Here is a 72,089-nt window from a genome sequence, read left to right on the forward strand (position 1 = left end):
ACCTTAGAGACTAACCAATTTATTGGAGCACAAGCTTTCGTGAGCTACAGCTCACTTCATCGGATCCGATGAAGTGAGCTGTAGCTCACGAAAGCTTATGATCCAATAAATTGGTTAGTCTCTAAGGTGCCACAAGTCCTCCTTATCTTTTTTACAGGTGAGATGGGTAGTTCAATCTCCGTGCTGATTTGGTCCTTGGCCTATCGGCTGGGTCTGCCAGTTACAGTGCTAGTTTCTGTGATGTGGACTCATGTCCACTAGGAAGTGTATCACAACTAGCTACTCATTTCAGACGAGATATCAAAGAGTTGACTTTTTCACTTCCAACCTGGGCCAGATTTAAACCAAACGGTAAAGGCCTCCGTGTTGCAACACCAATCTCCTGAGCCAATCAGTGCCCACTAGATGAGAGGTTGGGTTGATAAGTTAGAAGGAGCAATGACGTTCTTCTGGACTATAATGACATGATTATTAGCATGTCCACTTCAACAGCTGCTCTGAACACCATGCCTGGTAACTATTTTTAAGGAGCTATTGTTCTGCTTTGCCTTAGATGGAATTCTCAGATGCTAGGCAGTAAATCTGGAGCAGCAGCTGCTGCCAAATCCCTGAAAGATTTTTCCAAAAGTTTTGATTTTGAATCAGTCCTTAGAGTTGAGCTGGTTGAGGAGGAAGGTTGAGCTGGTTGAGGAGAAAAGTTGAGCTGGTTGAAGAGGATGGCCAGCTGTAATAAGCCATAGTCAGAGAATGTTTTCTGACAGGCTCTATCCCCTCTATTACTCTTCTTGTCAAGAACAAAGGGAAAGCATCCTCATGCAGTAAAGCGTAATCTGTGCAGCATAATTCTGCTGGCAGAAGCAGTATGGCCAGTTTTATAGATTGCAGTTTCATCAGAGCTTTTTTTTGGCTGTGGTGCTCTTTGTGTCTTTAGAGAAACATTTGACTGAAGAATCAAAGGCAGCAACCCTAAGAGAGACGCTGGAAACTGTATTTCAAAGCAGCCTTCAGTGGGAAGCAGAGGACCATTTGTGGAGGAACATTGTGGTTTGATTTTTGTTTTATTTAGCGACTTAGGGCAAAAATTAATCTTTTCATTCACTATGTTAGTTTCAGTGGTCTTGCACCAGGGATAAATTCCTTCCCCACTCTATAGTCTGCTCTTTTAGCTGCTGCTGGAGCTCAGAACAAGTTCAGAACTATTCTGATCTAGTTACACTGATGTAAATTCAAAAATGGAGTTAAATAGGTGGAAAACTGGTGTGAACAAGAGGAGAATCAAGCCCTTTTATTGTTAAAGGTACAGCATTCCTAGCTAGTGGCATCTTGTATGACCTCTGCAGAACAGCAAATATCTAATGAAGACAGTTAGTACTAATTATGATACAAATTTAGTTAACACGTTAATCCTTCTGAAGCTATTAACCCTATAACAGGAATTAAAATGGCTCCTGGTAAATCCCCAGGAGTGATTCACTGGGTGTGCATCCATGACTATCTGTGTTTAATCTTAATAAAGGAGCAAAACCGGAACAAGAGGACAAACTTGAGCTAGGGTGTTTTACACATAGACCCTTCTGGAGAAAGGGATAATGTTAGTGAGGGGAATGATGACAGCTCTGTTCCCAGTTTAATCTCAAGATGCTCAGATACACAGTAAGGAGTGCAGTATAGATATCTAGTTAGACAGAGGCACTCTACATGGGCCTTGGAATTAGGTCTCACCTTCCCATGGTAAAGTGAAACTAGCCAGCCTTCCTCATGCAGGTTAGTCCTGTTGACATGGGTAAGGCTAACAAGGATTTGGCTGCGTGCTGGAGCTTTAAACATGCTAGTGGTGAAAGAAGCACTAAGGATGCAGAGGTTTGGTTTGTTTCAGTTCAGCAGCTAGCAATCTGGATGTTTCTCTGAAATTGTCTGATATTACTGAGTAGAATAATTGGGTAAGAAATCTCATGGCTTTCCAATGATATTTCCAGTATTTCCTGCTTTCAGTGTGGCTGGACATGTCCTATGAATTTCTCGCAGTATTCATCCCTTCTAGTCTTGGCCACAGCCAGGAAATACAGAGTTGGTTGACAATGAAGAACAATTTTTATTGAAGTCCAGGCAGGTTCAAAATTTGGGCTTATGGTTATTTAGTTGGGGATTGGTCCTGCTTTGAGCAGAGGGTTAGACTAGATGACCTCCTGAGGTCCCTTCCAACCCTGATATTCTATGATTCTATGATATTCTATGATTTGATCCCAATTAATGTGCCTATGCTTTGTGTATGCAACCCCCCTCCACCCCCCCCCCACACACAAACACTTCCCAGGTTCATCGGTTTAAATGGAGATGATCTCCATATTTTCGACAAAATAATTTTGACGGAACTTGAAGTCTGAAAGTTTTGCATTTTGTTTTGATCTGAAAATTTCATTGGAAATGTGGCCACATTTCTTTACTTGAAAATGTTGATGCCTTTGCCAGCGGAAAAATAGTTTATTTCCCAGGGCAAGATTGGCTGCTTCTGAGCAAAAGGTCATTTTGCATTTTTAAATATTTCTAGCGTGCAAATAATGTTGGTACTGTATCATTTTGTGGTAGGACAGAATTCACTGGGTGTGAAATGGCAAAAAGCAAAATAGAAAAAACGTAGGTGTGAAATTTTGCTGGAATGCTTTATCTGGCTCCTCAGTGAGCAATGTCCACACAGTGGGAAATAAGAGTTCACAACTCCTTAATTCCAAAATCAGGGCTTTCTATGAGCTCCACAGGCTCAATTAGAAGAGGTAGTTGAGAGAAGCAGAGATTCAGATGTCCAGAAACATCTACATTACAGTATCCTCATTATAAATACACGCATGTACTGTCTAGGAGGCCAAGAAAAGTCCTGGTGTATAAATAGGAGAAATATTGATGTCACCGCTGATGTATGGAGGAATTTGAATGTTGTCCAGACTTCAAAAACTGCCTTCCATTTCTGTTCTGCTCATCTCCACTATTGCCTGATCCCGCAATATGGAATGTTTTTCTTATGCCCCAGCTCCTCGACTCATGATATTACCAGAGAATCTCACCTTTCATTCTTAAAAAAGTAAGTTTCTAGCCCCCTGGCTACAGATAAAAGTTTGAGAATGTGAACCCTGAAAGGTCCAACAACAGAAGGTAACTGAAAAAGAACCTGAGGGGGTTTTTTAATTTAAATTTAAATTTAAATTTATATTAAAATTTTAAATTGGCTTTTAAGTCAATTGCATGATTTTTGGGGGGGAGCTGACCCAAGATTTTGCAATACTGCAACTCCAGATTAGGTTTGGGAAGGAAAAGATGGGCAAAAGGCACAAACTACAGAAACTGATAAGGAATGGAGTCTTTATAGTGCCATCCCTGTTCCATGTATTGCACTACTGGCAGAAGTTTCGGTGTGTGGGGGGGAGGCAGGGGTGTGTGTAGTGTTATCTATTTTATAATTGTCTTTATTGAGTGAAATTGAAGATTGAGTTTACCAGTTGGCTGACTGCCATCTGGTGGCTAGCATGTGATAGGTGTTTCTTTCAGTCATGCTCTGAATATACATATAATATAAGCTGGACTGGAAAGATGCCAGGGCCTACCAAGGCTTAGCTCAGTGGTGGTGCAGTGCCTTGGTAAGAAGTTGGACAATGTGAGAATGAGGGGCCTGTATATTTGCCAGATGAATTCCAACACTGGGTAAAAGAGGGAAAACTTAGCTGATTTACCTCCCATTTGATTGGGGAAAAGGCATAGTTTGCAGCCTTAAAAAGATTCCTACACAGTGATACCTGTTATATGGCAGTAGTAATGCAGAGCGCTCTGAGGCAGCAGTGCTGTGGTGAGCCCTTGATGTGCTTCAGTGAGGAGATACTGCTTTCCTGGGGTTCTCTTGGCACACTGGGGAGCTGAGGCAGCAAGGGGCCTTTCAAATGCTGCTGCCACCTCAGTGCAGACGCTAAACTGTGAGACCTTGGGCTGAACACACAGCCTTGGTTTCCCCATCTTGCCCCTTTCGGGCCTCTTCCTCACATGCTCGCACACATCCATGCTAAGTTCTCTCTGTAGCAACCTGTATGTAATTTGTAGAGAGGACCATAGGTTATAGGTGGGAAGCTTTTGGAGGAGGCACCAGGAAGTCAGTCTGTGTGCACATGGCTAGAATGCTAGCTGCAGCATCTCAGTCAATAGTTTTTTTTAATAAAAAGCCAGTTTAGTTTTGCAGTCATGGAGTTCTTTCATGCTGTTACCCAGCATGCAGTACATGAAACACCAAAGCTGCTGAAAGATCTGAGCTACCTGATGTAGCTCAAAACAGCCATTCTGCATAAAGGGAACAGCTCTTTGTGTGGTCTCTCTACAAGATTATGCACATCTGGGTGTGCACATCTGTGCTTGAAATCTGGGACAAGTGCAGAATGTGCTTGTTGAGTTAGAGGAGTCCAAAGAAATGCAAGGAATACAGGGCAAGATTTTCAAAAAGGGAGCATAAGTAGCTAATAGTTCATTAAAAAATACACAGAAAATGCCATTAAGGGGCATTGGGACAAACCTGGAGGCTAAATTCCGTCATTAAGTTTAAAACAGTGATGCTTTCAGTGCAATTCTCATCACAAACGTAACCACGGAGTTGCTGTTCAGGCCTCCATTGTACTATTGGTCTATAGATGGATACTACAGAATTTTACAGTAACATTCTGAAACACTGCAGCTTACTCGAATCTTACTGCTGTTTTTGTAGGCTTTACCCTAGACTACTATAACTTTATTTTTAAATAAGGTTTGGCAAGATACCTGGCACCATGCCAGCAGTCTGGTGCGACTTCTATTTGTTGTTAGCTCTCTAGCACATTTGATACTTTGATGAACACACATTGATACCTCTTGTTTCTTCTGGGAGGGAAGATTTCTCAGAACAGAAATGCTGGAACTGACTTCTCTGGGAAGGGTTTTTAAAGTCCAACTGCATTTCTGGTCATGGACTAGGTCTAAATATGACCTCTATTTTTCGAACCTGCTTTGCCTGCCATTCAGTGGCTTCAGATGACAACGTATTTTTTCAAGACCAATTGCCATTTCTTTTGCAGTCAGTGCCCTGAGTTTTTGGAAAGGCTCCGAACACGACCAGTTTTTCAGACTGACTCTAAACTCTCTGGATCCATAGGCGAGAAGACCCTGCCCATTTATTTTCAGCCTATTAAAATTAAGAGGCATGTGAAATATTGGCAAAAAGGGGCAAAACTACTTGAAACTGAAGGAAGTCACATTTCCTTACAGACTAGCGTGAGAGCTTTAGATGCGTCTCAGTGCTCAGGGTCTGGCCCTAAACAGTCATTTATTTATTTAAATGGAGCAAAATTGAGGCAATTTTTCCAGGTGGGATGGGCCCCATTTCTGAGAGGGGAAATGGCTAAAAATAAGGCTATTCTCAAGCAAAAAAAAAAATGGCTTTTGTGTCAAAAATATGAGCTTTGGAATGTATTTATGATGCCAGATGAAGGCAAGCCATACGGGTTTTAAAACAAGGGGTGAACATCTTTGCAAGGAAGATGTTTTCGGGGGGGGGCTGGATTTTACCACTCTTACTCATACTTTCATACCTTACTCCAGAAGAAAATACCAGAGAGCCTTACCTGTGCTTAGTAGTATGTTCCTCTGCAACAAGTCAAATGGTTTCAGTGGGGCTTGTCACAGATAGTTGGATGGCTCTGCCTTTACTCAGCTACGCAGTGGAATGAAGCAGAGTTCCTCCTTACCCTTTTGTTCCGTTTGTGACTGATTGCTGTGAGGAGAGCAGGGATGACTCTCCCTCTGCTGATGGGAAGGATTAGTGCAGTGGTGCTCAACCTATTTACCATTGTGGGCTGCACGTGGAGCTCTCTATGTGTTATGTGGGCCTCATCCACACAATATAGATATCTGAATGGCCCTGAGGATGTCACGTGGGCTGCAGCTGTGTGTTGATTGGGCTGCAAGAGGCCTGCGGGTGCGGGTTGAGAACCACTGGATTAGGGAGTAGGAGGACCCCTCGCTTTGTCCCCTAAGAGGGGCTTAACTCTTTCACTCATCAGCTAGAGCAGGAATTGACAACCTTTGGCACATGGCCAGGCAGGGTAAGCCCCCTAGTGGGCCGGCCGGTTTGTTTACCTGCCGCAGCCATAGGTTCGGCCAATCGTGGCTCCCACTGGCCGCGGTTCGCCGCTCCAGGCCAATGCTGCGGGAAGCGGCGCGGTCCGAGGGATTTGCTTTGCGCGGTCCGAGGGATTTGCTTTGCACGGTCCGAGGGATTTGCTGGCCGCCCTTCCCGCAGGCCTCAGTGGCCTGGAATGGTGAATCACGGCCAGTGGGAGCTGTGATTGGCCGAACCTGCGGTTGCGGCAGGTAAACAAACCGGCCCTGCCTGCTAGGGGGCTTACCATAGTGGGCCGCATACCAAAGGTTGCTGATCCCTGAGCTAGAGTAACAGCTGGGTGCAGAGGGAGGAATATACTGTTCCACAAAAAGAGGTGAAATAACGTCCTTCTTTTCTGGAGCAAGAAGGGAGAAAGGAAGAATTGTATCTCGATGAGTCACAGTTCAGCTCCTGTGGCAGTCCAGCTATGCACTGCCCATCACTGAGAGCAGACTGTAAAGTTACAATCTAGTCCAGAGTATGGTAGCACTCAGCATGAGTATGAGTGGCACAATCTGGCCAACAGGAGTGTAAGTTAGCAGAATCTGTTTCCAGAACAATGTAGTCCATTAGGATAACATAAGAATTGCCCTATTTCTTTCCCCCAAAACTCAAACCTAACTTCAGTGGAAACTTTCCTGATGCTTGAAAATGTCTGAGTTATTTTCTCCCTTCTGCATACTCAAATGCTTGAAACTTTGGAGGTGCTTGACAAAGTCTGATTGATTTGCTTTTCCCCGGGTGCTTGATTTTCACTTGCTTCTGTTTACAGCTTCCAATTAGGGCTGTAGGAAGAAGCACCAAAATAGAAAGAAAGTGGCTGTTCTGATCTGACAGTATTCCCAGGCTGGCCCGAAGAAGGAAGCACCCTGAATCATAAGAGAGATCCTGTCCTGTAAGGTTGGCTGCAGACTCAAGAGGTTTGGACAGGTCAGATAAACTAATGAATAAACTTATGAACACTGATCTGAATTGAACTCAGTGGAGATTTCTCCCATTGCTGTTTCCCAGCACTGCCTGGAGGCTCAGTCTGGATGTTATTTATTGGAATCCTGCAGCTGTCCTGTAGCAGATTAGGCAAGACGTTGCTTTTCAAGACACTGGGTGGCTCTAAACATTATTAAACATGATTGTTGGAACATGCTTTTCCAGCCATTCAATGGCTGTGAACATTAAACATTTTGTTGTTATAAGTGCTTGCTTTTCCAGCTGCCGAGAGGCCGTAATCTTTTTTTCTCATTAAAAATGTTGATTTTCCAGCTCACGAGCCACTGAAAATACTGCTTCCCTCCCCCTGCCCCCCATCCACCCGCACTGAACATTGTTTTTAAGCTCACTGACCTATTTATTTTCATTTTCCATAGAAGGTGGAGGACATTGTTGGCCCAACCTAAAATACCTTTTTTTAGCTACTAGAACAAGTACAGGAGGGTAACACTTAGGATAACACTGAATCAAATCAAGCGTTGCCTTGTGGGCATATTACATTTAGATAAAGACATGCAAACTAATGCCAAACATCAGCATGTTCCTCTGTGTGTTCTCCAAAGAGATTGATAAACCACAGTGCTGGGTGCCGCTTTCGCATATCCTTTTGTGTCAGCTGTATGAAAGCTATATGGCAAAATATGAAGCAGTCCTGGGGGCAGAAATGAAGCATGTGTTCTGGATTCAGGATGATGAGGAAAAGGTTTGACTTAATTCACTTAATTTAATACATATATCCTGTAAAGAAGACGGGATTGTTTAGGGAGGTAAGCAATTTGGGACATAGGAAGGGTGGGAGGGTATTTAAGGCACTGGATTGGGACTCGGAAGAACTTGATTTCACTTCTTGTTCTGCCATACACTTAACGTGTCACCTTAGGCACATCACTTAATCTTTCTGCCCATCTGTAAAATAAGGATAATAATATTCATTCCTGTTTAATAATATTCCTTCCTGTCTTTAGATCAGGGACTTACTATGTGTCTGTAGGTTTCAGAGTAACAGCCGTGTTAGTCTGTATTCGCAAAAAGAAAAGGAGTACTTGTGGCACCTTAGAGACTAACCAATTTATTTGTACATTGCTTGGTGCAATGGGGACTTGATCTTGGTTGGGGTTACAATAGGTAGCTCCTGTTGACTGCAGTGGACACTGAGGGTGTCACAGTTTCAGGGTAACTGTACCTGTTTCCCTCTCTGTAATCTACCAAGGACACCCACTTTTAGGCTTATGGTTTCCAGCCATTACCTCTTTTGGGTGGTGACCTGCACCTCACTGATCTCCTGATGGGGAATCTTTAAGGCTTCCTGCTTCCCTGCCTATATTGTGATGTTCCCCAGCAAGCCAGTCTGCCTCAACAGGCCAGCACCTGTGCTTTGCTTTCTCTCTGAAAGCTAATAACAGCCTAATTGCCCGCAGTTACAAGTTACCACTCAGCTCTTTCTAAGCAAGCACCTTTATTCTTAAAGTGAAAGCATGACAGAGAAAATATATTAAAAACAACAAAAGAACCTACAGCCATGCTAAAAAAAACTTACCAGAGCTCACCCCAACTCCCACCTTGGACTCTGGTAGGTGTCAGGCCTTCATAACCCATAACTGGGTTTTCCGTGTGGTTCCAAGTTCATAACTATCTCAGATACAGAACCAGAACCCAGGCTGGGCAGATCATCTGTTTCTTTGATCTTCAGTCTCCGGATACAGGTAATCAGCAATGACACACTCTTTGGGGTGTAGCTTCAAAAGATTGTGTTTTTACCTAAGCAGAGATGGGGAATTTGCATTAATCTCTCCCCAGGTATTCTTCATGATATCCGCTTCATCCTCATTGTCCTAAAAGGCCATTCTTGCCTGGCATATTTTCAATATAGTACTTTGAACTCCCAGGCCTCACATCACATCCCCCCCCCCAAGCGAGGTTATAGGCATTCTGGTCCACAGTGATACATAAACTTTGCATTTAATACAACGGACCCCAAAGATACTTAAACCTAATTCAATAAGGGCTCCTGAGGATATGCAGGAAATTGTCATATCTATCACAGAAGCTGGTCAGCCATTTACAGAAGATGCTCAGCTTTTCAGTGGATCAGGCTACAATACTTAGGGCGAAGGAAAGTGGTAAGCTCTCCCCTTTGGTAGGGGCATCTGGCTTTGTGCAGCTTCCAAAACACACATTTGGCATGCACTATGCATCAGCTTGGAAAGGATTCAAGACATTTCATGGAAGCTACAATTAGTGGCTTCCCACAAATAGCACCGAGCACTGACAAGTGGCAGCTCTGTAATGCCATTTATGGGCAGGTAATGGCATTTCATTGCCTTTCAGGTGTTCTCACAGCAGGGAACACATATATTTTTTCAGCTCTGTGATTTTTCCCCCACACACTAACTGGCACAAATCATTATATTTGGCCTTGAGCATTGGGAGCATTTTACTTTGCATTAACTTTGCAGTCCAATTTCTTTATAAGATGAAAAAATATCTTCATTAATGTTAGAAACCCAGGTTAGAAACAAGAAACTGCATTGGGAATGAGCTAGAAAGATAGCCCAGATCCTCAACTGGTACAAATCAGCATATCTCAATTGACTGCAATGGATCTCTGCTGATTTACACCAGTGGAGGATCTGGCCCAACATTCCCCCCCTTTTCACCTCCATCCTCAGCAGCTTCTTACTGAAGCCACTACCCTGGAGGAACTGGTTGGGTCTCCATTCAGATACTTTTCTCTACTAGATTGAAGTGCCCATTATTAAATATTTGTTCCCCATGTAGACACTTATAGACTGTAATCAAGTCACCATTTCACTTTGTTAAGCTAAGTATATTGAGTTCCTTGAGTCTATCACTATACAGCATGTTTTCTAATCTTTTAATCATTCTCTGACCCCTCAACCATCGTGCAGAATTTTGGGCACCGGAACTGGATACAGTATTCCAGCAGTAGTCACACCAGTGTCAAATATAGACGTAAAATAACCTCTCTACTTATCCTTGAGATTCCCCTGTTTCTGCATCTCAGGGTTTCATCCATCCTGTGAGTAGGGGCTACATTCTTTGTTCCTGGATTGTTCATGTAGTCTGATCATTTACCCATGGTGATGAATAAAATCCAGCAATCCACTGAACCTTCGTGCATGTTCCATCCTCGTTAGACACCCTCTGTGTGGCCTACTGGAAATCTGTACTGAAAACCCTCTTACAGGAATAAGTAGTGAAGTGAAAGGCTGTGATAGATCACTTATACCAAGCTTGTTAATCAAAGTAATGCATAAAAGATACTTGCGAGGAATGCTGAACACAGCACTGGTTAGTGTCCTTTCAGCAAGCTACTGTTCCAAGTCCTGTAGAATGCAAAAGGGGAAAGAAGGCCACGACCCACATAAAATGGTGAATCAAAGAAAAGGCAGCACACTCCAAGGTGAGAACTTAGAATGAAGTTTCCAGCAATCAGGATTCCCGATAAAATAATCCAGGTAATAATATCACACAGCATTAAAACAATAGAGGGCTAACTATCTCTAATATTTGCTGACAATGTGGGTTTTGGGGAGAGAGGGCCATGACATTCATAAAAACTGTTAATTAACCCATACAGTAAATCTGTTTCATTCGTGCCACAACAGAACTAATCAAGGCAGGCTTACTGTTTGCTCATTTGGAAAATAATTAGGGTTCCCATTTAGACTTAATTACAGTGCAAAGGTTGACAATTATCGTCTCTGTGGAAGCACTGGATGCCTCAATATCTCGGCTGAACATGTGCCTATAATTATGTACATAATTTTCTTTGCAGAAAATGTAACCCACTTATTACCTGGATTTTATGCCTGTAATTAGAGATAATAGTAATAAAAAGAAAAGAAAAGAAAAAGTGGCAGGATGCTGCATTACTTAGGATCTTTTCCGTAGCAAATATATTCGCGTCACTGGGAAAGGAATCACAAAATAAAACAAGCTCCTGGTTTGCACCTGTTACCCTGAATAGAAGGAAGATGTAGAAGTGCAGAAGAACAGAGCTCTCCTTGTAGTATGGGGAGGAGAAATAGCCATCACATAAGATATTGCGGGAACAAGCTGTTCTCAAAGGTTTGTCTGTTCCACAAAGTCACATTGCACTCCCCACAAGAGCCTTATCCACAGAGAGATAGGTGTGGTGGGGACAGCGATGAGGACAAGCTGGAGGAAGAGAGAAGTGTCATTGTAAAATAAATGCAATTTCAAATGGCTGCCTAGCCTTTCCCAGGGACTGAATAAGCCCCCGCAGCGCCTCTGAGTAGGGTAGATGCAAGCCACTACTCCTATGCTGGGATAAACCTACCCCTTAGATTCTGATTTTTTCTGTTGGTTTCAACTGGAGTTGGATCAGGCCTTTAGTGAATGAGTGACAGAATCAGGAACAGAACGCAGGGCTTTTGATTCCCTGTCTCTTCTCTAGCTAAAAGACTATGCTCCCTCCTATTTCTTCTTTCAGCTATGTCTTGTGAAACCTAATTCTGAGCACTTCTGACTGCAAGAGATGCTAAGCCCTGCTAACCTGCCTCAAAAAAATGTAGGTTTGCTCTTTGCATATAGTGATTTGTATCCAAGCGAATGTGAAGTTGCTACAACTGCTTACTTGGCTACTCCAGTCTCTCATGGCGTAAGCATCCCTCAAAAGGAGATTACCATTTCATTCCAGTCAATAAATGCAGGCTGATTAATGCCTACTCAGCCTGTCCTTAAATGTTATTGTTCTATAACATCTTGGTGTCAGTCAGGACCAAGAGCACAGTGGATTTTCAAGGAAAGAGATCATGGTAAAATCAAAGCGTGTTATTCCACTTTGCTTTGATCTCTCACGGAAAAGGCCAAATTATGACCTCAGAGGCTCACATAAACTTTATGGAAATATCCAGTAGGGATGTTAGGTTCTATGCAAATCAGATGAGGTTCTGTAGAAATTGCCCTAAAAAACTAGATAGTTGAACAGAGAAAGAGATCCTTCCTATAGAATTTTTAAACCATCCTGGAGACTTATAACCCTGAAAAAGAATTATACAAGTTGGTTTATCATTCTTCTACAGAGAGATTATCATCCATTATATTCTACAGGACTTTTTCATAAGGGATGACTCTTTTTGACTTCAATAAGGATCACATATATGCTTCTGGGAACATCTTTTATGCTGCATATTTATGATGCACCTGATCTGTAGCACACCTGTGAATCAGAGGATATCATTTGTTCCTCAGCCTGTAACATGAGGGATTTCTGCAATTTAACAACTGAATTGCATAGTCAGTTTCAGACATGGGTGATTTGCTAGTTGAACAAGGATGTGTTTTTCACAGATTTTAATACATATTTTTAATTTATACTTTTTATTCCCTCTACCATCTGATGAGCTTAAAAATGCAGCGTTTTCCTTCCAGTTTTTCTCTTCTCCATTTAGCAAACAATGTTCTCCTGTGTTTGGAAGAGACCTGTAATGAACGTGGCTCTTTTACTTGAACAACAACCACAACTTGACTCAGCACTTAATTATCAGGCCAGTACATCTCCGTGTGCTGGCATCAGCAAATTATGCCAGCAGAACTTTAGGCAATATACTTTGTTAGCTGATTCCAGTTGCACACCCAACAGGGGGAGCAGAACAAAATATTTTTGTAGGTCCTTCCAAAATAGTGGCTATAGTTTTCATTTTTAATTTCTTGGTGATGAAGTCCCATTGTGGTGAAGGGGCTTAAAACTCAAGGTATTTAAAACACAGTTGACTCTATAATACTTTGAAAGTACATCTAACCTTGGACCTTAGACTCTTGACAGTGTTCCTTTAAAATCTATGTGCAGATTCAGATGCTCTCAAGATTACTAGACCCATAGACACTTCACAAGAGAAAAAGACCACTGGAAATAAAACAAATGCAAAACAAATCAGTACATGCTCAAGTTTGCTATAGTGATAAGGGCTTTTGCTTTTAGGTAGTTTCTTTGATCTTATTGATCAGGCACTTATCTGGTCCCTATCAATATAGCTCTTTGTTAAATTATACTATTGTGGAGATACTTGCTCTGGAAAAGCTGAGCAGATTTCTCACCTTCCATTTCTTTGCTCATAGCTGCTTGACAACAAAATCCTATCTCTGACATATTGGCAGAGGACTTTCTCTGACACTCAGAAGCTGGCACTTATGAAGCTTTAAAAGCAAGCTTGAGCGTCCCAGTGGCAGGAGTTCTTTAGAGTGACAGCGAGAGGACCTGTACCCTTTCTCCTGGTCTGGGACTTCTTAATTGTAGTTAACCAGTTGAAAGAGAGCTGCTGCGGCCCATCCACGGCATTCATTGTGTCATAACTGGGCTTTCTTTGGCACTGATGAACCTTTTATCCTCCCCCTAGCCAACCATCCATGGGGTGGTAACAGGGGAGAAGAAAGTTTGTTTGCTGACAAATGAAATCGTGATAGGGTTTGGGTGGGCGGTGGCAACTGATGAAATGCCAAACCCACTTTGATGCACTCCATAGCTCCTTGTGCGGTTATGTAATCTGACACAGTTGGTTAGCTAGGTGCCTGGACAAGCTCATTTGGGATGTTTAGCATCTAAAACTCACATGCAGTAGAATATTCGTCATAGACAAGGACTCCCGCAGAACAGACATATGCCAGTTAAGTGACTGATTTGATGATCTAAGGCTCAGAGCAATACTCATGCTGAGCTCTAGTCTACACTACAGAGCTAGGTCGACATAAGGCAGTTTACGCTGACCTAATTCTATAAGCATCTGCACTATAATGTGGCTCCCACCTCGCCCACTGCACTGACTTAATAACTCCACCTCCGCAAGAAGTGGAGCACTTAGGTCAATGTCGTTAGATCGATGCAGTGTCAGTGTAGACGCTTTATTGCTTACATCGACTCTTGCTTCCTTTCAGAAGCAGTCCCACAATGCCCCACACTGAGAGTTTAAATGGGTGCAAGCACTCCTGGTGAGGATGCACACTGCTGACACAAGGAGCATAGTGTGGACATGCAAAAGCGATTTACTTACTGCAATGGCTCTATGTCAATGTAACTTAGGTCGACTTAATTTTGTAGTGTAGACTTACCCTGAGAAACATTCCAGATTGTTTTCAAAGTAAGTGTAATAAAACCAGCAAAAGAATGAGATGACCTCTTTAACAACCACAGCTGAAGTAGGAAGCTTGAAATTAACAAAGAGTTTATGGTGAGAGTTTGTTAGCAAATACTTATTAACCTATTCATTTCTACAGGTTGTATGCAAAGCCACCTGTGCCCTTTCAACACACCAGATGAGCTGTTTATCTACTGCAGTGGGTCATTTATAAGAGCCACTTACTGGATAATAGTCGAAGTTAAAAAGGCAGACAGAAGTGAAGACTCAATGAGAAATGAGCAATATTCTCTCAAACATTGTGGGTGTTCGGATCTCAAGCATTGTATGAATTTTAGCAAATAGCCCCTTTCTTTACAATAGGCAAAGTGAAAATACCAGATCTAAAAATCCCCAAACTTTCAGGTGTGTCAAATACAAAACTAAATTTTGTGGCTACCGGCCAGCCATAATCCCATATGAAGATGGGCAAAATGATGCTGAAAAACCCCTAAAACACCTAAGAATGTTCCCAACTTTTTGGAACCAAACCTGACATCAAACTATTTTTAAGCATCATTGGGTCAATTTTCTTCCATTTTTGTGATGCTGATAAACCAAAGGCCAGCTCTGGCCAAGGCCATAGGCATTAGCTAAAAACTGACAAACTCATAATTGGAAAGCAAAACAGCTCACTTGTGTTCAAAATAGGTATCAGCCTTATAAGAATGTATTTAGTGTTTAGACTCTATGAAATGCTTGTAAATTGCTGCATGCATTAATCTTGCTTGTAGTGTCTATATTCCATGCTATAAGGAAATACGTAAGTTTTGCTTTATAACTTTGAGAATGTTTGTTCTGAACTTGTGAATCCAGGCAGTGGAATTGTCGTCGTCCCCACCCCCAAATCAAGATTAAATGGGTCATTAAGGAACATCACAATACAAAGAATTAGTGAATGGCTCTATCAGACCTTAGAAATGCTACATGCCAGGGAGCTCATCATGGACTGGAAGGCCAAATGTAAAAGATAAAACAGAGTCACAAAAATTTTTTTTAATCTCTTTGCTGTTTGAACTCTCACAAGGCCAGACTCTCTAAACTGAAGCCAGAGATCCCCCAGGGATATCCCTGGGTTTGCCCTGAATGACATTTTGAACTGACAGATCATTACAACTCTGTCACTTTTAGGATTAAATGGTAACTCATTTGTGTATATATGTTTGCTTGCTTTAACCTGCAAATAACTCTTGTTCCTTTTCCCTAGTTAATAAACCTTTAGATAGTTTATTACAGGATTGGCTACAGGCATTGTCTTTGGTTTAAGATCTAGGGTCCCAGTTGATCTGGGGAAAGTGACTGGGCTCTTGGGACTGGGAGCAACCTGAATATTTTGTGATTTTTGCTGTAAGTGACCATTTATCACTAAGTCCAGTTTGCCTGGGTGGCAAGATAGACTGAAGAGCATCAGGGGACTGTCTGTGACTCAATAGTAAGACTAGTACAGCGATCCAGAAGTTCATATTTGTTACTGGGTTGGTGAAATCTAACTATAGAATATTTCATCTCTTTGGGGTGTCTGCCCTGTTTTTGACAATCTGCCCTGAAGTAGGCACTCATGGTCATGAGCCACCCCAGACTCAATGAACTGTGCTGAGAACACCCCAAAATTGTTTTTCAGAAGAAAATGAAAAAAATAATGTAAGAAAGGATGTTCTTGGTTTATTTCTGACCGAATCAGAAGCAGAAAATACTGGAATCCACCCTCCCCCCAAAAAAACCTGTTCTTTCAACATTTCCAGCTGAGTTTTGCAGATGGAGGAGGCTATGAATAGTTCAGATGCGCCTTGGAAAAACATCTCAATTTTTGAGTTCTTATCTGAACTCAGCCTGAACTCTTTAACCGTTTGAAGCTCACCAATCACTCATCTTCTACCAATGATGAAGTTCTATTGAACTCTGGGAGCACTTGCCAAAAGTATTTCCACCCTCGGTCAACAGTGATAAAAGATATAGGAGAGCAAGAAGAATTCATTTTATATCACAACAGTTTCTTGAGCGTAAGTGTGGAAATAAATGCACATTGTAATTTAATTTGTAGTGATAAATTATCTAAGATGACAATAACATATTTCAGTCTGGTAAGAAACTGACTCCTGCTTTCCCTCCGACCCTTAATGTGAGCTCCCCAGAAGTAATACTTGAAACTGGTCTGCCTTATCCCTCTTTTGTACTGACTCTCTACTTGGAAAATTTAGTACTAGGCTAATTGCTGTTCCTAGCAAAAGAGGAGATTCATTTCAGTGTGTGGGTTGTGAAAAAAATCTTCTGGGCCAGTGCAGAGTTTCTGACTGATACAGATGTCTGGAATAAGATCTCAGAGTTGTATACCTCTGAGCAACGTCCATGTCTTTGTTAAGAAGGGCTGGCTTCAAGCTGAAACTGCACTTATCCTGAGTACAGTGTCCCAGACATTTCTCAAGCAGGGCCACATCTTCAAAGCCTTTGCAAGGGCTCAAGATGTAGTGTAAGCAAAGAAAGGCATCCCAGTAATTAGACCCGAGTGATCAAGCTGGACAAGCGGACAATACGGAACTCTGCCTCGCCCGGTGGGTTCTTTAAGAGATCAGTGGGGACAAAGGAATAGAGTGAGAGTGGCAGAGATCAATCACCTCATCTTTGGCATTCTCTGCTTTGGAGTGCTTCATTTTGCAATCTTAACCTTTTCATCATGAAAGACTGAAATCACCCTCGTCCCGCACTTTCCGACGCAGAATGGAATTTGCCTTTATTTTTTGACACTACGTATAATGACTGTGCTGCTGGAGGGCACAGTCCCTGATGAGAGCCAAGGGCATCAGCACCTTCTGCTGAAAATACTAAGGCTGTTTGAAAGAGGGGAAAAGCCTGCTGTGTCTGAGATATGAGTACACATCACTGGGCACTGGCTCTAGGATATGTCCTGCAAGGTGTGTCTGATGGGAGAACTGAAGGTGAACAAAACTGCGAGTGACGCCTGCAAGCATGCTATGCAAAATGGTGGGAGGAATAAGCGGAAACTGGTTCTAGTGTCACTAAGCAGCTATAAAGACAGCTCAAGCATCCAGCTGAGGATTGCCCGGGCACTGGGAAATCCTCTGATGGCATAGGACAGCTGTAGCCACCTACCTCCTGGCCTCACAACATAGGGGGCACAACCAGTGAAAAGGGGGTACGGCCTTGGAATTTGGGACAAGGTGACTTGATGATAACTGGACAAGCCCCCTGCCTTTATTCTCAGCACAGTTCATTGCACAGTCCCTTTAATTTCCAGCTGCTGGGCGTTTTTTGTTGTTTTTTCTTTGCTACAACCAAAGTAGGGAATCCAGTGCCTTCTGCCAGCTGAAATTGTCCCTGAAGGAAACTCAAGAACTGACCACTGAGAATCTCACACAGTCTGTAAGCAGAGATCAGCCTTATTCTGTATATAAAAATGAATGTCTGACCTGATTAGTACAGCAGAGAAGTATGTTTTAAATCTCAGTGTAACCTGACCATTTCATGGATCCACAGAGATAGTATGGGATTTTGACAAAGAAATATGCCCCATTCTTCAAATGATTTGGGGAAAGACGAAATCTGTGTGGGAATAACCAGATAGATGTCGGGAGTGAAAGAATAATGACATGCATTAGCAGTTTATGCCTTCCAGACATTTACAAACCCTCGTTAATGCAACTCAGAGGGAATTTTAGCCATTCTAGGGAGGCTGGATGATTTAAGAGGGCATGAGGGCTGCAGTTTGTTTGTGGTTTCAGCTACAAATAAAATGTCCATCAACAAGTTGAGTATCTGGAAGGAATTTGGGAACATGTTTTAGGGGCACAGACATTTATAAAACATTGCTTCATTGTTACAGTGACCCTTCACCTCTGCACAGTCTGGCCCTGTGGAGCTCACAAGACCCAGAGGTTAATGTGTAAAACACACCATTGCTCCAGCAGGTTGGGGGAACAGGATAGGATGCTGTTGTGGCCATTCAGATTTCTTTTACAAATGCCCATTAGATTCTCCTTCTGCTGTGCACTTTAGAGACCATACACACAATCCATTCTTCCTTATTAGAACACCACCTGCCTTCCGGACGAGCTATAAAACCAAGACTACTTGTTACAGAAGGTCTCACAGTCAGAATTAGCCAGTGACCTGGCTAAATTCCAACTCTGGAAATTGCTTCTCTCTACTGAAATTCCCCTGGAGTTCTCATTCAATATTATATTTTTTCAGCCTCTTTCCTGAACTGTTGTGATAGCAAAGCGGTTGCTGGTAAATCTTGTACTCTGTTCCATTCACAGAGGCAGCTACATTTCATTGGTGGGTGTAGTGGTCCCTAGATATGGCCAAATTCTGGTTTTACCGAAGTCAAGGAAAGGTTTTCCATGGGACCAGGATTTGGTTTGTAATCTGCAAAATCCCTTCTCTTGCTGTGTAAATGGAAGGGATTGTTATTATCATTACACTATGGAAAAAGGAACTCTGAGTATGATGAAGAGGAATGGAGTTCAGAGTAATTCACTGATAATACCTTCCATGCCACTCCACAGCAAGGTGTGAGTTCGGTAGGCTGGGAACATGCAGGATTTGAAATGAGGGATCTTTCAGCTACATGGCAACTACTACAATCTACACGGCAACCACACACCATTGCGTGAAGAACTCTACAGCACAAGAAACACATGAAACAACATGTTAAACTCAAGGAAGAGCTGTGATAATGAAGTGGAGTCAGACTGGGGAAAACGATGGGATGCAGAGTTGCCCAAAGGAGTGAAATTAGTGCCAAGAGCCATTAACTCCAGACTTAACTGTGCCTCTTAAATTGACTGTGTGGCATTGGCTAATTCCCTTAACTGCTATATCTCTCAGTTTCTCCATGTGTAAAAGATGGATATTTTGGGGCTGATACTTGCTTGTGGGTGCCATTGAAGTCAAGGGGACTCCTTGTCTGAGTACGATTGCTGGTGTGAGTAAGAGTTACTGGATCAGCCCTTGCTGACCTACCTCACCAGGCTGTTGTGAGGATTAATGAGCTAATATGAGTAATGTGCTGTGAAAATGTAAAGAAAAAGATAAACAAGTTTGTAGATGGTGCAGAGATTTAAATGTACCTTCTGGAGGTTGATTGCAAGCCTAAGAGCTTGGAAGGGCTTGTTCATCAGAGATTTCACTTCTGAGGAGTAGTTTGCAGCCACTCTCCTCAGCAATTCCCCCTCATGGCTAAGTGTTTGGGTTTATTTATTTAATTATTTTGAAAGCATGCTTCACTGCTTCCAACCGCTGACACTTCTCAGCTTCCATCCAGACTTCTGCCTCACACTGCCAAGCGTTCCCTTGGGCTGACTGCCGTCCATGCGGCCAGCCTCCAAATGCATGAGCACATAGGACTGAGAAGCCAAGACCGTCAGACATCAGCTTCTGTTGACTATTGGGGAAAAGAAGACTTTGACATCACTGTCAATTTCACATTAGTTTTTTGTGTCTGTGTGGGTGTGTGAATAATTGCAGGGCAGGTTGTCAGATTTTTCTATTCCACCCCCGCCCCCCTTCCATCATCATTTTCCACCATAAAAATCCCTAGTCATTATATTTAACACTTCTTTATTTGATAATCTGTACTTTATTTTTTCACATACTATCTAGTTCCTTCCTACCCAACCCCCTTCCAAAATTCTTTCTGTTCTTTTTTACCATGAAAGATGGCATGTATTGATGTCAAAAAATTCCTCATTAATCTGCAGTGTGATTAACAACAGATGAGGATGCATGTGGTTAAAAATCATCACACACATTTCCTTTCCCCATCCCCTCAAAAGAAGACAAAGAAAGAATATGTATCTATATCTATATCAAAACTTCAGAGAGAGAGAGAGAATGGAAAATCTGATAGATACAATAGCTCAATCTTTGGAGCGGGGATAAAACTTCAGTCTATCTCAGATGTAATTTTTATCCTCATATAAAAAAGGGAAACTGAGGCACAGAGCGATTAACATGATTTGCCAATATGAGTCAGCCGCACTGCCTGAAATTGAGCTCAGCTTTTTCTCCAAGGCCCCTGCTCTTAAATTAGACTGCACTCCCCAAAGAGAGTGATTAACATGCTATCTCTTAGAATTTCTTTCACAGTCACTGTAATAACCACGCTGATTATGATTAAATACTTTGTTATTCATGCGAGTTCAGTTCACATATTCTCATTGTAATTTAGTATCAATAGCTTCTTGTTTTCATGTGTATCTTAAATAACAGCAGATGACAATTAACATCAAGGTTTCAAAGTAACTATTGAACTTGCTCATTGGGCATGGGACATCTTTTAGTTCTATGTTTGTACAGCACCTTGCACAATGAGGTCATAGGTACTAGCACAGCACACATGATAAATAATAATGCTAATGTATGTGTATCAGAGGCCAACAGGCCTAGTAGGGAGGCCATTGCTCAACAGTCCTTCAGAGTCTTGGGATGGCCTTGCCAGGCAATCTGAGGGCCTATTAGCTGAGTCACAGTCTGCCATCTCCTGCTGCTCCTTGGATTCCCCCAGTGGGCAGGAGGAGTGGGGGAAAGGTATTGGGACCCTGCTGGGTCCCGGCCCAGGGCCCAGTGAGGAAGAGGTGAAGGGAGTCTGTCTCTTATTGTTGGTACAACAGACCAGCTTCTCCATGGCCACTTCCTACCACTCGTGCTCTCTCTTCAGTTTGAGGCACAGTCCCAGCATTTGGCTTCCCACTAGGGTTACCACCTTTCTAATTCTTGGTACCTGGACCCCGAGGCCCTGCCCCCTTTTCCGCCTCTTCCCCCAAGGCCCCATTCCTGCTCCACCTCTTCCCTCAAGGCCCTGCCTCTTCTTCACCTCTTCCCCAAGGCCCCGCCCCATCACTCACTCCTCTCCCCCTCCCCTTTAGTTTGCTGAATTGTCTCAAGGAGCCTTCCTGCAGGTAGGCGATGGCTCCAGCTGATCAGGGGCTGGAGTGGGTTAATGACCTGGTGCCTCCCCCCACCCTGTGGTAACCATTTAAGGTTGCCAGATCCCTGAAAATCAGGCATCTGCTTTTGGACTCTAGAATGTATCTTACGTTGGCTGAATGTCATTTGCTAACTAAACCAGTATGCTCCTGTGTGTGTGTATCTGTCTCCACAGAGATGTTCTCACCATTAGGCGCATAAGTTGTGTGGGAACTCCAAAAATTTAGATCAGTTCAGTTAAGGGTTAAAAAGTCTGGATCATTTCCCAAAATATATCCATACTAGAGATGGGTGGAATCCAAGAAATGCAAATCCAGATCACACTCCCCCAGAGTTTGAGGTGGCTCAAATGTAGGCTTGTGGTTCTGATCCATTTGATCAATGTGAAGTTTTGATCCAGAAAAGAACTACCCCATAATAAGAAAGGCTTCAGATCTGTTGTTCCTGGGAAGGCCCATCCCTACTGTTAAATCTTGGATCTGCAAAGCTGGGCTGGCAAACTCAAAAGGGTCTCCCATGAGATTTCTAACATGTCCCGATAGAAATGGGCTGCATTGGGTATTTCAGATCTGGAATTAGACCTGGATTCAGACTTCTCCAAAACTGGGATTGTTTGGATCTGATGTTCCAGTTCAGGCCCACCTCTGCTTTCTGAGTCTGGTTGAGTTGCAAATATTGTAAGAACAGCCTTTCTTGTGATATTTCCTCTCTTGCACCCACTTCCCCACCAATGTCATATAGAGAAGATATTAAAAACATGCCCTCTAGGGGAGAAGAGCTGAGAGGGACAATTCCGAGACTTGTGTGTGGCCTGGTTGAAACACATCTTGGTGTAACCATTCCTGCTTTCCTCTTGCCTTCTCCCTGACAACTGGAGCAACTGGATACTGAAAAGTGAGCTGGGGAAACCCCGACCGATTGTCTGACTTATTGAGACTGTGTGAGTAGCCCTGCTGAGAGGGAACTAGGGTTGCCACCTGTGTCTGGGTTCCATTTAGAGTTGCCAAGTGCCCGGTTTTTGGGGACCTAAATGGCACCTGAAACAAAAACCCAGTTACCATGGGATGGGGGGAGGCACTGAGTCATTAACCCGCTCCAGCCCCTGATCAGCTGGAGCCATCGCCTACTTGCAGGCAGGCTCCTTGAGACAATACAGCAATCTATGGAGGCAGGAGGGAGAAGAGCGAGTAACAGGGGCGGGGCTTTAGGGAAGAGGTGGAGAAGGGGTGGAGCTTCAAGGGAAGAGGTGGAGCAGGGTGGGGCCTTGGGAGAAGAGGCGGAAAAGGGAGTCCAGTTACCAGGAATTAGTAAGGTGGCAACCCTAGAGGGAAGCTGAGTGCTGGGACCCTGCCTCAAACTGAAGAATGAGCATGAGTGGTAGGAAGTGGCCATGGGGAGGCTGGTCTGTTGTGGAGACAAATACACACACACACATACACACAGAGGAGCATATTGGTTTATTTAGCAAATGACATTCAGCCAACATAGACAAGCATCTGCTTTTGGACACTGGAATGTATTTTAAGTGAATAGATGATTTTCTTTCCCTTGAGTCTGGGCCATCACCAAGCAGAGCTCCTGCTAACAAAAATATGCAGCCTGGGAAGAGAACAGATTTAACATGGAACATTCCAGAACCCAGGGCTGCATGTCTGTCTGTAATACTGATGATATGGGGACAGAATCTGCTCTCAGTCTCACCATGTAAATCTGGAGTAACTGGAATTTGGAAGCCAATGGAATCTGAGCGAAATTTCTCTTCCAGTAATACCAGCTTGAAAGGACAGGACCGGTCGCAAGGATGGTATCTTAGTTTCTGGATAAAAAGTTCTACTTTTCGTTGCTCTTTGCAGCCATCCCAGAGAAATGAGTTTACCTCCCAAAGCAATTTAAAACCTGCTGGGCCAGAGACTGGGAGAGCAGGAAGCAAATGACCCCAGCATGGAAAAGAGAGAGAGAGAGAAAGAACCCTGTGTCATTCAACAGAGACGCCTCCAGCCAGCTTACTGTGGTGTTCCTAGAAATCCAAAATGGAAAAGACCTATTCAGTCACACCTAGTCAGGCTTGCTTGGCCAGTGCAGAACTGTAATCAGCACTCAATTAGTTAGTCATTCATTTCAGGCTCCACAGGAGTGTCCCCTCTAGAGAGGCAGGAACATGGTTAGGGGCCATGACTAGAAGCTGTGAGGAAGATTGATGGTGTGTGGTTGGGAAAGGGGATGGAGATGAGCCTATGGGAGTGACTACAGGATCTGATGGAGGCACAAAGGACCATCCATGGAAAAAGAAGTTAGTACTGTTAGCAGCATGTAACTTACACACCTCACCTCTGCATTTGGCCTGCTGAGTGTGAAGAAGTCTAAGTGGCTGTCACCCATGCTGAGGGGCTTTTGAGAGGAGAGTAGCAAGGAAAGCATCCAAGAGGTGGATGGAAATCCAAGTAAACCACCTCTCACTTTAAGCTGTGCCTTCTTCTGAGGGCTTGTCTACACTACCGGCCGGATCGATGGGCAGCGATCGATCCAGCGGGGGTCGATTTATCGTGTCTAGTCTAGACATGATAAATCGACCGCTGATCACTCTAGCGTCGACTCCGCTTCTCCACCACAACGAGAAGTGCAAGGGGAATCGACGGGAGAGTGTCTCCCGTCAATGCACAGCGGTGAAGACACCACGGTAAGTAGATCTAAGTACGTCGACTTCAGCTACGTTATTCACATAGCTGAAGTTGCGTAACTTAGCTCAATCCCTGCCCCCGTAGTGTAGACCAGCCCTAAGTGTTCCATGCAACACAGTCACAGAGCAGTTAATGAGTGTGAGGAAGCTTAAGGGAATCTAAGGCCCTGCCTATACCTAAAATTTAGTTGACCAAGTGACGTTGCTCAGGGTTGTGCAAAATCCACACCCCCACGAGACATAGTTAAACCAACTTAAGCCCTCATGCAGACACTGCTAGGTTGACAGAAAAATTTGTCCTTTGACCTAGCCACCACCTCTCGAGGGGATGGATTTACTACAATGAAGGGAAAAAAAACCTTCTGTTGCTGTAGCAAGTGTCTGGGCTGGGCTGCTGCTGTAGCACTTGTAGTGTAGATGTACCCTATGACAGCATCAGTCTCACTTGCTCCTCCTTCCATGTCACCCTCTGGATTCGACCCGCAATGTTAATAGCATCCCACTTCAGAACTGTGAAATCACCTTGCTGTGACATGAATTAGATTCAGAATGCATTTCAAAGCTAACAAGCTCACACAGCAAAGAAGTTCTGTTCTAAATAAAAGAATGAGACCCACGGAGGATTTTTTAAAAGATCTAACTTAGCGGCGTCTTTTGATTTTATGATGAACAGGATTGTAATTGTCATTTGCACTTAGTAAATAGCAAGTGAATTTTATCACGAAAATCTTCGGAAAAATTCCTATGAATAATAAATAATAATAATTAATAAAATGCATTGGGCATAGATGCCTAGGCAGGAGCCAAATATAGTAGCAAAGAATGAGTCTCCAGACCACCCCCAGGTTTGTTCTGATGCTAGCAATGATGCAGAAATGCAGACTCACAGCAAGAGGCAGTAAATCTCTCAGGCCTTGCGGGCTCACACAGGAGCAGAGGTTTAACGGTAGAGGCTGTTACATGCCCCTTCCTCCTGCCCCTCCCACAAGATCTTGCTTACAGCCGAAAGAGGTAATATGGAAGTAATTCCAAGTCTGGTAATACTGAAGGCAGCTGAAACAGCTCGGCCAACTGCAGCAAAATTTATCTAAAAATCTGCGCTTGTAAAAGCTTTGAAAAGACCAGTTCCACTGTGTTTGATCAGGTTGTTTCCATATTGTGCCTGGGGCAGGATGGCTATCGGAAGAGCTAGGGATTTTGAAGACAGTTTTGATAGTGTGGGACAGGGTATTAGCATGGAATTCGTTTTTGGCTCAAGACAAGAGAGATTTGGCTCAGAGTCTTCTTTGACCAGCTAATACTGAGATGATGAGGAATGTCAAAGCTCAAGGTAATGGAATATAGCTAGACCCGTGGTTCCCAAACTAGGGGTGCCGCTTGTTCAGAGAAAGCCCCTGGCAGGCCGGGCCAGTTTGTTTACCTACAGCATCCGCAGGTTTGGCTGATCACGGCTCCCACTGGCTGTGGTTTGCCGCTCCAGGCCAATGGGGGCTGGGGGAAGTGGTGGCCAGCGCGTCCCGCGGCCTGCACCACTTCCTGCAGCCCCCATTGGCTGGAAACAGCAAACCGCGGTCACTGGGAGCTGCGATTGGCTGAACTTGCGGACGCGGCAGGTAAACAAACTGGCCCGACCTGCCGGGGGCTTTCCCTGAACAAGTGGCACCCCTAGTTTGGGAGCCACTGGGCTAGAAGGACAGGACAGGTGCCATTGTGGCAAGTAGAAGTGTCAGGTTTCCTGCCCATCAGACATGACAAACAGGAGTGGCTGGACAATTCTTAAGAGTATCCTTCATCCAACTCACTTCTACCCAGGGATGAGTTTGGGTCTGAGCTGTACAACCTCCAGGGCACCATACTAGACCCTTATTAGACAACCAGTCTCAGTCTTTTGTCATTATGAAAGATCCCCTGCAAATGCTTGTTCCATAACACATAGAAGGGTCAGTATAAGATGGCTAGATTTTGGAACACATTTTCAGAATGACCCTAAAGATGTTCCTCCCCAACCCAATATGTGTGTGTGTATATCTATTTGCATGAACGAAAACCAAAATCTGCATGTGCACAAACTGGAGACTGCTAGTGCAAAATGGGTAATTGCATATCTAAGTGTCCCTTTGCTCATTTTAGGTGTAGGTTTCTCACGTGCAGATGTATGTGTTTGCAAACTTTGCAGTACATTTTTGGAAGTGCACTGAAACATTTGCTCCTATTATGTTGCAGGACTTAAATACGATTTGATGATCAAAAATCTACTAAATAGGTTGAATGGCCTCTGAAATAGTCACCACTCCTCACTAAATTGACATTTAATAACATTAAATAATGTATGTAACATGCAATAACATTCTAAATTCAGTATGTATTTGTGAACCTTAATTTGAATGGTCTCCTGCTCTTATTTTAGTTACATGTTAAAACCATTTATTAATTCTGTGTTGCAATGGGAATGTGAAATTGACTCCCCTGAGTAACCACTTCCTTGTTGATCATAACAGACATTAATACAGTGAATGTGAAAAGGATGACAGGGAGATGACTTTCTCAAGGTTACTAGCAATGACCGGTATGTTGTATGGTGACAGCGTGGGAGTCAGTTTCAAAGTTCCTGTGATGATCCTACAAGCTTGGTTGAGTTCAATATCAATTTTGTGTGCATGGCTTGAACCCAATCGTACTAGGGTGCAGTACTCCGCAGCTAAATAAAACAGGGCGAGACTTGTTGCTAGGAGCATTTTGGGGTCAGCTTCCCATTTTGTGTTGGCCAGTTTCTAGAATACACAATTTCTGGAGTTCATTTTCTTTTTCAACGTCTTGATGTGCTCTTTGGATGTCAGCGTTCAGTCTATGACTCCAATGTACACCGGATGTTCACAGAGCTCAAGGGAGGTACCATTCCAGAATATCTGGGATGCTGCTTGGCCAGACAGTGTTTGAGATGGAAGGAGCACACTTGTGTCTTGCTAGGGTTGGCATTCAGGAACCATGTGCTATAGTAGCTTCCAAATACAGTCAGGGAGCCAGTTAGAATGTGCTTAACGTTCTTAAATCTTTCTGACTGGGTGGCAATGCAGAGATCATCTGCATAAATGGATCTCCACATGTCAGGGAATTTTGGTTGGTCATTTGTGTTGACATTAAACAGCAGAGGGTGAGAGCACTGGATTTTGGGGCAATCTGTTCCACTGAGGACAGGCGCTGACCTCAAACAAAAACACAGGTGTATTCTAGATCAAACCAGAGTGGGGTGACAAAGACTGGTGACAACATGACCAAGTGGAAACTAAGAAACAAACCCAAATGTGAATGTGGAGAACATAGGCAAACCCTTGAGCATTGCCTGATGCAGTGCTCCCAGTCAACATTCTGTATGCCCGAGAATAATTTGAGATAAGTGACAACACCAGGTCTTGGGTAAGTGTAGCTGGGCAGTGCTCCACTCCTTCCTTCTTGCACCACAGAAACCTGCTCAGACTCCACTGGTTGAGTATCTGCACCATGCTGTTCATTTAAGTTCCCTCCGCCAACATCTTTACAGTCCCTTGCAGTGATACTATTTACATTGTGCTTTCCATCCTCTCCCCAGGACGTGAGAGGGGCTGAGGTCTCCCTTTTCTGAGATCTGAGACTGGGATCAGCTAGCCTTCTTCCTCCCTCCTCTACTTCCTTCCTGTGCCCTTCATGGGCTAGTTGGCTCTTTAGCTCACCAAGATCCCCCGCCCCCATTAGGTAATTATCTTCTGTTACCCCATCAACCTTCTGCCAGGGAGCTAATTGGTGTCAGAGTGCAGGCTCCCAGCACTTGGCCCCAGTGAGGTTTTGGAGCGATGAGCTATGTTGATGATAAAGGCTACCAGAATGTTCAAGGGAGGGGCCTAATTGTGAAATCAGAGTACTCAGAGGCACAACACTGAGCTGCCAGACACAGGGCAAAGGAGCTAGAGGACCTGAGTAGTAGAGGAGCAGAGAATTAAGGTGTTTCCAGGTCAAAGGGAGAAGGGGCTGATCAGAGCCCACAGTGCCAGTCTGAAGGAAAGGGACAGTCTGAGCAGCTATGTCAGCCAGAAGTGAGGAGGGTGGGGGGTGGGGATCTAGCTGATGTCAGCCCAAGACATTGCTTTGGGAGAAGGAGCTAATACCAGGTAAAACGGCATGGCTGGACATGCCTAAGATTGAACCTCTGTTAGTGGTCAAACATACTCTGCATTAAGTGGGGAGAATGGATCTGTGTTTTCCAGCTACAGTCATTTCAAAGGCAGTTATCTTTCAAGAAAGTCAAACAGCAGTTACATTTTCCATCCAAGTCAGAATAGGCTGTGTAGCCACCTTGAAAGCATTGCAAACTTAGCAACAACAGCTGGATTGTTGTAAAAACAACAGGTTTTTTCCCCCTTACAGGTTTTTCCCTAAGTAATTTCCCTCTGTCATCAGTACAATAATTATATTTTGTTTATATTGTTAATTCCAATTTCTCTTTCACTGACACTTGGACAGTTCTTGGCTTTGACTGTCCAATTAGCTAGAGGGGAGTTTGGAAGAGTTTACAAGAATGCAAGTTCAACTGTCTTCCTCTCGTTGGTATATCAGCAACCCCCCAGGCCTCTTTATCAGTGTCATCTTCATCCTCCTCATTTTCCTCTTCTTGACACCAGGGCCACAGATCTAGATCAGAATCCAATGCTACCAGAAGCTATTGTCACAACATGCCCGTGTGGGGGATATTTCCCATTTGTCCTTATCTCAGAACTTTGCTTTGTGCCTTGGATCAGACCTCAAGCAACTGAAATTCACTGCAAACTCTTTGCTTTGGACTTCTCGTATCACAGACATTGAGGATGGGATTCATCCACACAAAACTGATTTAGGACCTATGGTACCAGACCAAATGGTTTATTCGCAAGGCACCATGGGCAAGAGGCAAGGTTTAATTGGAGACCAGAATCAATGAAGGCTAAAAAGGCACATCAGTTGTTGTAAACTCAAACAAGGATTAGTGTTAATAACATATCTCTATAAAAATCAGAGGTGCCGAGAGAAGATTTCTGACAGGCCTTTAAAGGATCCAATGGACTATATATTCTGCTTGTTCAATTTAACATTTTCTATTTAATTTTCATAATTTCCAGATATTTGCCATTTATATTTTAAACCATTCCTTTATGGAATGTACTGCTCGTAAATTATTCTGTATTAGACGTGCAGAGACCAGCATCCTCTATTTATGCACAAGACCAATACAGCCAAAGTAGCAGCAGAGCAGGCTCCCCTCCCCCGCAGTGCCCCTTGTCAGTGTGTCCCAATCCCACACCAGACCTGGAGACACCACCACTAGGGTTTAAAAGGTAGTTCAGTGTCTAGTTCTATTTAGTCTTTAGGCCTCACTTCTTACACTGGTGATAAGGCAGCAAACTGGGATGGAGATTTTGGGATCTTTCCACGGGGCTGAGTCCACCAACTCATCTCACAAAGATCACCAAACAACAGCCTTCTGGTGGTAATAACTAAGCACATGTGGGGTTACTGAGTTACCTTCTGTGAAATGTCCTCAGATCCCACTGAAATCAATGGGAATTGCAGATAGTTGGTAACTCTTTGAATCAGTCCTTTAATCTGGTCTGCATTTGAACCAACAAACTGGAGGTGAAAGACTCCCCACATCCTGAACCATCAGGTCCTCATTTTTTTAATACCATTGGGACATACTATTCCTTGGGGGAGCATCTTGTAACCCGCATATTCCTCATCTGTATATAATTGTTATACTGCACATAAAGCATACCATGTGAGGTATCAGGGAAAAGGTTATGATTGGCTGAAAGTCACTGTTCTATATAAATATGTATATCTTTAGTGTATATGAAATTATGAGATTGTGTTGTATGGTTGTCACTAAAACATGCTGTAAATTGGGAAATCAGCCGGATATTAGCTCCCCAGAGACAACAGCAAGGGAAATAACCAACACCCAGTCGGGGTGTCAAACAACCATCAACAACCATTGTCCAGCAAGGGAGCTACAATTCAATGACTCACCTGCATAAGGCCACACCAGGGGAATTGCTCCACCTTGCCTGGGGACTCAGCAATGCCCACCAGACATGCCTGGACTTGTGTTCTCCAAGCACATGGACTAAGGGTACAAACAGAACACAGTGGCCACATGCCTGGCCTTTCTCCTGCCCCCACCTATGCTGCAAGCAACAAAGACACTCAGAGAAGAAGACTGAAGACTCCAACAGAGGAGACTGGCCCAGGTTTAAGGGACAAACCTATATATTAAGGACTGCAATATCCAGGGGGTGAGAAAAACTGCTTAATCTAGATGTTGCCCAGTCTAATAGGGTTGAGAGTTTAGACTGCGTGACTCATAGACTCACAGACTTTAAGGTCAGAAGGGACCATTATGATCATCTAGTCTGACCTCCTGTACAACTCAGGCCACAGAATCTCACCCACCCACTCCTGTAATAAACCCCTAACCTATGTCTGAGCTATTGAAGTCCTCAAATCATGGTTTAAAGACTTGAAGGTGCAGAGAATCCTCTAGCAAGTGACCTGTGCCCCATGCTGCAGAGGAAGGCGAAAATCCCCCAGGGCTTCTGCCAATCTGCCCTGGAGGAAAATTCCTTCCCGATCCCAAATATGGCCATCAGGTAAACCCTGAGCATGTGGGCAAGACTCACCAGTGTGCTTATATTTTAGTTTGGTAACTAACTTTGACTTTTTGCCTATCACTTATAATCAGTTAAAATCAATCTTCTGTAGTCAATACATTTGCTTTACTGTTTATCTTTACCAGTGAGTTTGCCTGAAGTGTGTGGTAAATCTGCTCAGGTTTGCAAAGGCTAGTGTATATATGCTTACAATTGATGTACCATCTTGAGCAGTTGAAGACAGTATATTCATGAGGTACAAGGCTGGGAGCTGAGGGGATTTGGCTGGTGCCTTTCTCTGTGTGATTCATGAATGGCTCTGGGAGCATTCATGCAATCTAGCCGGGTGTGCGGGGCTCCACATGTGGTTGTGCTAAGTGATAACAGTACCTGGAGGGGTTTGCTGCTTGTCACTAGCGAGGCATTGTGAGAGCCAGCACAGGCTGGAGAGAGTTAAGGGGGCACAGTGGCCCCACAGTTCCGGGCTGCACCCCAGGGATCCCATCACAACCATATTTTTAGATAGGAAAGCTTTGCCATTTTAGCTGCATATGGTTTCCTTATACACTACATTTAAAGTCACATGCTCTCAATGAGATTCCTTCTGTATAAGAATAGCGTGACTAACTCAGCACTGTGTTACACCACGTTTACACCAGAGTAAATTAAGTCAATGGATTTATACTGGCATAAAACTGGAATAATGAAGGTGTCTATAAATCCCAGCATATTCTATTATGCAAGAACAGTTTTATTTGCTTGCTTGCTTGTTTGCTTTGCTGTTTACTTCTATTGAGTGGACTCTAGGGCTGGTTCCGATCCAACAACACCAGCGTAAATCAGGAGTTATTCCTCTATAGTCAGTGGAGTTACACTACTGTAAAACTGGTACAACTAAAATCGCAATCAGACCCTCTGAATATTTGTATTGTATTTATGTCAATTAAAAACACACTTTAAAGCCCTGAAGAAAGGAATACCATGAAAATGTCTGCTGGGGAAAAGCAGTGATGTTCACATCAGAAGCTAGCTCAGGACTAATATGTTTCTCCTCAGTTTGGCATTTTAAGACCTAAATGATAAAGTATTGGGGCAAGCACTGAAGATGTTGGATGGACACAATTGTGAATATGTGTCCTTTATTTTCGCTCCTGGGGAATATGATACATATGAATCATCTGTTTGGAAGGCAACGTGATGGCTTAAAACAGCCCTAAGTATCTGTAGGTCATTTTTCAATTTAGATCAAGAAAACAGATCAGGAGACAGATTTTCAAAAACCTTTTTAATGGTGGGTGTGTTCGGGCCCTCTCAATGCCAGTCAGATACAGGCCAACGCTGGTGAACAACCCAAGCCTCCAGCAGCTAGCCAGTTATTTATAAAGGTAATAAACAGACCGAGCACTTCATATAGTCAAGGTGTGCCTGTGTCAGGATGAGACAGAGAGCTGTTTTCAAATTTCATTCACATGCTAGATGTGGAAGAGAGGCTACTGAAGATAAGGATACTAGACCAGAAACAAGCTATCTGGCTTCTCATTGTTAGTGTGCAGGAGCCCTCTACAATGCAGACATGACTGCAATAGCAACTACCGTTTCAAGATCCCATTTGACTACTAAGTTGTGTGTATCAGTAGCCACACAATAGAGATAGAAAAGAAAGAAAAATATTGTCTAGCAATTCTTAGGGAATGTGATAATATTCTTATACCTCATATTTACTATAGGTCTATGCCTAAAGAATGCAATTCCTAATACTGTTTTATAGAAGTTATTTTGGTATCTTTTTGTTTGAAAAAATATTTCTCTGTGTTGGGTTAAGCAACATGAGGCGCTAAATAAATCAGTGCCATTTATTAATATAATTAATTAAATAGATAGTAATTGATTGAATTAATTAGATGGTTAGACTCTGTAGATAAAAGAGTTTATGCTAAAATGGTGTTATAAAGTACAGAGGTACTACCTGAATCCCAAGTGAATAGTCGGCCTAACTTTGTGACTCCACGTTTACAAGTGAATAAGGGCCCAGTTTCCACTGACCTTTATCCTCTCTTCACAGAAGTCCAAAGGGGAAGAGTTATGGGTGGTCTCTTGGGCAAGAGAGGGAAGAAAATACCTGTGGGGAGGCCAAGCTCCACACCCAGCAGTCGTAGGGTCAGGTTGAATTCCAAGCTAAGGAGTATTTTGCTTCTTTTCCCAGTACATTAACTTATTTTGCTCTCTGGTTATCCATTTTGAGTCAGATACTTGGACCCAGTCAGTCTGACCTCAGTGCAGGACCTGGTATCAAAAGCTCTGGCTGGACCAAATGCTGGGTCCAACCAGAGGCCAATATGACACTGCAGCCTAATTTAGAGCAGCCTAAGACCTGCTTTAAGTTAAATCAATAGTTATTGTCCCCTAGAGGCCATTCCTCCATCTGAGGATCACCAGAGCAAAGATTGATTGCTACAGTTGTACAGATGGCTAGTTACACAAAGATGGGCATATCTCCACTGCTGAGGATTCCCCTGGCATGGGGCAGCCCTGTCTCATAACACAAGAGCAGGGGGGCATTCAATGAAATTAAAATGTGAGCAACTCAAAACCGATAAAAGGAAATGCTTTTCCACACAGCGTGTGATGAGACTCTGGAACTGGAAACCACAGGAAGTAATTGAGGTCGACAACTTAGGGAGATTTAAAATGGAATGGGGTATTTATATGGATGTCGAGAATATCCAGAGTTATCATGAATAATGCTAACAAATTCTGGAAGGGATATTAAACCTCAAGCTTCAGGGTTTAAGCCAATCTTTGTCTGTTAGAGATCAAGATGAGATCGTAATATGGGGGTAGATTATCGGACATCTGCCTTTGGCGGGGTTCTTACACCTTCCACGGAAGCATTGGCCACTGTCAGAGACAGGATTCAGGACTGGCTGGACATTGGGGCTGATCCAGTCTGGCAATTTCTTGTGTTCCTCGTCTCTCTAAAACAGGGATTGACAACCTTTGGCACACGGCCCACCAGGGAAAGCCGCTGGTGGGCCAGGTCGGTTTGTTTACCTGCAGTGTCTGCAGGTTCGGCCAATCGTGGCTCCCACTGGCCGCGGTTCGCTGCTCCAGGCCAATGTGGGCTGCCGGAAAGGCGGCCGGCACATCCCTTGGCCGCTTTCCCTGATGGCCCGCATGCCAAAGGTTACTGATCCCTGCTCTAAAATATAGTGAATTTCACACTGGCCAAAGGTGTTTGAGCGAAGGCTTGAGACACAAGGGCTACTGAGAGAATGAGTTTCTGGGGACTTCAGTCTCCATACCAGAGAGGCCTGCCAGATAGGAGTCACGATGACAGCTCCCCTCAGTGGTTCAGTTTGAAATGATCCATCTCATTGTAACTTTCCCTTTGAATAATACCATCAGTTGAACATTTCGGGGATATGAATTATCATTGCATCTGCTGTACTTTGACATTTTAAAAATACCAAAAGTATGGCCTTATTCTTCCCCAGCCCCACAGATTAGAGCTGGTTTGAAAAAATTTTCAATGGAACTTTTTTTCTATCAAAAAATGCCATTTTGTGGAAACTGAAATGTTTGGTGGAAAAGTATCTGTTTCAAAAACTTTTTGGAGTGCAAAGGTGTCTCAGGTCCATGAGGTATTTTACCTGACTTAGTACAGGGATTTGAAATTTCCACATCTCAGGCAAGTGCCCTAATCACCAGGTGATTCTTGAGGGTGCAGGTAGGGAGGCTCTCAAAAGGGCTCGTTTTCATTCTGAGGAGAACAAAAACAAATGTCAAAACCTTGCCCTTTTTCACAACGGTTGTTTTCCACTCAGCCCTAGTGCAGATGTATTAAAATGACTTCTGGATTCATACTATTGTAACTGAGAGAGCGAGATTCCTGTATCTAATTACTAATTCCCTGTGCAGGGCAGCCTGCCTGGCAAGGAAACCTTGTACAGTACATTTTACCTCCTTCAATCTCCATTATTCCACAGACTTCTTTAATCCATGCATTGTATGTATGTGTATATATGGAGAGAGACTATGGAAAATGGAAAGATGGATGGCAGAGATGGATGAATGCCCAGGTTAGATCCCATATATTAGAGGGTCATGCTTTTCCTGGACCTGACGTTAACTTCTAACACATTTTTAGGATCTAACACATCTGTTGGGATCTTATTTGAAGATGATTCAGAGTGTGGAAAGTTGGAAAAAAAGTTAATGCTCTAGAAATAGTGTATATATAAATATATGGATACACATACAGTCTCCAATATGTAGCTGTCTCTTTTCCCCCAGCCATTCAGCACACCCTTTACATGATCTCTTCAGTCTTAAACCCCAGGTCACGTTCATTGTTAACTCGATCTAATACAACTGATTCTCAAGATAGTTTATCATTTAAATTCTTGTTAGACATGCAGAAATGAAAACAGTAATCCATGATGCCTCATTATGATCAAGGGCCTTGTAAATTCTCATGATTTCTTTTCTCTTTTACTCTTTCTCCAGGTAAAAAGCCAGGAGTTTAGACTGTCTTTAGACCAATCTGTCCCTAATGACCCATGAAAATATGCACAGTATTCCTGTGGGAATTTCATTCCCATGTGTTTCTGAAGAGAGAGGTGATTTCCCCCTAGCAGCAAAGCAAGGTGGTATCGAGTATTTCTGGTTAATTTTGGGGGATGGTTTTACTTCTCTGCCCCAGGAGTTTATTTTTATTTATTTATTTGTTTGTTGGTTGGTTGGTTGGTTTTAAGAAACACTTGTGGGAAAGTAAACATGTCCCTAGAAAACAGGGCATGGACACCAGTGTTTGAATGCAAGACATTTATAATGATTTCATCCACTCTCTGGATGCTGTTACACCATCATTGCCAAAGTTTATTTCTATCCCTGGCTCATAAAGACACTTGTGAAGAGCAGATGTTTTGCCTGTGAATGCATCACCTCCAGGCTCCCAGTGTAATACTAATTATTAATTATGATGATGATGATCTCATAAGCACTTCTGTACTTTACATACCATCCTTTACATCTCATAGGTACTTAGTTAGCACTTTACATTTTCAAAGGCTCAGCCAGACTGAGATACATCAACCATCACTCAGAGGAAAATGTGGTGGGAGAGAGACAATCTGGTGTAGCACTAAGAGAATCCACACGCCTTAGTATGGGCACCTAGACTTCCTCAAAGGCAGTGTTGATTTTGAATAAAGTTACCATTTTGTACTAGTTCTAGAAAAGTATCTGGCTGGATTCCTCAGCTTTCTCTCTCATTCCCCAAATCCATCAGTCACTCACTCCCTTCTCCTCCTTAGTCTCTCATGTGGTGGGTCATGCAGCAACATTTGCTGGTCGTCTGGGGGAGGTGAGGAGCTAAGCAGTGCAGGTGCTTCCCCCTGGCTGGCTGCCACCCCTTTTCAATTGCAAAACCATCTGTGTTCTAATCTGAAGGGTCCCCAGGAATAGAATGCAGACACATCTCTCATTCCCCAATCCTACCGCAGCTGCTGACCCCCATTTGACTACATATCTTTTCCCCAGCATTGAGACAGTACCAGTGGAGCAATTGACAAGAAGCACAGGGCCAAAACCTCAGAACCATCTCCAGCTCCTGCCTCTTTGTGCTGCTCCTGTGGCACGAAAGGGCCAGAGAGTTGCTGTAATGAATCAGCTGAGGATTCCTCTTGGACAGGGTTATCTCTGGGTATTGTAAAGCAGGTATAACCAACTCTATACCACTGGCTCCTGGTCTCAGCCCCAGATCCCTAGGGGGCTGTTCTAACAAACAGAATTCAGAGCAATCCTGTGGTTGCTCTAACTTGCTCCAGGGGTTGAACCAGCCTCCAGCTGTCCCCCCAGATAAGGGCAGCAGAAAGTGATCGATGCTCCCTCCTTCAGTTGTAGGACTCAGTGGAGCGTCTAGCCCACTGCTCCTAGACAGTTATTTTTTTCCAGTTATCAGATTACCCTATTATCCATGGGTGTGTCTTCAGTATTCATGGCTGCTAAGGCCAAGTGGTTTGGTTCAGAAAATAACTATCTTCCCGATGCTTTTGATGTTCACCCATCACTAGTGGGTGCTCCAAAGAACCGGTATTTCGGTACTTAACCCTTCTATTGACAGCTGGTGCTGCTCAAATTATTCATCATGAATATATTTTCTGAAAATAAATTAGCTTTCCCCCCACCACTTCACAGTCCTATTTCTGCAAATGTCTTCATTATTCACAAGGATTTGCTGGATAGTCTAGGTTGTGCAAACCAATTTCAGCCTATGGGCTGTTTGCACATCCTTCCCTTTGGCTGCTCCCTGTTCATAGTATGTGATTGGTCACACAGTATTGTTTCTGCTCCCTGATTGGATAACTGGTATGTTTTAGAACAGAAAAACCACACAACGTCAATAATGAATGTTGGATGCTCCTATTTGTGCACAAATCCCCTTGTCTGCATGGGACTATGGATGTTCATAGGAAGAAGCGCCATTCCCTGAACACTCAGATGAAGAAACAATAATGAGAATGACTTTGGGTGGCCAAACAAGCATTCAGAAGTTCAGTGAACATTCATTAACACAGTGGTGCAATACTTGACCAAGTCTCGTGAGCTCTTCTCCCTGCACTATTGGCTTTTGACCCCATCTAAGCCTCGCACCTCATTCCCCAAAGCTCCATGAAATGAAACCCATCCTTACCTGCAGTAAAGGCACTCTCCCAGCTATCGCTTTGCTTGTCTTTTTATTATTTAATCAAAGGAAATCTCCTACCAACCCATCTCTGAATTAGAAGTTGACAAATATCTATATTTAATGCTTAATTAGGCTCTATCTCAGTCATTTTTTGCCTCGTTAGCACTCCAGCACTGGTTACAGATTTCCAGTAAACTGATAACTCTGTTAAAGCCAGTCCTCCATGAAACCTCCTGTATTATAAAATATTATTATCATTAATAATAATAATAATTAATGTAGTGTTTGATTTTAGAAGACTTTCACACATGTTTATGGCAGCAGTGTAAGATCTCGACTCCTTATAGTTCGCGAACATGTATGATACAATTACTTTGTCAATGCATGTATGAAAAAAAACTGGGTAAGTTTGCTTTTAAGTATTACCCATCTGCTCCTGAACCGGCACTGTGAACCTGATCCAGATGTTGTACATGTTCTTTCCATGCAGTTCAGGCAGCCTTCCTCAGTCTTAACCTCAAACACTCCGGCTCTTGCAGTCCACATGCCGCCAAGAGCCTGCTGGCATGTTCTAGTTCTGATTTGTAGCACCCTGTCCAGTTCAGCCTCTGGACGATTCTAGCTCATTTCAAATGTGAGCTCAACACCATGTGGCTCCTCAAGAATTTACCCACCCCTGCCCAGCTATACCTGCAGCTGTTGCTATTCCACACAAGTCACCACCACACACAACTGCTGAGACAACTCAGCCCTGAACTGAAACATCCCTTGCTATTCCAATTCCTCTTTGATTAGTCCAGGTATTGGCAACCTTTGCAATGCGGCTTTTGGCGGGCCGGGTCAGTTTGTTTACCTGCTGCATTCGCAGGTTTGGCCAATCGCAGCTCCCACTGGCCGCGGTTCGCTGCTTCAGGCCAATGGGGGCTGTGGGAAGGGCGGCCAGCACATCCCTCAGCCTGCGCCGCTTCTGGCAGTCCCCATTGGCCTGGAATGGTGGCCCGTGGCCAGTGGGAGCTGTGATCAGCTGAACCTGCAGACGCAGCAGGTAAACAAACCAGCCCGGCCCACCAGGGGCTTACCCTGATGGGCCGCGGGCCAAAGGTTGCCAATCCCTGGATTAGTCCTACACTGAAATTGACAGTCATTTCAAACCTTAGCAGCATGTGTCATATGGACACTTTGTTATGGCAGGTGTCACCAGGTGGCGCTATTACACATAGCATTCCAAGTTCTTTTTCTTAGCATGCAAGCAAATGTTCAGTTTTGGGAAGACGTGTTGTGGTGGTGTTATGCGATGTTCTGTGTAAAGGCTGCGGTCCTGTTTGAGCAGCAGGAAAGTTTGATCTCTGCCTTGGTCTCTGACCTCGATATCTGCTATCAGTCGGCAGAGGGGTGATGTTGGTGTTAAAATGGGATACTGTATTTTTAAGAAGGGGTAATTATTCTCTGCTTCCCAGGGCCTATAAGGGATGTGGAAATCAGAATGCATCAGTTGCATCAGTCCTGAGGCTGCTCTAACTAATACAAAGGACCAGACAGGCACCTACATAGCCCCAGAATACAGTAAGTAATTTACAGCCACCTCTCCCCTCCCTTTATTACTTCAGGGGTTGATCTTTTTCAGCTATTTCAAGCGGGTTCCAGATTAAGGCACTCAAGAAAAGAGTCAAACACAGAATTTAGTTTAATCTCCAAAGGGGAAGTATTTTAAAGTATTAGTCACCATTAAAAAGTAACCCACGTTTGTTGCTCATAGATATACTGATTGTAGTTGTTTAGGGACTGATTCTATGATCCTCGCTTCCATGGAGTAGCATTTCCTGTTGCGAGTAGTCCCACTAACTGCTGCTGGCATGAATAAAGACAGCAGAATCTGACCCTTTCTTGGGAGCAAAATGAGCACAATTACAGCCAAATAATTCTCTAAAGAGAGCAGAGGAAGGCCAGAAAATGACACATGCAGCCAGAGTTTGGTATTTTGCTAATCCACATTTTCAACTCCTTCAATTAACTGAAAGACAATTAAGAGCTACTTATTCCACATCTAGTAAAACAGTTCCAGTTTCAAGACCTCCCTTTCTTCCCCCTTGCAATTATTTTGTCAGCTTTTTAAGCCTGTAAAATTCCCTGGTGCTGTTTTTTTCTTCATTTTGTTGGGACAGAGTTCCATTTGTTCAGCATCTGCACTGGACAACATCTGGAGCCTCAGGAAATTCAGCTGCTCTGGGTATGACGCTGGAATGAAATTACTTTTTCATGCACTTCAGAGGAGTATCAAGAGCATCTTTCTGACCAAACAGGCCCTTTTGTTCTCTTCCAGCTAGTGTTTCTCATTAAAAATGTCATCTCCCTAACAAATTGCCTCATTGTTCTCCCAGCTGGTGTTATTGTTTTCATGGTTTTGTAGTCCCTGAGATTCTCCTAGGGCGCAGCGAGCTGGAGAAAGTGGGACTTTGTTTAATCTCCATTTGCCTTGTGTGTGAAATGCCTTTATTGCCCTCCTTTGTGGTTGAGTGATACATTTAATTTCCCCCCTCCCCCCATTCTCAAATACTCATTGTTCCCAGCTCAAGGCAACCTTAGCCTGCCAGATGCATGCCTCAAACTATACATTGCTTGGCGAGTAGCTGTAGTGGTTAGTGATGCAGAGTCTGACTGCAGAGTCTGACTGCAGCAGCAGTTTATCCTCTGATAGGAAAGTGATAAGCTGCTCTGTTCCCCATCCCTTTCACCTGCGATAGGGCTCCTGTGTCTCTTAATGGTAAAGGAATGCAGGGAAACCGTTCCCTGCAGCAAGGGAAAGGGGGAAGCCTCACACATTTGTGTGTAACCCGTACAGCAGAGTTTCTCAATCTGGGGGTGGCGACCCATATGGGGATCATGGGAGTGGTTTGGGGGGTTGCAAGCAGGGCTGGCATTAGAGGTTAGGAAGAAGGACAATTGCCTGGGGCCTCATGTCACAGGGGCCCCGCGAAGCTAATTTACATGTGTAACCCCTTGGGGTTTAGAGAGCATGGCCCCTTTAAATCTTTTTCCTAAGGGGGAAGGGGGAGCCATGAGAGAAAGGAGGGAAACTCCAGGTGGGGCTCTAGAGAGAGGGAGAAGGCTGCAGCCCACAGGTCCTCGCAAAGTGAAGCAGCAGAGAACCTGCCTGAAGCCTGGGAAGGACAGGGCGGCTGAGCAGGGTCAGCCCAGGACAGGAGCCAGGAGGGGCACTGTGCCAGGGGGGAATCGCCCGAGAAGGACAGGCCGGAGCTGGACCCAGTATCACTGCTGCCCAGAGCTGCATGGGGCTGTGGGTACTGGGGCTTGGGACTCTGTACTGGGAATAAGGAGGGAGGCTGCTGGTTAGTTAAGTGGGGAGGTGGTTGCTCTGTGTGGCTTTGCAGAGAGCGGCAGAAGAGGGCAGCGGAGGGGTTTGTTGGGGAAAGTTCACTGGCGCTGAAGACGACCAGGAGCACCCAAGACTCAGCACCGGACTGGCACTTTGCTTAGGCGTCCTGAACTCTGTGTGCAGATCCATTGCTCAGTGTCTGCCCTTTCAGACTGTGCTACCATTGGACCTATGGGGCCTTGGTTTGGATGCAACCCTGTTTTACTGCTCCCCCTAGATTTCCCCTTGTTGTTTTTCTCCTCTCATCCCTCTGTAAATAAATATCTCCCTTTGTTATATCCATTGTACTTTTCCTGTGGGTGGGTGTGTTCACTCTGTGGGGTTTGGAACAGGTGCCCCTGGGGTGGAAGGGATTTTTCCTGCTGCATTCCTGTGTGCTCCTTCTCTTGGCCAGAGCTGCCTGCAGAGCAGAGTCCATATTGGCCACGTGGGCGCTAAAGTTACCCATGTTTTAGCCGCAAGCAGGGCTGAAGCCCTGAACCCCCCAAACCCCACACCATAGTGTTCTGCTGATGTCACAAGGGGAGGGGGGCAGGGGGCTGATGAAGTGCCAAAGCTCTGGGCTTAAGGAAGGAGGTCACCATTTTTTTCTAGGGGAGAAAGGTCACAATTTTTTTTTAAGTCCAAAGGGGTCACCAGCACAAAAAGATTGAGAAAGACTGCCCTAGGCAGAGCAGAAGGCGACTGTCCAGAGATGAACCTGGTATCTCAGTAGGTTTGGAGCCCCGTTTGGAGACTTATCTCAATGCCTTTTTTTCAAACTAATGCAGGGATAGGCAACCTGCCCATCAGGGAAATCCGCTGGCGGGCCGGGCCAATTTGTTTGCCTGCAGCGTCCGCAGGTTCGGCCGATCACAGCTCCCACTGGCCGGGGTTCACTGCTCCAGGCCAATGGGGGCTGCGGGAAGCGGCAGCCAGCACATCCCTAGGCCCGTGCCACTTCCCGCAGACTCCATTGGGTTGGAATGGTGAATCACGGCCAGTGGGAGCCCCGATAGGCCGAACCTGTTGACGTTGCAAGTAAACAAACTGTCCCGGCCTGCCAGCAGATTTCCCTGATGGGCCGCGTGCCAAAGGTTGCCGATCCCTGAACTAGAGTATCGGGACCTGTTGGGTTTGCAAAATGAGCTCAATAATATCCCTGAAGGATCGAGTGAGGTTTCTCAGACTTCCTGCTACTACTCAGGCTGGAAATATACACCTCCTGCGCCCTTTCTGGCCTCCTTATCATGGGGTGTGTGTGTGGGGATGGGGGTGGAGGGGTAGATTGGTCAGTCTTGACTATTGTCCCCCATGGAACTGAGGGCAGACGCAGCATGGCATCGACTCTGGCTTTTCTGCCATTCCTCAGCCTGAAGGGGGAGCATCCCTTCTCGTAGCCCTGCAGATCTCCTCAGCCCACAGCTCCGGTGCTCTGGTTGTGCTCCATGGAGGAGCTTGGAGGTTTAGGGCTCAATCCTGCAAAACCCTTTGCACCTGTGGACTCACGCAGTGCTCTGGTGAAGTCAGCGGGCTTCCACTGGGAGGCAGGTCTTTATCCAAAAGGAGCAGCTTGCAGAATTTGGGCTTTAGTGGGCATATTGGTGTGACAGTTGGAATTTGGATGGGTACCGCCACATTTCTTTCAGGGTGACGCTCCTAAGCCCAGCTCTTCCTGATGAAACTAGTGAAATCCCTTCTTCTGCCCTTCCCGCCCCCCCCCCACCTTTTGGTTGCCTTGTCAGACAGAGCTGGCTTAACCCCCCCTCGAGGGACCCCTCCATAGAATCGGTCAGCTTCCTTGAAGGGCATCCCCATTTCAAGCATTAGCAGTTAAAAGCACACCAGGCACCACACTGTGGAAAATAAGTATGTAGCTGGGGTGTGTGTGTGTGTGTGTGTGTGTGTGTGTGTGTATAGTGCTAGAACCACAGTCTGCAATTTGTGGTGACCTTTAACTACATGAGGGTTAATGGTTACAAATGAGGGCCTCTGTTCTTGGCTGTTGGAATCTATTTTTTTCCCCCCTCTGGTAAATCAAAAAACATGTCTTTCCGAGGATTTTAATAGAACATTTGGCTTATATTTAAACTCGCATAACTGAACATACCGGAAAACGGAACAAATAAATACAATGACCCCGTGGGGCTTCTTTTCATGGGCTCTTGTTCTGAAATAGGCAAACCCCCAATCACTGAGACAAATTGCGCACCATCCCCCCCACAGAAATCTTGCCTTTGTCCCCTTCTGAGCTTCTCCTCTGTCTATTTTGCTGCAGTGTCTCATTTTCTGGAGAGTGAAGTGAGGTGCGAAGTTTGTACTCGTTAGAGGTGCTTGCTTGGCAGCTCTGGAGACTGAAGACTCCTGTTTACCCACAGAACTGGTACAGCCCTGGGTAGCAGCACCAGGGAAGGTTTCCCTCACACCACCCTGTCTCCATACCCTAATCTTGAGGTATATCTGTAGTGAGGAGACGGGATGTTCGGTTTCCATTGCCTATGGAGTCCTTGGTCTCCTGGCCAAGGCTGCCAACCAAAGGGCCGGCTTGTGCCACTTGTGAGGCAAACACCTGTTGTTCTCCAGGAAGAGAATGGAGAGACCACCATATCACTACACATAGACCACTAAACAGCTGTCAGGTGGCAATGACTTTCAGACATTAACAGCATGCGCTGGGTTACAACCAGTGAGCTAGAAGGGAAAGGCTGTATATCCCATTTCCAGTCCCCTGAGCCACTCTACCTCCATCCTTTCCAATTTTAATTAATTGTTACAGAAGCACTGTCACAATGTTCCCTTATTATCCCTATTGATTCCTCCTTAGGAGTTGTTCAGCACATATGAGAATAAGTTCCCGTGAGCTCTCTGTGACTTTGGATTTCTGTGATTCCTCATTCTCTACCCATGTCCTCTGGGTTGACCTTTTTCTCTGTGAGAGTAATATGAGGTATTCCTCATCCTTCCCCTAATGGAATACTCTTTCATTGTTACTTTCTACTTTGCCCCAGCCTATACTCTGTTTGCTTTGAGGCTGATATATTCTCATCACCGTGAACAACAAACTCTGGGCTCTGTGAGTTCCTCAACCTACAACCCATTTGTTTCAAGCTTTCTCAACAGGAGAAGAGAAATACAACCCTTCCCCCACCCAATATGTGGATTTCCTTTCTTTCACCTCTCAGTCTGCACTAAGGTCCATTTGAAGTCCATGTTTCATCATCTGGAGTATGCCATTCACATGATATCTCAAGGTCAATCATTCATTTCCTAAATCTCCTCAATGTACTTTCCTCAATCAAAGCTCTACAACCTTTTATCTCCCTCAGCTCTTACTAACATGAAATTTGAGCCCTGTTCTGACACTGTGAACTTTGGAATGCCAGCTGTTTATCCCTTGATTTGCCCTAGCCCCATAGCCTTATATGTGAACATGTCACAAACATGATGGGTCTCTGTTTTATTCTGTTCTTGCCATGTATCTTAGCCACCATCTCGGCTTCAGCTCTTGCAGAACAAGTTCTTTCTAGAAGCTTCTTCACCTGTGAGAAACCCGTGACTACAGATCAAAAGTTGCCTATATCTCTCAATATCTGGTGAGAGATTGGAGTTACCAGCTCAGTCTCTCTGCAGGGGGGCAAGGGTTAAGAGACAAAAACTTGAGTCAGCTGCATTGGACCATATAAAAAGAGCATACAAGGAGGAGGGCTGGGGGCTGCAGGAACTGTGAGCAGTGTGCAAATCCACTCTAACTAGAATCATAACTGGAGTCTCAAGAGAGCCAGGCAAACTGTGAGAGAAGAAAGCTCCCCAAGCAGAGATGCTTTTTGGAATGGCTACACACTAGTATCACTTTTGAATCCTGAGGAAAAAGAGTTTAAGGTCCAGGTTTAAGTTCCTTTACTGTTGAGAAACTTAAGGGACCATGGCTAAGTTCTTCTGGACCCAGGGGGAAGACATTTAAGGGACCCGATTGGAAGTATACTTGGAAAGTGTTGAAGAAGAAGGCAGTAGAAAGTACTGTGCTGGGGCCAAGGCTGCAGTTTAGGGCCCAGGGCTGCAGTTATCAGAAGAAGCTGGCTGGGATCTCCCCTTCCAGCACCAGAGACCTTGTGATATACTCTCAGTAATACATTCTATTAGCACTGCACCCAGCTAAAGTTATCTACTAACATTCTGTGACTAGGATCAGAAAAACTCCTTCCCTTCTTACATTTGTCTGTATTGCATGAAATGTGTGTGCCCTTTACACAGCTATGACACAGAATTAAACTTTGCAAATAGTTCCTTTGGCCACATACCCCCCAGCTTCATGTTATCTCATCTAAAAATGAAGGGAACTCTCCACTCCCAGCATTTACTGAAATATTTTACATTCTAGTATAATCTTTGCTCTCCTGTCTACCCACCTTATGGCTTTGTATTGCTGCTCATCACCAGACTAGAATATCTTTAAAAAAGGGAAGAAGGAGGATCCTGGGAACTACAGGCCAGTCAGCCTCACTTCAGTCCCTGGAAAAATCATGGAGCAGGTCCTCAAAGAATCAATCCTGAAGCACTTGCATGAGAGGAAAGCGATCAGGAACAGCCAGCATGGATTCACCAAGGAAAGGTCATGCCTGACTAATCTAATCGCCTTTTATGATGAGATTACTGGTTCTGTGGATGAAGGGAAAGCAGTGGATGTATTGTTTCTTGACTTTAGCAAAGCTTTTGACACGGTCTCCCACAGTATTCTTGTCAGCAAGTTAAGGAAGTATGGGCTGGATGAATGCACTACAAGGTGGGTAGAAAGCTGGCTAGATTGTCGGGCTCAACGGGTAGTGATCAATGGCTCCATATCTAGTTGGCAGCCGGTATCAAGTGGAGTACCCCAAGGGTCGGTCCTGGGGCCGGTTTTGTTCAATATCTTCATAAATGATCTGGAGGATGGTGTGGATTGCACTCTCAGCAAATTTGCGGATGATACTAAACTGGGAGGAGTGGTAGATACACTGGAGGGCAGGGATAGGATACAGAAAGACCTAGACAAATTGGAGGATTGGGCCAAAAGAAATCTGATGAGGTTCAATAAGGATAAGTGCAGGGTCCTGCACTTAGGACGGAAGAATCCAATGCACAGCTACAGACTAGGGACCGAATGGCTAGGCAGCAGTTCTGCGGAAAAGGACCTAGGGGTGACAGTGGACGAGAAGCTGGATATGAGTCAGCAGTGTGCCCTTGTTGCCAAGAAGGCCAATGGCATTTTGGGATGTATAAGTAGGCGCATAGCGAGCAGATCGAGGGACGTGATCGTTCCCCTCTATTAGACATTGGTGAGGCCTCATCTGGAGTACTGTGTCCAGTTTTGGGCCCCACACTTCAAGAAGGATGTGGATAAATTGGAGAGAGTCCAGCGAAGGGCAACAAAAATGATTAGGGGACTGGAACACATGACTTATGAGGAGAGGCTGAGGGAGCTGGGATTGTTTAGCCTGCAGAAGAGAAGAATGAGGGGGGATTTGATAGCTGCTTTCAACTACCTGAAAGGGGGTTCCAAAGAGGATGGCTCTAGACTGTTCTCAATGGTAGCAGATGACAGAACGAAGAGTAATGGTCTCAAGTTGCAGTGGGGGAGGTTTAGATTGGATATTAGGAAAAACTTTTTCACTAAGAGGGTGGTGAAATACTGGAATGCGTTACCTAGGGAGGTGGTAGAATCTCCTTCCTTAGAGGTTTTTAAGGTCAGGCTTGACAAAGCCCTGGCTGGGATGATTTAACTGGGAATTGGTCCTGCTTTGAGCAGGGGGTTGGACTAGATGACCTTCTGGGGTCCCTTCCAACCCTGATATTCTATGATTCTATGATCTGAGTGTCTTCCATGTAAAATAGATGGGCAACAGTGAATTCACAAGGTCTCTAGTTCTTCCTTTTGGTGTTACAGAGAGCTCTTCTTGGGGTGGGGGTGTGACTCTTGTTTGTGGTGGCAGGGGAAAGGGGGAAGTTGATGCTGTGAATGGCATTCTGGCTTTGATGGAAAAGCATTACCAAAGAGAAAGGGTTTGCAGTATTTCCTAACTGTGGTTAAATTCTGGTTTTGAATGTCCTCTGAAAGTTCATTCCCCAGCTGGAGCCCTTCAGTTGAGAGTGCTTTGTCCCTGCCTCTCATGCACTTGGTTCTAGGCTTCGTGATCTACATCATGGTAGCAGAGCACAACTGGTTTGTTAGTCCATAGATACAGACACGATCTCCAATGTAATGGGGACTTGATCCATTTATTGCTTTGGAGATTAGCACTCAAGTCTTTAACTAGCAGCAGAAGCAGCCTGGGAGCCAATGGAGGGACAAGACTGGTGAACTCACAGTCACCTTTAAACCATGGAGGAGGCCATATTTTACACGGGCAGAGCCTTTGCATTGTTTTGACATTCATTTTCAGAAACGGAGGATTACAGAAGTTCAGTCTGGAGGTGACAAATGCAGGGATCACTGTGGGCAGGGCCTCGTCCACAGTTCCATCTCCAGTTCTGTTTCTCACCAAGAGCCATTCTAAGAGCTCTGGCCCCCTTTTGCTGAATGACTGAGGTCTTGTCATTTCTCTTTTTTTTTTTCCCCAGTCATCGCCAAAAGGTTCACCATTCCTACGTCCATGCCTAAGTCTCTCTCCTAGAGCATGAGTGAGACTTCGCTTCTAAGAGTGTGTAGCTCTCACACTCTCTTAGGAACTGTTCCAAAAGCCAAGAGAGTTCTTTTCATTCTCAATTAATAATAAATCATGCATTGACATAGACAAGGTCTTATTTCCAGAGTTATTTACTGAAGCATGAGAACATAGAAGGTTCAAGTGTCTCTGAAGACTGGCAGGTCAGCTTTTGCCAACACAGCAATAGTTGACAAGTTTAGCTGTCTACCTCCAGAGCTGTAACATAATCCTCATGTTCTTATCCTGGCGAAGTTATTCTTCCCTTCCTGAACTGAGCTGTTGAGTAGTTTTTCCCGCAGTGGTGAACAAGCACTGAGAAGTGTTTTGGTTACTGAGCGGAGAACAAATAGGTTCAGAATTTGATTTGACTCTCCAAAGTTCGGATGCTTGTCTGAATGTTATCCAAACCATCTGAGCCGCTTGAGCTGGAACTCACGTCAGCAAGCTTTCTTTTGAGATATCTCTTAGACTCATAGACTTTAAAGTCAGAAGGGACCATTACGATCATCTAGTCTGACCTGCTGCACAACGCAGGCCACAGAATCTCACCCACCAGCTCCTGTAATAAACCCCTAACCTGTGTCTGAGCTATTGAAGTCCTCAAATCATGGTTTAAAGACTTGACGGTGCAGAGAATCCTCCAGCAAGTGACCCGTGCCTCAGGCTGTAGTAACTCAGATCCCATGCCATCTAACATCCCATCACAGGCCATTGGGCATATTTACTGCTAATAGTCAAAAGATCAATTAATTGCCAAAATTAGGCTATCCATCCCCTCCATAAACTTATCAAGCTTAGTCTTGAAGCCAGATATGTCTTTTGCCCCCACTGCTCCCCTGGGAAGGCTGTTCCAGAACTTCACTCCTCTGATGGTTAGAAACCTTGGTCTAATTTCAAGTCTAAACTTCCTGATGGCCAGTTTATATCTGGCACTCCTGCTTCCAGTGAGGCTTCCAGTGAGGCTGAAAATAAAACAACAACAGGCTTTCACATGAGGTTGCAGTGTATCTACTTCCGATTCTAGCTGGATCCTGGAAGCTCAGAGGTAAAAGAAGGAACAAACAAGCTCAATCCTATAGGGCTCAGCCACACACCCCGTGTCGGAGAGTAAACGGGTGTCAGGAACTCCCCTTACTCCCTGTAAAGGAGGAGAGCAGCTCCAGCCAGTCTGGCAGGTTGGTAGAGAGGGTGGTCAGTAGGGGCAATGTTTGGGCATAGCTTGGGCTTTGCTCTCCAATGCACTGGCACAATTGAGTCAGCATGGGTTGGGGAAGTAAACTGTGCCAGGAAAAAGGCTGGTGAAGCTTACTTCGTCCATGGAACAAAGAGGGAACAGATGGTGACTTTCAAAGCACACCTATGTGCTGCCCTTTCCTCAAGATGGATTTTAAGGTTGCAATGCAGTCCATAGTGACTGGTGATTCACAAGTACCAAGGCAGGGCACAGAGGCAGATGGGGGGAAACACAGAGAGAGAGAGAGAAGCTGTCCAGTCTTCTGCCAACCTCCATAAAGGTGCAGTTTGGCTTTGGTTTAAGTTGTGGTTGAAGATTTGGGTCCTTTCTTGTTGTGAGTGAGCTGCTTCAGAACTTCAGCAGTGAGCGTGTTCCATTCAAAGGCCATAGGGAATGGCCCTAGTATATGGGACAGGAATGGAGTTGTTACTTGAGAAGCCAAGTGTAGGAGGCAAACAAAGAAGTTAATTAATGAGATTATCTCATCCATCCTCACCCACTGTGGATATATGTAGATTCATTGTATCATACCTTGATCTGAAAGCACTGGATGAGCAAAATTATTTTGCCATGCATGGTTGTTGATGGAAAAATAGCTACATTCCCATTGCCTTGTAGCACATTCTTAAGAGTGATTTACAACACACTGGGATTCTTGCTTTGAATGCTAACATTCTTTATCTCTCACCCATTTTCCTGTAGCACATAGCCTTACCTCCCCAAACTGCATTGCACTCCTCAGTCGTGCCATCAGGATATTGCTTAATCATGACTCCTTTGCCAAAGAACTCGTGCCCCCAACCACCAAGTTTTCCACATCCTCTGTAAAGCTGTAAAACCTGCTCTGGTTCTGATGCAAATCTAATGACTTTGATTAAAAAACAGACAAACATGCAACCCACTTGCCAGAGAGGCAAGGTACTTAGTTTCCTGATTAAGTCTGTAAATGGGTTAATATATATATGGAGATATATATATTTCACTCTCCAAAGTAAAAAGGGAGAGACCCAAGTGGATGCCACAAGAACAAAGCCCTGTTTATGATTAGTATGGCTGAAAATATCCATGTTAGGCCAGGTGCAGCTGGCTAATTCCCCCAGTCTACAAGTCAATTTAAACCATAATTCCTGAGATAGACCTCGTTTCCCAACATTAATAGGAGCCAGCTGCCTCCTATTAATAATGTGGATGCTTACAAGAAAAAGGAGAGGGGAGGAGGTGAAGTTTGAGAAGATATTATTTTCCAGACCATTGGCAGTGTCCAGCTGCAGACAATAAGCAAAGCTATGGAATACTAGCCTATTGAAAAACCTGTCAGGTTAAATCTGCACACTGCGTTAGCTGCGTTTGCTCAGAAGAGGTGGCTTATCTGAGCACTTTCAAGTTTCAGCTGCAAGGTTATTTAAAGGATAGTAAAGTTATGTATGCATTTATTTTTATTTGCTGGGTTCCTTTTGCTTTTCCCCTCCTCTTCACTCCCCTGCTCCAGGATTTTGATTAGCTCCATGTTACAGGGGCCCACGTCAAGCACAGTTGTTTCCACCTGGACTTGATTCTATTTGAGATTGTGGATTCCGTCAGAGCAGATGGACAACAAATGATCTTAGGCTTGCCTGACTGTTTAACTTGCTTACCAAAAGCATTCATTTTGTTCCCATTATTGCTGCACTGTGGTAGTGTGTACTGAAGGGAAGAGGAATAACAAAACAAGAAGTGGAAATTCAGCGTACTTAAAATCAAGAAGGCATTTGGGGTTATTTTTATTATTATTATTTATGATTATTTAGGTGTGTGCATTTCTTTGGAAGTTTCTTTTGTTTTGTTTTTTAGACCCATAGCAGAATATTTGTTTAAAAGAATAAATTCCTTTTAAAAAACAATATTTTACATTTTGTGGGCATACACAGTGCCAATTTGTTTTAGGACTAAGATTATCGTCCTCTAGGCAGGTATGCTCCCTAGCACCCGGACCATCTCTCCGGGATCCCTGAGTGAGGGGGACCACACACTTGCAGACTTCCTCCTGCCCATGCAGAATGTGGGAGATGCCAATTCCATATCTATCTCCATTTTGTCCCTAGAACCCTGCTGGGGTTCCACAGGAGTCCAGGGGTGGGGCATGGAGTGCGTGGGTCGGGGGTGGGGCCTCCCTCTTGCATCATCACCTCCTCCTAGCCCCATGGGTTAGCTCAGCATTAACTTTCTCTGAATTCCTTCCATGGCTGCTACTGAGAAACTGCAGTGAAATCCAACTACTGGCAGCATAGCTGCTGCTTTAGGGGAAGCCATCTCCTGCCTCTGTGGATCTGAGGAGATGAACTGATGGGGTGGGGTAGGGTTATCCCCTCAGGATCTACGGAATTGTGAGATCTCCAGGGGCAATAAGCCGCTTGCACTACATTGGATGTAGTGAAGCTACATGAAGCTCAGCAAGGGGAACCTCTTGAGTTTTCCTGCCTGTCTAGACCCCATCCATCATAAGTGGCCTGGAAAAAGAGAGAAACGGTAAGGTGGCAAAGTTGGCAGACAATACAAAATTGCTCAAGATAGTTAAGTCCAAAGCGGACTGCAAAGAGGTACAAAGAGATCTCACAAAGCTGGGTGACTGGGCAGATGAAATTCACTGTTGATAATTGCAAAGTAATGTACATTGGAAAACATAATCCGAACTATACATTCGAAATGGTGGGATCTAAATTTGCTGTAACCACTCAGGAAAGAGATCTTGGAGTCATTGTGGCTAGTTCTCTGAAAATATCTGCTCAATGTGCAGCCACAGTCAATAAAGCGAAGAGAATGTTAGGAACCATTAGGAAAGGGGTAGAAAATAAGACAGAAAATATCATAATGCCAATGCATGGTATGCCCACACTTTGAATACTGCATGCACCCCATCTCACAAAACATATATTAGAATTGGAAAAGATACAGAGAAGGGCAACAAAAATGATGAAGGTGAACTGAGCTAGTGGAAGCTTCCAGAGGCTGTCACAGTTGTTCTGGTGAGCAGCTGTTTGCAGGCCAGAGTGGCCCTCTCCACACCTTTTCACCGGTTAAAGCATGACCTGCCCTCTGAGCAGGGACAGCATTTCCAACCCAAACCATTTTCAGGGTGCTGAGAAGAAGGACTCCCAACATTTTGGGTGAGCACTTGCTTACTATAAAAGGGCAGAGGGGACTTCAAGCCTGGAGGTCCCCATTTTTTTTTAAAATGGTGTCCCCAGGAGCAATGTCTTTTGAACTCCCAGGCAAGCCCTGCGGGTGGCAGTAGCTCACTCTTGAAGTACTCCTAAGGTGTGATCCCATGGGCAATGCTACACATCCACCCTCCCAGGTGGGGCTTTTGCCAAAGTCTTCAACACACCCTGCTGGGATATTTACAAGAAAGAAAGCAAGGAAACACCAACACCCCCATTCTCCCCTTTCAGAGTAACATTAGAAAGACAGAAAGGGATAGCTCAGGGAAGAGAGGCTCTAAATACTGTGTGTGTAAATATAACAAATTTGAGTTGACGGGGGGGGGGGGGGAGGTGTTTAAACAATTGAGATCTCACCGCTCGGCTGACAGTAACTCAGTGGATACACTTAGCTGAAGGCCGGCTGCAGAAGACGACCAGGATTCTTGCTGGGTGGAATTGACCTCCGGGGGCCCCGAGAAAGTAGCACTTGTGGCTGCAATGAAATGCCAGTGGTCTGCTCCGGCATTCCTCTTGTCAACACAAACCCCATGTTTTTATCGAAAACACATTTCAGAACTAAGTAAAACAAAACAAAACAACATTTGAGGCTGCTGCGGAAGAAAGGTGGGTGACTCCTGAAGTGCCCGACCTACTGTCCTGCTCATTGATAAACACACGCATGGCTGATTGGTGTTCTGAGAATGAGGGTCTATATGATACACCCCAAAGTGATCACTCAAAAATCCTCTGCCGGGGTGTGGGCCATGCAGCGGGAGAAAAAGAAAAGCAAATGCAAGTTTTGTAATTGCTCTGGGAGAGGCAGGAGAAGAGTATGGATCACAGCTCACTGTTTCTGTGATTTCTCACTTCAAGGACCGTGACTCTGTGTTGAGAGGAAGGCTCTGGTTTGCCTTGGTGCTTGTGATTGAGTTGGAAAGGCTTTGTGTGTTGAGTGGGTGCTCATGAGCTTTCAAGCAATAACATCATAAAATACATACAGAAGTGATTGGTGTCATATAGATAACCGTGTATGGACAAATACCTTACACCAGTGGTGTTCAACTTATTTTTTACTGGTACTGCCCTGATACTCCCATTCAGCAAGATGGGAAGACCAAGGTGTGACCTCTTTGTGACTCCCAGGCTAAGGACTTGTCAACCTGGAGAGAAACTTTCAGACCAAGCCAATGAATGAAGTATTCTGTGAGGGCTGAGCCACTTTAAGCCAGGAAAGTCCACCCTGGTATTTAGTTATTTACTTCCCAAGGGATCCCCAAGGACTTTACAGACTTTATAAGTAAAGTATAAACCTTGGAATCACTTCCTCTATCACAGAAATGCCAGAGTAAAGATGTGCTAGTCCTTTTCCTGGGCCGAATTTTAATTGGATATGTTTTTAATTCTTCCCTCCCTGTGTCACACTGTTTTGTAATGTTCTTAAACAGCTGCCACTTTCCACCCCAGAAATGGCTGCATTTCACAGGGGGGTGAAGCAGTTCCAAGATATATACAGCCTCGTTTGTAAAGTGCTTTAAGGTCCTCTGGGGAGAAAGGCATTGGATGAATGTAAAATGTTTTATTATTAATATTTGTATTGTTAATATTTTGATATTTCTTTCCCTGGATCTATTCTTTCCATTGCATTGTTGACTTTTCTCAGTCCAGATTTCAGAGGACAATGATGAAAGCCAGAGTAAATGATTCCTGCTTAAGCGAAGTGCTGGCATATTTCCGGACAGAATTTAAACTTAATTAGAAAGGCAAATGGATATCTCTGGCAGAAGAAAACTGTGGCTGTCACAGGCTTTACCAACTTTAGTTTAACAGAGAAGAATGTGCGTGGGCACCATTGTTTGGTTTCCATTTTAAAAAGAAAATTAAAGGCACATTTCCTCCAGCTGTAGATTTGAAGGATGATTTACAGACCAGAAGAAGACAATATAGGACTTTCTAGACTCTGTAAATCAGGGACATAAGAGTCAGACTGCATTTTAAATACAGCACACAGCTTCCTGTGCCATACTATTTAAATACTATTTATATGCTGCCTATATAGTCCTTCACCCTTCTATTGTTATTCACCTGAGCAGATGAACATTTCATTTAGAGTAATGGGGGCAATTTGCATCCAAATGCAAAGCCACTGAAATTAAGTTTTGGAGGTTCACAAAGACAGGTGAAGGCTGTTTGCTCAGCTGTACTCTGAGAACCCCAGTCATCTCCACTTCCTTCATGACTCCTACAAGCAAGCTACCCTGGAGATGTTCCCCTTGGAACTTTAAGTTTGTGGAACTGAAAGTTCCTGGACAATTGTATAGAGGATGATTTGCTTCCAGCTTCGGTGACCCAAACCTATTCTTCCCCTTTAGACCTGAAACATCATTTCAAACTGATTGCACTCTGTGGGTGTCATTAATAGATTGATAATCTGCTAGCTGAAAGCTGTCTTTCTTTTATAGTCAATAGACGCGTACCAGTCCTAGGGATGTTTCCTGTTCTGTATAAGCCAAGAGATTTTAAGAGTGTGCAAGCCCTCTACAGTCTACTGTCTCTCCTTCTAGTTCTCGCAGCTAGAAATGTATGCAGCCAGGACATAGAGGAAGAGACTCCAAATGAAGGTGACGGGTCCACACCTTAAATGGAGAAAGATAACATACAACAAGAACAATCTTCCTCTCTCATCTGGAATTGTAAACATTTATTGCAACGGTCTCCAAAGGACTGCACAGGATAAAACCTTGTGCCTTTCACGAATAAGGGTCCCCCAAAGTTAAGTGAGTCTGAAATGCCATTTATGGTCAAAAAAGGCTAAAGCTTTCCCCCCCACCCCCTAGTTCATACTGAGTTCCACAGTATAGAGAGTGGGAAACTCATGCCCGCAAAGAAAGCCACACCCACAACAAACTCCCCTTAATTAATTGATTAATTATGCTGATTTCATTAACTCTTTAGCTCCCCTGGTGGATCATCACAAACCAATGCCACTTCCTCAAGCTAAGCAAATGCTTTGGGGCCTTTGACAAGTTCCCCGGGTCTTATTTGAATAGGGTGTAGTTTGGAGTTTTTGTGGCATCACAGGCGTGTGTGTTGCCTGTACAGGTGAGGAATCATTTCCGTCAAAGTTATTTAAAAAAGTTGTAGAGTCTTGAAATTAGAGTAAAAGCATCCGATAGCTGGCTGACTAGTCTCTAGTGCTCTGGTCAGCTGCCTAGAAATGTGCACACTCTCTTCATGGGTTACAGCAGAACTGTAAGCACACAGTTCACATGGCGGTGGAACGATTGTTTTGAAACTAGGCAGATCTTCTGTGTTTAGTTTTTGGCAGGTTTTGTGTTTTTGGCGGGCAGCCACGTTTACATGTGTTTAGTTGAATTGACAGCCCTGATCAACACTGCAGATCCCAGGCAGGTACGACTAATCCTGACAAGGCAAGGCAGCAACAGACAACAGGCTCCTTCCAGCTACCCAACGTTTCTTGCCCCGTAAGAGAAAGAAAGCTAATTTGATTCTGCAATAACATTTCAGACCTGTGATTTATACTTTTGACTGATTGCACCTTCGTAAATAGACCACGCCCTCCTTATGACAACCCTCTTTAGCAGCCAATTATTCAAGGTGCCCTACATAGGCTATTGCAAACAAGTGGTATTATGATTGGCTTTGATGCAGTAGAGAGACTAGTTACAGTAGCCTTGTATGGGTGACAGAGCAGAGAAACAGCCTTACCAAGTCCACAGTTTTTGGACCGAAGACTTGAAAGTACAAGCAGTTGCACACAAGCCTTCAATTTGAAATATAAGAGACATTCCAAAAGGACATATGATTAAATTTATATAAGCCACAGTTTGTAATGGTTTAGGTTTAATCTCCTAGTCCTTGTGAGTCTTTAAGTCATGATCTTAGGAGAGCAAAGCATAACGGCACGGCAGATACAAGAGAAAAAAAGAAAAGCATATGCACCAAACGATGTGAGCTAACTAGAGATAATGATAATTCCTGTGAACCTCAGAAAGTTTGCAGTTTCAGATAGCATAAGCATCCACAGTAATTATCTGTCTATCTATCTGATGCACTTAATCATAGAGGATCTCACCTACTATATTATTAATAATATATTCCTTCTCATATTATTGTTATCTATATTACAATAATTTCCAAAGGAATTCTCAAACTTTCTCTCCAAGTGTCTTAGATTTTGACCAGAGTTGCCAAGCCATGCTCAAAGAAGGGGTAACTTCAGAAAAAGGCATCCAACGCATGCAAGCTGTGAACATTTAGCTAATTCTCTTATTTAGAGTTCTCTGATGGAGAAAGAGAAATCACACTGTTACATTCTAGCAAGGGAAGGCCCTTATCACAGAAATGTGTCATGCCTAAAAGAATGACGAGAGGAGGAAAACTAGCATGGCACCTGTGGGCAAATGGGACTGTCATCCAAACTGCATTTATGTGCGAGTTTTCCAGAGATTCAGGTTTACTCAGTTGGACACTGAAACCAATATGATATGCTGGGGAGGAGGATTGCAGTAAATCCTGACATTCTCCAGACTGCAGAGACAGTTACCAGTAATGTCTCTGTAGAGAAGCATCTTTACAGCTGCAAAACAGTTGTGAAGCCAGGGATGATCGCTGAGCGCTGCTAGTTAGCATGGGGGATGAGCTGGAGAACATCCCCAGCTGCTATTTGTAATGGGGCTGCAAGATCAGGTACTATTTTGGGGTGGGACTGTATGGTTCCATAATTTCCAAGAGGAATTTCCAAGACTGGAATAGCCCTATTTTCCTCCTTCAACAGGTCTTTAAGCTGTTCTGTATTAGTTCACCAGCTTCAGACTTTGCTACAGCTGCACAATGTAGCAGTGCCAAATCAATCATATTTACTGGCCTGGAACTAATTAAAAATGGAATATTTTAGATCAGTCATGGTGAGCATGGCCAGATTTACAGTGATAATACAGGGAAACTTAAGGAGCACAGTGACCTAGCCCTTTAAAAATGTCGTTCCTTATATATGGTTATGCTACCCACAGGCCAATTGGGCTACTCTCTTATCACATTGTGAGTATGGAACCCTGCTGTTATATACCCTCATGCTGGTTAATGTGGGAGTTTAAGGGGGTGCAGTAGCTGCACGGATTGCCAGAGTCCAGTTTTACAGATGGATTGTCATGGAAATCTGCCTGCTGAGATACCTCTTTTTTTATTTTTAGAGCAGGACAAGTCTGCCAAGCTCAGTCATCAGCTTTAGACGAGACGAATTGAATTAAAGTCAGAGGGGAATGCAAATGCCAGAACAAAATGAGGACAGTGCGAATAATAGAAAAAAAAATAGATGATTGAAACCAGCTCAGAAGAACCCATAGGCCTGCTATGTGACAGATGAGCTGTTTCAAAGACCAACAATGTCCTATGGAAACTGGGTTACCCAAAACTTGGAGAGACAGTTATACATTTCACGGGTCTGTCCAAAGTCCAGCTCAGCTTGCAGGTGAGTTGAAGTGAGACCTGGCACAGAGACAGCCCTTTGGGATCCTTTGGGTACTATATAAATGTCCCCCCCCCTCCTCCACAGCAATGCTATCCCTACTGCTGGATCACTTCCCCTTCAATCTATGTCCAGCTCATCACTGTTTGTTTACAGCACCTTTCACTAATAGGTGCTAACTTTGTACTTGTACCATGTTGAAACAAGCTCAAAATATAATAATAATAATGCAAAAGAGGTCCTTATTTTTCATTACTTGTTGATTCACTTATTTATGTATTTGGGTGTATAGACAAAGTTAAGAGAGCATCTATCTGCTTTCTCCGTCATGCATGCGAGGAGCTACCTGCAAGGCTGCTACATTATGCTCCTTTAAACCTCTTCTGAAATCTCTTCACCTGTGCATTGATTTCTACAAAACACTTGAAGATGGTTAGGCAGCTGCTGTGCTTTGATTGCTGCCAATTACACTAATAATAACTGTCTCTCTGCTATCTTGTGCCTCCCTCATCAGTTTTCTTGTACCCACTGGCTTTCTCTTGTTTTATAGATTGTAAGCTCTTTGGGGCGGAGACTGTATTTTCATTACACGTGTGTATACTGTCTAGCACAGTGGAGGCCTGATCCTTGACTGACTCCTCTATGTGCTACCTCAATAGAAATAAACAATGAAGAAGAAGAAGAAACAATGCTGTACTTTAAGTGCTCCTGACACTCAAAAGTTGAAAGCTGGACTGTACGCGGTCATTGGATGTGGCATCATTTTTCCGGTGCCTGGCTGTTAAAGTCTGGTACTGTTAAATATAGGAAAGCAATCTTTCATTCTCAGCATCTGTCATAAAAATAAAGGGAAGGGTAAACCCCTTTGAAATCCCTCCTGGCCAGGGGAAAGCTCCTCTCACCTGTAAAGGGTTAAGAAGCTAAAGGTAACCTCGCTGGCACCTGACCAAAATGACCAATGAGGAGACAAGATACTTTCAAAAGCTGGGAGGAGGGAGAGAAACAAAGGGTCTGTGTCTGTCTGTAGTCGTCTTGGCCAGGGACAGAACAGGAATGGAGTCTTAGAACTTTTAGTAAGTAATCTAGCTAGGTATGTGTTAGATTATGATTTCTTTAAATGGCTGAGAAAAGAATTGTGCTGAATAGAATAACTATTTCTGTCTGTGTATCTTTTTTGTAACTTAAGGTTTTGCCTAGAGGGGTTCTCTATGTTTTTTAATCTAATTACCCTGTAAGATATCTACCATCCTGATTTTACAGGGGGGATTTCTTTATTTCTATTTACTTCTATTTTTTATTAAAAGTCTTCTTGTAAAACACTGAATGCTTTTTCATTGTTCTCAGATCCAAGGGTTTGGGTCTGTGGTCACCTATGCAAATTGGTGAGGCTTTTTATCCAACATTTCCCAGGAAAGGGGGGGTGCAAGTGTTGGGAGGATTGTTCATTGTTCTTAAGATCCAAGGGTCTGGGTCTGTAGTCACCTAGGCAAATTGGTGAGGCTTTTTACCAAACCTTGTCCAGGAAGTGGGGTGCAAGGTTTTGGGAAGTATTTTGGGGGGAAGGACGCGTCCAAACAGCTCTTCCCTGGTAACCAGTATTAGTTTGGTGGTGGTAGCGGCCAGTCCAAGGATAACGGATGTAATATTTTGTACCTTGGGGAAGTTTTGACCTAAGCTGGTAAAGATAAGCTTAGGAGGTTTTTCATGCAGGTCCCCACATCTGTACCCTAGAGTTCAGAGTGGGGGAGGAACCTTGACAGCATCTCTTTAGGTTTATAAGAGAGAGAGAGAGAGAGAGAGTTTATAGAGTTCTAAAGCCCCAAAATAAAAACCAGTTGTGTTTCTGTCCCTCATAGAATAGAATTTGATTTCATGCAGTGTTTTTTAGCATTAGAGCACTTTAAAAGCAATGGCTTAGATAAACTGGTAGTGCAGGCAAATGTGGCAGTCATCATAGGCCCTATAATAGTTTACACACAGCCTCAGACTTTAGACTTTTAAAACGAGAGAGACCAGGGCACCAAGGATTCTGCCTAATCAAAACATGCCACGGGATCTTTAACTTTCAGCTGGGGGTAGCCAGCAGAGATGGACAGAATGGTCCTCAGTTTATCACCTCATCCTCAGGACAAATAAATGCCAAATCAAGCTTTATGGTTAGGAAATGGCACATTAAGCATAAGGGTAAGGTATGCTCTGCATTTTCTACAATGGGTTCTCCTCCACCACAGCTTATGTTATCATTAAAATGATTTAATTGGAACCTCTGCTAAGAAGCGCTGTAAGTGACATGTTCACGACCTGCTCTGCATCCATACACACTATCTTGAGTGCTTGAATAAACATTTTGTAGGCACAGCTCTGAAGGAATTTACATTAACCTGCATTTATTTCATGGATGCTGGCCAGCTCTTGTATATTACCAACAGAGCAAGCAATGTCTTCCATCAAATTGAGGGGTTGTAAACAGAATACATATTAATAATGTGGCAGGAATCTGACTAGATACAATATTTTGGTTCATGCATATGAAAGTCTTGTGGAAAGTTTGCTTATAAGCAGCTAGTGAATTCTTTAGTTAATGTTTGAAATGAATAATAGGACAGGAGAAAAATTAAAAATCTCTCTCCCAAACATACGCATACTTTAATTCTTGCAATATTAGACTTCCCTGGGACAGATTCTTTCCCCACCCTGGGTAGAACAGGCCTGAGCCAGAGCCCATTAGTTAGAACAGGGGTTCTCAACCTATTTCTTTCTGAGGCTCCCCCAATATGCTATAAAAACCTCTACGGCCCAGCTGTGCCACAATGACTGTTTTCCTGCATATCCAGTCGATTAAAACCAGGGCTGGCATTCGGGGGTAGCAAACAGGGCCACCGCAGGGGAGCCCTGCAAAGCTAAGTTGCTCGGGCTTTGGCTTCAGCCCATACAACTTGGGCTTGGGCTTTCCGCCCTGAGCCCCAGCAAGTCTAATGCCGGACTGCTTTCTGGTTTATTTTGGCAGACCCCCCTGAAACCTGCTCATGGCTGTCCCACCCAGAGGCCCCTGGGCCCCTGGTTGAGAACCGCTATGTTAGAGAGTCTTTCCATTGACTTCAGTGGCCTTTGGATCAGGGCCAATACGAACACGCAAAAGGTGTAAAATCAGGCCTGGCACAGTGGAGCCACAAATTTTTAGATCCAGACCTGGATCCAAACTTTGCCAAAGTTCAGGAGCGTTTTAATCCAGAGTTTACATTTAGCCCTTTCTCCAGATGTGTAAAAGCCATAAAATTTGGATCTAGATCTCCCTCAGAATTTGGAGGGATTTGGGTTGGGGTTTGGGGTTAGGAAATTCTCTAGCAAAATTGAAAATTAGGTTTGGGGTTTTTTTTAAGCATTACCTGTATGTTACCAAAGGAAGGCTTTGATTCAAGATCTGGGTAATGTTTTATCTGTTCTTTGTCTTTGTTTTTCCAAACTGGTTCATCCAGCCCTAGTGCTCTCTTTATTATTCTGTTAGCTAGAGCAGGTAGAGAATTTAAGAAACTGATTCATGAATGCTTCCATGAATAGAGTGTAAAGTTTGTTGGACTATCATTTCTAAGGGCATATCATTCATTACTCATGAGCACTTGCCTAAGCTCCAGATATTCATGGAAGTGGTCACAAATCCAATACATTTTATGATTGTTACCAATTTTTATTCTTATAAAGTTTTCTCCAGAAAGTGCATTATTTGTGATTTACTATTTGTCATTCTCTACTTTTAAGAGTTTCGGTCATTCAATCAGAGAGCAGAAACAATATCATGTGATTTAGGTGACCAACACACAGCAAATATTGACTAACAAAAACGTAAAGTGAGCTGTTCACAAACACACCAATAGAGTGGCAGTTGTTTTTCCAAACTGTTCAGTGAATATGTTCAAATAATGAGCATTTTAACAAGAAAATAGGATTGATCCATGAATGAGTCACATAAGGGGAACAGAGCAAAAATTGAAATGAATATTATTTGCAACAAATAATCTGAAAAACTCTAATCTAGCCTATCAGACCTGTGTTAAATAATATTCTGATGGATGCTCTTGAAATTTTTAAACTGGAAGTATACACAGGATTTTCTTTTTTCATTTCCTTTCTCTAATTTCCAACATTTTCTGATTTCCAAATACTGAGTTTGGCTTGGATGTATATTGTGCTGCTTATATTATTTTTCTGTTTTTAGAGTACAAAATAGCCTGTTCGGGGGAGTAGATGTTTTCCAGTCTTCTAGAAAATCTGCATATTTTATTATGTTTTGTATTCCAGATAAATATTTCTCCAGATATGTTCACACATTTGCTGCAGCTACCCCTTTGGGTTAATTTCCAAAAGGCTATAAAAGTGATTTGCTTTTAGAGAGGAATTGGTCAGCTAAAAAAATGATTATGCTGTAGCTGATGTGAAAACTAAATATGTCAGAGGCGAGGTGGAAAACATCAGCAGAGAAAGACCCGGAGAACTGCCAGGATAAATGACCCTGAGAAGGAGGCAAACAGCTGTTTTAGAAAGTCCAGCTTTTAACAAACATACAACAGTTCAAAGATTACAAAGATAATTTTTCCCTATGTACTTCAAATGACTTTTCATACAGAAGCTGTGCTGGCTTGTGTGTGGGAACAGTCTAGGGTGACCAGATGTCCCAATTTTATAGGGACAGTCCCAATAATTGGGGCTTTTTCTTATATAAGCACCTTTTACCCCCTACCCCCGTCCCAATTTTTCACACTTGCTGTATGATCACCCTAGAACAGTCTGAGCCTCTGCTGGACAGAGCATTCCCAACCTGTCATCTTTAAAGGACGGGTGGCTAGACCCTTTAAAGGGAAAAGGGGCATCAGCTCCACCTGTGAGAAGATCAACTCACCTCCCCAGGTGGGAACATGATTTTGATCACGTGATGGGAAGGTCATGTGATTAAGTCAGGCCTGGGGAAGATAGGTGAAGAAAGAACAGACTCTTGAGGGAGTCCCTGAAGAGAGTTCAAGTGGGAGCTTAATATTCCATCTACAAGGACTGTGAGTGCCAGACAGGACAGAAGTCTGGGAAGCTACAGCAGGCTTGATGAAGCAGATGGAGGTGAATGAGTGGTGTCTTGGCTCCAGGAAAGAGGGCTGAGGACTCCTGATTCCCAAAGAGTCAAACTGTAGGGAGCTGCTCCCAGTTTCAGGAAGGCAGGCTGGGTGCTCCTGATTCAGGAAGAGTGACACTGAACTGGGCTTGGGGCCTGGAAGGCCAATGTATGGAAGGAATACATATATTGGACCCCAGAAGGAGTGTTTTTAGTTACCTTTTGGACTGTGTGGAGTTTTTAATGGGACCTGAGCAGAAGAGGAAACTGAGGCACGGCACCACAGAGCCACTCCTGGTCATGAGGGGGCGGCCACCTGTCTACAGGCCAAATCTCCAAAAATGTGTGCCCACCCTTTTATCAGATACACAGATATCTCACTGCATGCATATGCAAGCTAAGGATTGTATGCACATATAGTTGTGAGTATTGGTATGTACATTTCTTCACAATCCTGCTTTACAATGTAGCCTATATTAGTTTCTAGTGGGTAAACGATCAGAACTTCTCCTAAGCATCCTTAGGTACTAGAGACTTGTGTTTTTGGAGCCATAGGTCAACACTTTTGTTTTCCATGCAGCATGTATGTGATTAACTGATGATCCTGATATATATATATATATATATATATATATATATATATATATATATATATATATATATACACAGAAACACAAAGCAATAGGTTCCCTCATTGCTGTGCATATCATCATCATCCATGTTATGTTTTCCTTTTTTACCACTGAATATCATGCTTCCTAGCGCTTGAGAGACAGTTCAAATAGACAGCATCCCTCCTTTTAAACATCTGTCTTATCAGGTCTGTCAGATCAATACAGTTTCCTCCAATTTGGTTACAGAAACTAAAATTAAAAGTCTTACCCAACTGGAAAACTAATTTTGAAATACATTTTTAATCCTGGAGCAATCTTTTACATGCAATCCTAATTATCTCCTTTTAAGAAGACGTAATTAAGTGCCCACATGACAGACGCTCAGTTTCTACAAAGCATCTCTGCAGCAGACAGACATCATTATTAATGCAATTCCTGGAGGTGCAGGCAGGAGAATAAACTGGTTGTCATTTGAACATCATCAGTATAATGAACACCTGACTAGTGTACGGTTTGTTTCAAGTGAAGCAGACAAGGGAGGAGAGCGACTTTTAATGAGAGCAAGAGAGGATATTGCAGGATACACCTGACTTCTGTCTCCTTCCTTCATGATATGTGGCAGAAAGGAAAGGCTGGCCTACATATGGACACATGAGATGAGTAAAATGAAAAGGGTCTTAAAAGTGTGTGCTAAGAACTTCTGCTTAATCAAGGAGTTGGAACCTTGAGCAATGGGTTGGAGGGGGTGTTGTTTTTTTCTTTTCTCTAGAGCTTTATTTTTATTTCAGGCAGTATACTAGCAGTTTATGTCTGTTTTATTTTTATTTACCCCTGCAACAAAATTTGAGGCCATGAGTTAACCTACCTTACATGGGCATACAGCTGCCACAGTAATTACATAGTTTGTGCGTGTCTACACCTTGCTCCTTATGTTGGTGGTGCGTGTGTCCACCAGTGGCGTTTGTGTCGATTGTACTGTCAGTGTGAGGCCCTGAGAGACGGCTCCTGAAAGCCAGTAACAGTCAACATAAGCAACTCAGTTTCTCCACAGACACTGCGTCGACTCAACTACTTCGAACTGGACTCTACGCCGCTCGTGGAGGTGGAGTTAAGTGAGCATAGCAGGGCAGTCGCAGTGGCGGGAGTGAAATTTAAGGTAGACTGCCTGTTGACCTAACTCGGTAGTGTAGACAGGGCCTCAGTCTTTCTTTGTTTTTGAAATGCACACTGTCTGAGGGCTTGTCTACATTACCCATTGGATCAACGGGCAGTGATCGATCCAGCGGGGGTCAATTTATCATGTCTAGTCTAGACGTGATAAATCGACCGCCAAGCGCTCTCCCGTCGACTCCGGAACTGCAGCAGGGTGAGAGCAGGGAGAGAGTGAAGACACCACGGTAAGTAGATCTAAGTACGTCGACTTCAGCTACGTTATTCATGTAGCTGAAGTTGCGTAACTTAGATTGATTCCCCCCACCCCACCCACCAGTGTAGACCAGGCCTGAGAGAGAGAGAAATGAAATACATTTCAACCAACTCAGTGCAAAACATAATGACTGAGATTTTTCAAATCTGACTAGGGGGTTTAGATACATGGCTCTCATCAATTTTAATTTGAATATGTAGTTAAATCCGCTAGAAGCGCCGTAAATATTAACCATATTCCAAAGCTGGATATTCATAGAGCTGGACAAAGAACTAGTTACAAATTTAGGCCTTGATTCAGCAGAGCACTAAGCACATGCTTGAGTCACACTGAAGTAATGGGCATAAGTGCTTTGTTTGACTGGGACTTTAGCATCTGTATCATTTGAGTGCTGAACCTAGTTTCCTTCAAATGCATTTGTTATTTACAAATATTTGCGAAATAGTTCAGATAATGGGTTATTTGCAAACAGTTCAGTTCCACTATCTGCTATTTGTGTTATGTGATTAGTCACCTATAACACATAGTATAAGTATAATTTCTGCTCCCCAATCAGATGACTGAAATATGTTGAACAGGAGAATAGCACATTTTTGGGTGCAATTTTTCCAGTGAATAATCATTCACATTAAACCCAGTGATACTTTGGGAAGCTGTGAACATATTCATAGACATCTAGCAGTTGTCAGAATACTCTGAAGCAGAGCTGTTTGGAAAATAAATTTTCCAGCCCAAAAGCCAAAATTTCTTTCTTTCTTTCTTTGAAATGAAATTCTGGACAAGTAACTGTTCTGGGTCAATCCAAATGTTTTCTTTTGATATATTTGAAATGTTTTGTTTTGATTGCAACCCTTTTTTATTTTTTTAACCATATAAAATAAATTACATTTCAAAACAAAAAGTCATTTCACAACGAAAAATCTAAACGTCTTGTGCCAAAAATGTGAAAATGAGATGTTTTGACATTTTCAAAACTTTTTTCCAATTTTTTCTAAATGAAGTTTCATCAAAATTTATATGATTTTGCAAAACTATTCAGTTGCATATAAACAACTTTTTTCAACAGAAAACTGTTTCAGTAAAACGTTTCCAACCAGCTCTACTCCGAATAGCATGACCTCCCATTAGTCATAGCAACCCAAACTAAGTGATTTCATTTACAAATATCTTTCTTTTGCTACCTAACCATTTCTAAATATCATGCATCACTCTCATTGGGGGATAGTTTGCATCTGTCAGAGGGCACAAACTGGTCCATAGTCCCAAAACTGATTGAGCTGAAAAATGCATGAGATATACGATGAAAGAAAATCTAATAAACTGCGGGGAAAGCCCAGGAGAGATGTCCAAACCTCAAAAGGTTTGTAAGTTCAGCTAAATTCCCTGAATGCAGATATTTACCTGAACTCTGTCCAAATGATCCAAGCCATCTGGGCTAGAGCCTAGAAAATGAACCTAGAAGTCTCATGAGAAATGGTTTTCTCACAAGATTTCTGGTACTTCCTGCTTCTTGACAGGCAGGAAATACCAGAAGAAAAGGCTTTCTTGCTCTAGTTCATTATTTTCAGGATTAGCTAGAACCAGGAAGTGTAGAGGCAGCATGAAAATGAAAAACAGTGGAGGTGAGGGGTGAGAAGGAAAGTTAACCAGACTTCCTCAAGCCATCCAAATGTTTCTGTCCAGGTTCAAAATATATCATGGCAGATGAAATCTCGGTTCAGTCCTCATTTTATGCAGACTGGTTTATGCGTCACTTGACAGAACGATGTAATGCTGCCAGCTCCTGAATCTACTTGGTCAGAACTGGGGCCTCACATTTCACCCTAACAATCAAGCAATTCCCCAAAGAACAGGTCATTGCTATAGCATTGGAGTGTCAGTCAGTGGAAGCTGGGTTCTGTGCCTGGCCTTGGCTGTGTGACTTTGGCCAAGGTCATTTCACCCTGCTGTGCTTCAGGTGTACTGTCTGTGGACTTCCATCCAAGGATCCCAATGCACAATTGCTATTCTTGATGCTGCTCTTGTTTTGCAGACTCTTTGGGACTCAGGAGTGGCCCATCAGGACTCCAGAAAGGAACATAAAGCAGTAGGTCACTCAGCCATCCCATACAGTATCATCTCATTGATCTAAGGTGTGACAAAGCAACTGCTGTCTTCCATGGTGACATCCCCAACAAGCATGTACCTGTGTCAATTCCTTGCTGCAGTGAGCAAGCCCCGGTTCCTTTGTGTGTGTACATGTGAGAGCTGTTTGAAAGAAAGCAACCAGCCCCTACAGAAACAAATTCCGAGCAAGTATTCAGTTCTGCAGCTGTCGAAGGTGTCTCTGTGTTTCATTGTTGATAAAAGTACAGCCCACAATGACTCAACCATCCAGGAAGTGGTGGGATGTTGACGAAAAGAAAAGAAAGGAAGGGTGGGGGTAGGGGGGAGAAAACCTCTCAAGATGGGGAGTCCAGACATGCCAGATTTCTTTGGCCCAGACATTGCTGTCATGAGCCTCACAGCCTTTTAACATTTGATTTCCTGCTTTCTTCTCATCTGGCACAGAGATTGAACTGAAGTTTTTGAAAAGAGCATCATAAAGAATATTACATTGCAGATCTGACCTGTGAGGGCCATAAACAGCGTCTCCTTCATGTGCTGTGAGTTAAAGTGCAGGAGGGAACCGACATGAGTGCTGTCATAAATCTCTCATTAACCTACATTTGCCCACTGTGAAATGAGCATCGATTATTATTTTTTTCCCTTCTCTCCAGCCCTTTCTTGAACTCCTCTGATGAAGCAGAAGGCAGCTGCTTGAAGGACAAGGGGTGGAGGTCTCATTTGGAAGCTGAATAATAAAACCAACCATTGATTTCCTATTTGCAGTGTGAGGTATTCCAGTTTGCTGGGCTTTGTGATACTGAAAGGTGTTCAGATCTGACACATTTGCAGATGAAATAGTGCTTTGGGATATTTTTGTTTGTTTAAATTCCCAAGGTTTGTTTCTAGCAGCCTGCAGCAAGTGGCTTCTTGGGGAAGCAACATAAATTACCTGCAGCTCAGATCCCTGGACATCTTTCTCATCTGATGTTGTCCTTGTCAGCCATCTGGATATATGAAGATTGCAGTGGTTTTTCCTCTCACTCCTTCACTTTAAGAAACTTGGCCCTGTAGGAGTGATATAACATGACCTTTATGTGGTGACCTTCAATAAATAAAGGGTAATATAAATGAGGTCAAAGGGGCTCAGGTGTAAAGCTGGGCATAACCTGGATTTTCCAGAATGGAATGAAAACAAAACAACAACCCTTCAAATGTCATTGCTAACAAGAGAAGGTGCCAAGCCACTAAATTTGAATCAGAATCCAGATCCAGCCCAGAGTGAGGGTTTTCTTTTTTCTTTTATGCTTCTGATCAATATAACATAAGGGAGCATTTGCAAGATTTGGATCCTGGTTCTGATTCAAGCAGCTCCACAGTTTGAAGGGTCAGGCCCGTGTCTAACAATTACCGTCTGCCTATACAGAATCACCTTTTAGTTTTAATCAACCCTGTTGCTGCAACATTCCAACACAATCCACTCAGTGAGGGGCCTCCCTCACTTTGCATCTGGGCTGTTTTAAACTGCAGCTAAGATGAACAAACTCTATTAGACCTAAGGGCCGGAAAGGGCCTTTAGGGAATTGACTGCCATCGTTCCAGCTGAGTTCTGGGTGAGTTCTGCCAGTCACTCACACCTGAAGCCATCCACATGTTATGGACTTTATTGGCCAAATATTCAGAAAGACTGACATAAATTACCATGAAGCATATAATCCTGCATTCCTCTAGACAGAGGGCCTCCTGAGGGGAGGGGAAAGACATTGCCCTGGTATTAGCAGAAATGGAAGCCAGCCAATTTCACCTGCCACTTCTCTGCTCTAGATTAATTTCACATAAATCTGTGATGATTTAATAATTACTTTAGCTAGGTATGCAAGAAAATTACATATAGCATCTACTCATCTATGTGTGTGTGTATACATCTCTATATATACACGTGTTTTATACAAATCTATATAACACAAATATGTTAATAAATGCTTTTTCAGAATAGTTTTTAGTTTCCTTTATCGCCATAGATTGAGATAGCTTTCTCGCTGAGATTTGCTCTCTAATTGTATTCTGAAGAAAAGTAAACACCTGAACATTTTAAAGCATCTTTTAATTAAAAACAAATAACAATAAACAGCCAGAGAGGCAGCTGGCGTCATCAGATATTCAGAGAATGGCAACGAGAAGTCAAACTGGGTGAATTATTCATTGTGAATATTTGATTAGGTAAGCCCTTTCTAATGCTTGTAAATTTTCTGCAAACAGACTTTGATTTTTTTACAAGTGTGTTTGTTCTTTGAAATTATTTCAGACATTTTGCACAAACATGTTTCAGCACGTGAGATGTTTGTGAACTATTTCTTTAACTATTCCTTAGGCTATTTGCCCGTTTGTGATGTGTGGTATGTAATTGGTCTCCTAAGTCACATGGTATTCCTTATACTCCTATTTGAAATTTTTGTTAGCTGGAGGATAGAAATCAGATTTCCACATGACCCCCGTATCCATTCCAGTGCAAGTTTCCCTGAGTAGTCACAGGAACCAAGAAGTGTGGAGACAGAATAGCCCAATGCTAATGTAATAAAACAAAACAAAATGCTTTTTCAACCCCTCAAGAAAAGGTTAAGTCAAATTTTGGGTGAAGATTCAGGTCATTTCTTGTTTCATGTGACCCATTGTTGCGAAAAATCTAACACTCAACATTGCCTCCCATTCTGAGAAGTCACAGAGCTGTATAAAGTGTCATGGAAAGTGTATGCAGGAATAACTTCACTCCTGATTGAAACACAGATCTTTAGTCCCAGTGCCGAGAGTGTAAAATGATGTCTCAGTTTAGAGAAGGAAGTTAAGAACTCAAACCAAAGGGTAAGGAGGATTAGATGGAAAATTAGAATTTTGCCAAGATGCTGGAGTCAATGACAGTGCCATGAGACCACCACAGATCAGGACTTCCATTGCATTCTAATTCCCTGAGCTGGCTAAAGCATCTTGCAGGACAGTCCGAATGCAAAAATAAAATAACCCTTAAAAATGAATTCGCTGTGAACAATGGGAGAATTTTACTAGGTGGTTTCATCTTCCTGGGCTGGTGGAACTTGACATGGATGAGAAATTCCTGTACAATGACCTCTTGTCCAAGTTGTTTTGTTGCATCTGAAACATGAGGCCTTCACTTTATACCTGCTTAGACATTAAAACAAGGGGATGCAGTCATTTCAAAATTAGCTGTTAGCTCAGCAGCAGTTTTATTCGAGATGTTTGGGGAAAAAATATTTCAACTTTTGCCTCAAGGGCTGGAAATCTATTTTTCAAGCTGTTTAGCGTTGTCATTTTCAGTGCATCTTTTTAAATTAGATTGAGACAGTGAAATAAATGGGAAATATTGCCCAGGGGCTCTTGGTATTATCAGAGGGGCCTTTGAAGGAAGAGAAGGAGAGGAGGGAAAAGAAACCTGATTCAGAGAGACCTGGTGAGCCTTTTTGCTGACATGAAATCAAATCAGGGATGGTCTGGTATTTACCGGAGTTCGTTTTTAATCAGGTAAAATCATGGTTTTTACCACCACAGGCAAAATTAGTTAGTCCCAGCTTAAGACATTTTCTATTTTAAAAACTGTTTCATGAATGCACAACACATTACACTTCGTGTTAGTTACATATTAAAATTGAGGTTACATAGGACAGTAGATTCATAGGCGCTGACTTTCCAATGTGCTGGGCGTTGCTCAATCCCCAGCTCTGCTCCTGGACTCGCTCCCACTCCAACCCTTCCCCAAAGTCCCCATCACCACCTCGCCTCTTCCTGCCCCACCCCGCTCTGCCTCTTTCCGCCCCCATCCGCCCCCTCCCCCAAGCATGCCATGTCCTCGCTCCTCCCTCCCAGAGCTTCCTGCATGCCGCAAAACAGCTGATCGTGGCTGGTGGAAGGCATGGGGAGGGAGGGGGAGGCTCTGATTGGGGGGACCCACTGGTGGGCGGGAGGCGCTGGGAGAGGGAGGAGGGACTGATGTGAGGACTGCTGGTGGGTGCTCAGCACCCCCCATTTTTTCCCTGTGGGTGCTCCAGCCCTGGATCACCCACAGAATCGGCACCGATGAGTAGATTCATAGATCAATTTAAGGTTGTACAAATGAAAAGCAAAAGCAGTCGGTATAATACTAATATATGTCATTATAGTACTGCACATCAGAATGTCTGTATACATTTTAGTCTGGATGCATCCAAAGTTTGAAAAAATTTGTTCTACACTTGCTGAACGTGCTGGACACTGATGCAATTATTTTTCCCAGTCTCCTGGTTTAAACTGGGTTTAAGACCATATTTACTAGGGATCTGACCTAAACTAGCTTTTCTTGTTTTTTCCTATATTATAACTGGTTAAAAGGTAGGACACAAAAGGTAGGAATAAATGGTCAGTTTTCACAGTAGAGAGAGGTAAATAGTGGGGTCCCCCAAGAATCTGTACTGGGATCAGTGCTGTTCAACATATTAATAAATTATCTGGAAAAAGAGGTAAACCGTGAGGTGGTAAAGTTGGCAGACAATACAAAATTACTCAAGATAGTCAAGTCCAAAGCTGACTGCGAAGGGATCTCACGAAACTGGGTGACCAGGCAACAAAAGGGCAGATGAAATTCAATGTTGATAAATGTGAAGTAATGCATATTGGAAATCATACTCCCAAATATACATACAAAATGGAGGGGTCTAAATTATTTGTTACCACTCAAGAATCAGACCTTGGAGTCATTGTGGCTAGTTCTCTGAAAACATCTACTCAATGTGCAGCCACAGTCAAAAAAGCAAACAAAATTGCCTGTTCTGTTCATTCCCTCTGGGGCACTGGCATTGGCCACTGTCGGCAGACAGGATACTGGGCTAGATGGACCATTGGTCTGACCCAGTATAGCCGTTCCTATGTTCCCTGGAAATTACCAATTCTGATTCAAAAGTGACTGAGGTTAAATCAATTCAGCTAGGACAAACCTCCTGTTGAATGTGGAGGCCTATAATTCAGTGCTTCTAGATTAAAATCTCAGGACAAGGTGTGAGGAGAAATCCGCAAGTTCAGATTCAAAATTTTAACTCAGCTGAGGGAAAGGTGAAGTCAAGTAAAGCTGGGAAACAGGTTCAGGTAATATAAGACACCCATGAACTTTGGTCTTGGCAGAGTTCTGATTGCTGAGTTTCCTTCTCTAACAGTGTGTTCCCTGTGGTCCTAGTAATATCTCAGTTTCCAATCTCCTTTCTGAAGGTTCCAACTTTATCCCATCTAGACTTTGCTAATGTATCTATCACCCTGGTATCACAGAAAGCAATTAGGAGGTGCTTTCGTTCACAAAGGAATCCATTTATCTTGGTTCAGTTCTTTCCTCTTACAGTCCCCCGTCCCTAGCCACACTAACACACCTGCCAATGTAGAGTCTGTTTGGCATCAGTTGTAACAGTGTTCAGGGCTAGTCAAAAAGCTATCACCAATAAAATTTTGATGAAAAAATGCCTTTTGGACAGAACAGAAATATCTCTTTTCATCAACAATGGGAGAAGGGAAGGGTTAATAACTGAGAAAAACATGAAAAATTGAGACAAATTCTAAAAAAAATAATGAAGTCATCAGAGTTCCATTGATGTAAAACTGGTGTAAGATAA

This window comes from Lepidochelys kempii, chromosome 10, assembly GCF_965140285.1.
Source record: "Lepidochelys kempii isolate rLepKem1 chromosome 10, rLepKem1.hap1, whole genome shotgun sequence".
NCBI lineage: Eukaryota > Metazoa > Chordata > Testudines > Cheloniidae > Lepidochelys > Lepidochelys kempii.